General features: G+C 47.7%; 4 protein-coding genes and 1 pseudogene across 12 annotated transcripts; 2 read left to right on the top strand and 3 right to left on the bottom strand.

The window, feature by feature from the left end:
* The first annotated feature begins 5,497 nt into the window (after positions 1-5,497).
* NRGN (neurogranin) lies at positions 5,498-10,797 on the top strand. 3 transcript variants are annotated; one of them, XM_081122919.1, is made up of 4 exons: positions 5,498-5,690; positions 9,153-9,379; positions 9,588-9,605; positions 10,000-10,797. In XM_081122919.1, the coding sequence occupies exons 1-2, from the start codon at positions 5,676-5,678 to the stop codon at positions 9,372-9,374; spliced, it is 237 nt and encodes a 78-aa protein (XP_080979045.1). In that variant the 5' UTR covers positions 5,498-5,675; the 3' UTR covers positions 9,375-9,379; positions 9,588-9,605; positions 10,000-10,797. The 3 variants fall into 3 exon arrangements, with proteins under 3 accessions (XP_080979045.1, XP_080979046.1, XP_080979047.1); XM_081122920.1 differs by lacking the exon at positions 9,588-9,605 and having other exon boundaries at positions 9,983-10,797; XM_081122921.1 differs by lacking the exon at positions 9,588-9,605 and having other exon boundaries at positions 10,000-10,796.
* Positions 10,798-11,038: 241 nt separating this feature from the next.
* Positions 11,039-15,815, bottom strand: VSIG2 (V-set and immunoglobulin domain containing 2). Its single transcript, XM_081123384.1, has 7 exons — positions 15,404-15,815; positions 14,928-15,091; positions 14,180-14,387; positions 13,255-13,413; positions 12,173-12,292; positions 11,913-12,057; positions 11,039-11,230 (listed from the first exon to the last, which is right to left on the bottom strand). The coding sequence occupies exons 1-7, from the start codon at positions 15,462-15,464 to the stop codon at positions 11,098-11,100; spliced, it is 990 nt and encodes a 329-aa protein (XP_080979510.1). The 5' UTR covers positions 15,465-15,815; the 3' UTR covers positions 11,039-11,097.
* A 342-nt stretch (positions 15,816-16,157) lies between these two features.
* On the bottom strand, positions 16,158-24,378 carry LOC308550005 (endothelial cell-selective adhesion molecule-like). Its single transcript, XM_081123282.1, has 7 exons — positions 24,031-24,378; positions 20,696-20,883; positions 19,492-19,693; positions 19,143-19,298; positions 17,600-17,722; positions 17,195-17,321; positions 16,158-16,964 (listed from the first exon to the last, which is right to left on the bottom strand). The coding sequence occupies exons 1-7, from the start codon at positions 24,098-24,100 to the stop codon at positions 16,697-16,699; spliced, it is 1,134 nt and encodes a 377-aa protein (XP_080979408.1). The 5' UTR covers positions 24,101-24,378; the 3' UTR covers positions 16,158-16,696.
* Positions 24,379-28,139: 3,761 nt separating this feature from the next.
* On the bottom strand, positions 28,140-58,179 carry MSANTD2 (Myb/SANT DNA binding domain containing 2). Of its 6 annotated transcripts, none has more exons than XM_081123276.1 (4): positions 57,461-58,153; positions 34,945-35,200; positions 33,158-33,218; positions 28,140-29,660 (listed from the first exon to the last, which is right to left on the bottom strand). In XM_081123276.1, the coding sequence occupies exons 1-4, from the start codon at positions 57,929-57,931 to the stop codon at positions 28,808-28,810; spliced, it is 1,641 nt and encodes a 546-aa protein (XP_080979402.1). In that variant the 5' UTR covers positions 57,932-58,153; the 3' UTR covers positions 28,140-28,807. The 6 variants fall into 6 exon arrangements, with proteins under 6 accessions (XP_080979402.1, XP_080979403.1, XP_080979404.1 ...); XM_081123277.1 differs by having other exon boundaries at positions 34,945-35,044; positions 57,461-58,152; XM_081123278.1 differs by lacking the exon at positions 57,461-58,153 and adding an exon at positions 38,899-38,988 and having other exon boundaries at positions 34,945-35,044.
* LOC308549727 (endothelial cell-selective adhesion molecule pseudogene) lies at positions 46,032-50,588 on the top strand (annotated as a pseudogene). Its single transcript has 3 exons — positions 46,032-49,269; positions 49,459-49,614; positions 50,575-50,588. The product of its transcript is annotated as an endothelial cell-selective adhesion molecule pseudogene (transcript).
* Positions 58,180-69,645: the final 11,466 nt, after the last annotated feature.

Genomic DNA, 69,645 nt, shown 5'->3' with positions numbered 1-69,645 from the left:
TACAGTGGAACAAAACAAACAAACAAAAACAACTCTAACCTCTTTCCCTATGGGGCTACCCGTCTAATGAACATGTGCTTTAAAAATAGGTATTAAAGGGTCCTTATATTTCAGAGACACATACTTAAATATTTATGAATGAAATAATAATAGGGGAGTCATTAGGAATATAGATTAAATAAGTTTGATGATGAACTGAGAATTATTGAACGTGGGTGATGGGTGCAGTGGAGTTTATTATATACTACTTTATTACTTTTGCATGTGTTTAAAATTTTCTAAAATAAAGCAAAAGGTTAAAAAAGTATTAATATGGCAATAATTGCTAGGTACTGATGAATGTCAGCCAGGGCTGGTGGTCTAGATCGAGCCACCATTCCAGGCTCTCAGATGAGAGCATCAGCAGTGAGTGTGGGGCTGGGACACTGACCATGTACACTTGCTCTAGGATTGCGTGCTCTGGATAATATTACGAGGGTCTCCGTCTCCTGGATAAGAGTTTGTCCCTTCTGCCCTGAGTTAGACAGTGATGGGAAAATGGCCCAAGCCCCACTTGATACACATTGCTGGTGGAACCAGGAATTTCTTTGATCTGACCCACAAAAGAAGAAAGGATCTTTAAATAGACTAACGAATAAGAATTTTAGCTCGTGTAAATCTTTTTATACAGATTAATTAAAACAAACATTTGTCTGGACCAAAACTGAGGTGGTTATTAGGTATAGGCTAGACTGTGTTATTAAAATATTAACAAAATGGTTGTTACCTTGTTATAAAAACTATTGTGTTGGTCCAGTTTTCACAGGCAGGATGTGTGGTTGCTGGACCATCGCTAGCTTCTCATTGAGAGAGGAAGGCGGGGAAAGGGAAGTGGAGGGGTCCAGAGCAAGTAGATGTTCCGGGCAATATAGGAACAAGTTGCAGAGCAGATCCAAGACTTTGAGCTACACTGAGACACAGAGAAAAGGGGGTGGAGGTGAAGGAAGAGACACCTGGAACACCAGTAGGAGAAAGGGGTAGGTGTGTGTTGGAGCTCCAAGGCACAGCAGGGCTGTGAGCAAGTGTGAACACACTTTTGGTGTGCACCTGGAGGTCCTGGCAGACTCCAGTATGTCACCATATAAAGCCAGGGCACTGAGCTTTAGACCTAAAACCCTATGAGGGGAAGGAGATTAGGATTGCTGTCCTCGGGGCCTTTCTGGACTGGGGTAGCATAAGCTAACAGCGACACTAAATGTAGTGCCTGGCTCACAACGCTGCTGCTGCCTGAAATGTCCTTCTGCCCATTCCCAGTCCCCTCCACTCCTCTGAGTTCTATTCTTCCTCCAAATCACTCTCATCCAGGAAGCCTTCCTTGATCATCCCAATTCTCAGCCACTTCTCCCGCACCCCAACTCCCATAACATTTACTGTCTGCATCATTCATTTGGATCGATCATTACTTTAGAAGCTATAAATACATCTCATACATATATACATAGATATATATTTATACAGCTATATATATGCGCACATACATATATATTTTTATCATCAGACTGTAAGATCCAAGAGGGAAGAGACTACATCTGATTTGTAACCACTGTAGCCCATTCCGTCTAGCCCAGTGCGAGTGTTGAGAGTAGTACACAGCAGTTTAGGGGTGAAAACACACAGAATTGAAAGTCACAACTCCTGTGTTTTGGCCCTAGTTCTATAATTCACTAGAGGTCTAATATTGGACAAGTCACAAGTCACTTAACAGGGGTTTTGTAGGCCTGGTTTCCTCCTCAGGAAAGGGGTTAAAAATACTAATACTCCCTCATATAGTCCCAAGAGCACAAAATTAAACCATAGATGTGGAAGAACCATGTAAAGCACTCTTCAGATTTAGGATAATGGTGTTATTCTGCTCTGAGTTTTAATCTGACTGTGTAGCCTTGGGCAAGTAAATAACCCCTAGAAGCCTTCGCTTCGTCTTCTGTAAAATAGGAGACATGATGCTAGGTCACAGGGCTGTTTTAAGAGTTAAATGAAATCACATACAGTGTGACTAGCACAGCACAGGGCGCCCAGTCCTCACTCAGAAGTGTTGGTTCCTTCCAGTCCTACCAAGCACATTGTATTAAGCCTTCGTATTGTGTCCTTAGCAGCACCCTGCACACAGAGTTCAGGATTTACTCCTCTGGATGCTGCTGCTAGTGATGCTGCTGCTGAGGCTAAGTAAGAACCGTTGGCAAAGATGAGTTATTAGTCGCCTAACGTCCAGCAAACCTGCCTTTACATTTGAATACACACATTGAGCCCCGTGTTTCTCTCCCTCTCCTTTATGATATGTGGGTGGGGGTGGGAGGAGGCCTCCAGTCTGGCAGAGGCCCCTTTAAAAATGTGCCTGGGCTCCTCCTCTGCCATCCAAGTTGCTAAAAATACTACTACAGCAAAGCTGAAATATTTGCACAGAAAACTGAATTTCCTGCTACTTCCACGCCTTCCACTCAAATGGGTAAAATCCTGACCTAAGAAGCCCCTAGATCAGCTCCACCAAAGGCACAGGCCCCTTATGATCATGGAGCCCCTCTGTGGGCTTGAGCTACGATGTTATGTTCAGAACGTGCCTACTCCGAGGACAGGGAGCTACAAGTATTGGCAAATAGCTCGCCATGTGCTTTGGTTTTTCTCTCTGCTTACAAGGACTGTCTCTCTCCAGATCCCCTCCATCTGTCCCAAAAAGGATCTGTATTGGACCCCAGAAGCTTCCCACTAATCCGTCTTTTATCTTCTCTTGTCTAACCACCTCCTGGTAGGCTGGCCTGGGCTTCTAGTCAGTGCCCCTCCCCCTCCATCTCCTCGCTGGGTCCAGCCCACCCACCCATGTGCCCAGCTCCCTCTCTGATCTGGCCCTTCTGGAGCTCATCTGCCTTCCAGGCCTGAAGTTCTTTTCCTTCTACAGCTGTGGGGGCCAAGAGGTTTTGAAATTCGAGGAGTCAGGAGGACAATGACAGGCCCAGGCCCAGCTACTTAATAACAGGTAATTCTCTAAAAGCTGAACTTGACACCAAGGCCCTAGGCCAAGCAGTCCTCAGTGGAGAGTGTCACCTGGCACTGTTCTGCCAAGGTCCAGAGCCTCATAGGGTGAGGCAGCCAGGTCCACGCATTCCCTGCCGCTCCGGTCCCCTTTCCTAGCTCATCCACTTGAGGCTCAGAGCCTCCGAGTTCGGCCCAGCGCATCCTGCTGACAAACCCCGGCCACCTGGTCCAGAAGAGGAGCCCCTTACCAGGGCAAGTAGTGCCCTGGATTCCCGGCGGAGGCGGTGTCCCCTCGGGTGCATGTCTGAGGGTGTCCGTGCCTGGCCACGTGCCCACAGTACATGTCTCTCTGCATGTGTGTCTGCGCTTCTGGGTCTATGCGTCTGTCGTTTAAATGAGGCCATACGCGTGGCTGCTCCTGCCTCTGGATATCAGAGGCGCCGAGTCTCTGCCTCCTCACGCCGGCCCCGGCCTTGCTCTCTGCCCATCCCCCGAGGCGAGCTCCTGGCCAGCTCTGCGTAGGCGCCTCCAGTGGGCAGCTGCTGCAATGACTGTTTTGCGGATGGAGCTGACAGTTGCCATACCTGGTCTCCCAGGGGCCAGGGTGTTGAGAGACACCCTCGCCCCCCACAGATGTGCCTCTTGGGAAGGGGGAAGGGCTGTGCTGCCTGTGTGGGCGTCGGGGGGGGGGCGCCTGGTAAAGATACCCTCTCCCCTTCAACTCTGACCAGCAGGAAGGGCGCCCAGAGGCAGCGCAGGCTGCCGGGGGACGTTGCCTAGCAACTTGGGAGACTTTACTGCAAACTCACTAAATCCCGAATTCTAATTTGGGAAGAGAAAAAGCAGAGTCCAGGCCTGATATCCACTCTGCCCCCAATTTCCTCCTTTTTTCTCTCCTCTGGAGCCGAAGTCCAACCGGAAGTGGCACAACTTAAGGGCCCAGATGTGCACATCTGTTAGGCAAGGGCCTGAGTTCCCGGGCCATCCTGCCAACTGGTGGAGGTGGGGGGATGGAGGATGTGCCAGAGACAGATTGGAAAACAGATTTGCAGTTACAAGGTGGGTGGGTCCCAAACATGCTGGGAGAGACACCCTTACAACCCTAGCCCTGGCATCCCAGCCAGCATGCAGCTCAGCTTGGGGACCCAAGCTGGCCAACCCTGACTGCATCATGAGTGGCCACCAGAATCTCCCTCCCACTCATTTCCCCTTCGACAGGCAAAGCCCATGGCACAAACATGCAGGTAGGAAGGAAGCATGGGACAGCCATGCTGTGGCTGGCCGGTGGCTGTGGTTCACTGCGGTGCTGCTTCAGAGTCCCCTGTCCCAACCAGAGCCCCAGAGCACGTTCCCCTCCTTGCTCTGTTCCAGTCAACAGGCCTGAGTAGCAGCCATCCTTTCTTCCGTCTCTCCTCTGGGGCCTTAGCTGAAAAAGACTAAAAGACTTTCTACTTTTTTCAAACATGGCCCACCCCATCCATATGACATGCCACACTGCCAGCTCTAGAACCCTGACAGGTTGGGGGAGGCTGGCGACCACAACAGTAGTGGCTGCTCCTCCTAGATGCTTCTGCCATATCTCCCCTTCCCAGCCTCTCATGAAGCCCACATCCTTCCTCTATCATGGACCCAAAGAGCCATGACTTCGGATGTTCTCTGTACTGGGATTTGGGGTAGTCGTCTCCCCAGGGGCAAGAGTGAGAGTGGCCAGTTCTCCTCTTATTCTGAAGCAGTGGATCAAGAGATTAGGGAAACTCTGGTACGGAAAGTGGGAGGAAAGAGTGTTTTTCCCAAGTCAGTATCCATATATGGATACATGCAAAATGAGTGTTGTGCACACAAGACTGTAGAGAAGGGCATGCAGATCAATAGGATAGATAATAGACATGCAATGCAGACATCTAGGTTCCGTCTGCATTTATCTGCACACTGTGTATGAGGTCTGTGCAGTTATTTTTGCAGGTTGTGTCTGTAGTGTCTGCATGCTGAAGCGAGCCTGGAAGAATCATATACGGACACGTGGGCTTGTGCACATTTGTGTTTGTGTGTCCACTACCCCGTGGTCCGCCGACAGCGCTCTCCATTCCTCAGCAGAGTGTTGATGGGACTTTTTAACCTGTAAGTCTATGGGGCTTTTCTTTGAGGGCTGAGGGGGAGGGAAGCTAGAGGGGACCCTATTCGGGACTCTGGCTAGTTGTGGAAGTGTGGGGAGGTGAGAAGGGGAGCGCGGTTTTCTATATACGGTTGGGAGGGTGTTGTGCCCAGATGTGAGTTTGGCTGCGCCCGGGATGTCGGGGGCCCCCTGCCTGGCAGTCTGCCGCCTCGGCTGCGAGGGCTTGGATCTGGGAGGAAGAGCGTGTAGGAGGAGTGGATGGAAATGTGTGGGAGGAGAGGTTGGGGCGGGAGCGGGAGCTCGGCGGGGGGCGTGGCCAACCCTCCCGTTTCCCCGCCCACCCTGTCTGAGGCGGCTCGTGATTGGCTTCTAGACCGCAGGGCTCAGGTTACATTCGCGAGCGGAGCGGAGCGCGGGAGAGCGGACCCGGGAGCGCAGCTGAGCGTTCGGCGCCCGTCGGCGCGCGTTGCTCTGCCCCCGAGTCTCCACCCGACCCCGCACAGCCCCGCCCCCGCCCTGAGCCAGCTCCGCCCAGCCGAGGACCCCCAACACCAGTATGGACTGCTGCACGGTAAGTTAGAGGGCCTGGGGGACGGGCGCCCTGCTCGGTCTGGGGCAGGGACTCCTGGGAACCCCCTGGAGGCTGAGGGAGACAGGGAAGTGGGTGCAAAGACCTAGGAGCAGTAGGTGTGCCTGCTGAGACCTGGTGGCGGGCGGTGGAAGGCGCCCGCCCGACTTGGAAGCCCTGGGAAAATGCTCCCCATCTGCGGGGGCGTCTGGCCGCCCCTCCTCCAGGAGGTCTGGGTTGGACTGGGAACTCGGCGTGGCTCTGCAGCAGGGAAGCTGCAGGTTAGAGGAAAAGAGCAACTTCCCCCTAGAGAGATGCTGGAAACCACCGCCTAGTGATGCTGCAGCGACTCCCTTCTGACTCCTTTCACCTGGCTTGCGGCCCCCGTCTCGTTCCCCACCCCACTGCCGCTGCGGTCGGGGGGCGCGCGGGATGATCCGCGGGACCTTCGAGCCCTGTTTGGCGCAGGGTAGGATACTCAGTTCACACTGGTTAGCTTAGTAGTGCTGATGGACAGCGAAGAGCCTAGTCGGTGTGATTCCGGGGAGGGGTTGGCCCGGCTCCCAACGCCTTCTAGCCCCAGAGGGGACTGGGTGACCGCGAGAGAGCCCTGCTGGCGAGGGAGGGAAGCGTCTGCAGTTTGTCAGCGCCCACGGAGACCTGGATGCGCAAGTGCCTAACGTCAAAGTAGGTTGCTGATAAGGGGACTCTGGCATGAACGCGCCTAGCTCACTAGAGGAGTACAGTGATTATAAGTTATATGTATATGTATGTATACATATGATTATATATACATGCATATATATAATTTACTTTTATTTTTTAATTATTGATTTTTAGCCCCTACATATGGAGAAAGACTACTTGCATTCTCAGCCATTCAGTCAACCCAGCTAATGATACAAGAGCTTATGACTTTGCTTGCTCCCCACCCTCCACCCTTAAAAAAAATAAAGTGAGGTTTGGAAGAAAGAATAGCCCAGATTATAAGAGGTGAGACTTCCTTATAACTGGGTACCAAGAGGCAGAAAGAACTTAGGACCATGTCACTGTGGTGGTTGTTATGATTTTAACTCATGTTAATCGTAACTCATGTTATGACTTTAACTCATGGTTGTTATGATTTTAACTCATGTTAATACTAATAATAGTTGTCAATTTGTGAATGCTTACCATGTACCTAACACTTTATATTTAATCATCACAATGGCCCTGTGAAGTAGATATTATTTTCTTCATTGAACAGATGTGCAAACTGAGGGTTAGAAAGATTAAATGATTTGTCCAAGGAGGCACAACTTCTAACTGTGGAGGCAGGATTCAAACATAGCCTTGTCTGATTCAAAACCTTTACCTCCTCTCTAAATATTTACTAGTTTTCTCATTATAAAGGTAATATGCTCATAAAAGAAAATGTGAAGACTAAAGATAAGAAACATGTCAATCACTACAATCCCACCCCCTGGAAAAGCCCTGGTAACATCTCTCATTCCAGTCTTTTCCTCTGTTAATCTCCAGGAAGCAGTTTTTGGTTGTGGAAGGAGGAATGGGCTCTTAATGGAGGTTCTTGGGTTCCACCGAAGAGGAGCCCCTTACCCCAAAAGTATTTTATAAAGTAGAGAAAATAAGTGCATGGAGGGTTCTGCATATTGGGGGGGGGGGATATTGCTGAGATGGTAAGAATGATGGGGAAGGGAAAGCAGGCAGCAGGGTAAGTGGGAAGGGGTGAGAGAGCAAAGAATTCAAGAGGCTGGGGGAAGGAATGTAAGTTGTATCAGATAGCGCCTTCAGGAGTAATTGGCGTAGAATGTTGGGTCCCTTCCTGTAGGCCCAGGTCTGCCCTGCCCTGCTCTTGAGTCCCCAAGAAGCACTGAGTGATTGGCAGGCATGTTTGGAAGGAGTGTCCCCTAAACAAAGGGGGAGCTGCCCACCAAACAGTACAGAAGAGGCAAATACACGGTTGTCCCCATTGTCCTAGCTGGGATGGGTGTTGAGGGCAGGTCAGTCTTGGTGTTGCCGCGGAAAGAAACCCCTTTCCCACAGCTGCCAGCTGAGGAGAGGTGGGCTGGGACTGGTTTCTTAGATTATTGTCCTCTTTTGAGGAGACACTTCACAGTTCCCTGCAAATATCCCAAGAAGGCTTGAGCTCTGAGAATCAAAGAACTGAAAAGTGTTACTGTGGTTTATAGGTGGGGAGTAGATGTCAGGGAGAGAGCACTATACCAGAAGACAAAAAGTGTGCGGGGGGGCCCCCCACAACTGCGTTGGCCTCTTGTTCATTCCTTTTAACTGCATTTAACTCAATTATGGGCACACACGGAAGAACTTTGAAATCGAGGAAATGAAGACGGCCTTCGGAAGCATGAGGAGGAAAGGCATTTGTAAACCTGCGCTTAGACCTCTGGGGGTTAAATCTGAAGCCCCACTGACACCTATCCCACTTTTGTGAACTGGATGGGGAAATGAATAGAACCGAATGACTACACGAGATCTTGGTCGTCTCGTGCCCAGGAAGTAAAACAGTGAAAGCCGTGGAAGTCCTCTGGCCAAAAAGATGAGGGTAGATTCTTAGAAGCCAGAGGGTCAGATCAAAGGAGAAATGCTCTTCTGACTGCAAAGTAACCACCCGCATCCCAACCCACATTAACACCCTGAGTGCAGAGGGGCTGAGGGGCTGAGGCCCTCTCCATGCCAGAGCCTTGCCTCTGAAATCAGCGTGGCCCAGTCAGTTCCCTGCCCCTTTCTGCTCTCAGCTGGGGCAGGCTGTGGGAGAAACAGAAAGCTGGGGTGTGGGGGTGAGTCTGATTATTATTAGGACGAACCATATGAAATTGTTTTTCTATGGCCACTTTTGGCCGACAACAACAACTATTTCACATCAACTTATTATTGAAAAGAATTGTAGTGATATCTACCATTTATGGAACACCTAGATTGTGCCAGAAACTTTATGCATATCATGTTGTTTATTCTCCCCCACAACCCACAGAGGTAGATAATATCCTGACTTCAGAAGGGGCCCTTTTGAGCTGGAGGCACCTCTGAGGACGGGGAGAGGCAGCCACATCCAGGAGTGCCTGCTGGCGTTCACCCCGCCCCCTCCAGCCTGCTCTACAGCTCCCCCAACTCCATTGATGGCGAAGGGCTCTGGGCCGCTCAGGGCTCTCTGGCTGTCTTGCGTGGCTGTCTTGGATCCCACTCCACCCATGACTTCTCTGTCCTGAGTGGGGACCACAACTGTATCCACCTGAACCTGAACCTTCCTTTTTTCCTGCTGCTGCCCAGGAGGGACACACACACCCACACACCAGCGCACCATAGCCCTTCTCGGTGCCTTCCCTGCGCTCCCCACTCCCACGTCACCCTCGCCCACCCCCCAGGCTCCGCTCCTACCCCACCCCCACCCCCACCCCCACCCCCCGCCTCGGCCGGGTCACCGCACAAATACCCCTGCCCCGCCCCCAGGAGAGCGCCTGCTCCAAGCCTGACGAGGACATTCTAGACATCCCACTGGACGACCCCGGTGCCAACGCTGCCGCTGCCAAAATCCAGGCGAGTTTCCGGGGCCACATGGCCAGAAAGAAGATCAAGAACAGAGAGAGCGGCCGGAAGGGCCCAGGCCCCGGGGGGCCCGGCGGAGCCGGGGGCGCCCGGGGAGGCGCGGGCGGCGGCCCCAGCGGAGACTAGGCCAGGTGAGCGGTGCTTTCCCAGCCCCCGCTCCTCCCCCGAAGGAGCGAGGAAGCCCGAAGGCGGGCTGAGGGAGGAGAGGGGTTTGGGGAGCTAAGGGGGGGGGCAGGAAATCCAAGACAGGAGGAGGGGGGAGCTTAGGGCGCTGCGCCCCCGAGAGCTCACCCATTTCTCTCTCCACCCTCCCGTGTGCCCCCTCTCCCCCGGCCGAAGAACTGAGCATTTTCGAAGGTAATGGTAGGACCTCGAAGGCGAGGTGGGAACCCCGAGTGGGAGGGACAAAAGGACCCAGTCCCCACCCCTTCCCTCTGCCCGCCCTCACCCCTCCCAGCCCGGGAAAAGGCATGGTGCGGCTGCGGGGTTTTGGATACAGCAAGACGCCTGAGGCGGCGACAGGGACACACCTGAACCAACACGGATATGCAGTCACCCCGTTTGGCTACCTGAGCAAGGCCGGGGGCGGGGAGGGGGGCTCTAGCGCACAGTGGCGCGCACACGTACCCGCCGCGGCTCGGGTGGGGGTGGGGTTCAGGGTGCCTGGGACCCCCCGCCCTGTTGTCCGGGTCTAGGAGAGGGGAGAGGAAGTGCCGGAGAGGGCGGGGGCTCAGACCTTCTCTGTCCTCAGTTCCCGAGGAGAGATGGATGCCGCGCCCCTTCGCAGCGACGAGACTTCCCTGCAGTGTTTGTGACCCTCTCCTTCCCACCGACCTGCCAGCTTCAGGAGCCTCCCTACGTCCCCAAAGGCCCTGTCCCAGACAGGCTCCGTGGAGGAGTCGCTAAGTCCGTGCCCTTTCATTTGGCTCTCCATTCTAGTATGGTCCCGCGCGCCCTTCTCCCCACCCTAGCCCCAAACTTCGCGCCCCCGATCCTTTGCTTCCCTGTCTCCCGCACCAGCATGCAGTTCTGCCTCCGCAGCCTCCGTGCGCTTCCCTGAGTGCACCGCAGAGGGCGCCCTACCCTCTGCTTTGCCCCAGGACACCCACTTCCAAAAAGCCCTTTTGTTCAGTGCACAGCCAAAGGGGGCGCCTTTCGTCTCTGTGCTGTTCTCGCCCTCGCCCAGCCTAGAACTTTGGGTCTGGGGCGAGGAGAGCGGGGAAGAGAGTTTTTGTGGTGTCTGATACCCCTTGCTCAGATGGGAAGGGAAGTCCCTATTTCACACCCCACCCCACGCCTGCCTGTTATCGGCCCTCCTCTCACCCTTGCGCATCGGAGAGCCACCCTCCCGTCAGCTCTCTCCTTGTTTTTTGGACGCTAAGCGCTGGGGTGGCTCGGTGGGAGGACTCTGTTGTGGCCTGGCCCCCGCCCTGATGGCTCCGCCCCAGACGGGCTCCTGGGGCTGTGGCCGGAAGGTTTTTTATCTACGAGTGTGCATGTGACTGTGCTGGGTTGGAATGTGAACAATAAACAGGAATGTCCAAGTGTTCCAAGGGTGCCAGAGGGGAGGGTGCTTGGGTGCACAAAGCCACTGCTCAAAACTTGAACACGTCTTTGACCAAACCGAAAGGTGGAGGTGGGAGGGGGAAAGGGGCGAGGGACCTGTGATAGAACCTACCCTTCCCATCTACAGCATCATATCTGGGACCTCAAGCCCATCCCTTCCATTACTGGTAATGCTCTTGGGGCCGTCTAGGGGAATGTGCTATACCACAGAAAGAAGCGGGAGACAACATGGAACCCAGGGGCTTTAATTGCTGATATTCCCCCTTAGCGATGGGCAGGGAAATCAGACGACCACAGGGAGCTTAGACTTGGTGGTCTTCACAGTGGCGTCAGAGAGGGGCTTCTCCAGGAGCCCATTGCTAGGATCGGCCCTCATAGAAGTTTGTTCAGAAATCCCAGGAGCGATGGCATCCTCTCTGATAGATATAAGCACATGCTTAGTGAAAGCTGGAGGCACCCCTCAGAGGACACCCCCCCCCCAACCCAGGGACTTTTACACTTTACGGTGCCTGAGAATCGTCCGTGGAACTTTGGTTGAAATGAAGATTCCAGGCCCCATCACCCCCAACACACACTCACACAGATACACAGATTCTACTTCAGAAGGGGTAGGAAGTGGCCTGAATCTGAATGTTAACAAGTTCCCAGTGATTTCTATCCAGGTAAACGGGTGGATCACACTTGGAGAAATACTGCTATGGTCCCTATTTTGGACCCCACCATTCACAGCGGGTGACAAAGGCAGCTTTTCTCTCTCCTCTCCCTGCTGCCCCACAAAGAATTACACTCAGCTGACCGCTCGGGGCAAATCTAACTCCTGGCGCCCGCGTCCTGTTGATGTGTATGAAAAGGCCTTAAAAACCAAAAGGTGAGCATTCTTTTAAGGATGAGGAAGGTGAGGGCGGCTTATGCGTCAACCCGACCCCATGCCTGCCTGTGATCGGCCCTCCCCACACCCTTCCACACAAATACACAGACCATGCTGCCACTCCTGCCACCAAATCCCAGGACTGAGTGTGAGGGCTGACCTTGTCTACCCTTAATCCCAGCCCTAGCCTGCCTCCTCCTCCGCACCACCCCGCCCTCCTTTCTGCTCACCGAAGGTCACTACCCCTGTATGTCTCCTTGGGCTTCTTCTTCCTCTCTTTCTGGAATCTTATTAGGCAGAACGTAGCCACGGACAGGAACAGCACGCCCAGGAGCACTCCGATCACAGCCCCGGCCACTCGGCCTTTGGAAGGGTCTAAGGATACAGGACCCTCAGAGCTGCAGACCCTCCTCGCCCCCCTCCCCCCCACAATCTCCTGTAGCCTCTGCAATCCAGGCCTGCCAGCCTGGCCTCTGCCCAGCATCCCTACCAGTCACAGAGACGGTCAGTTCACAGGATGCACTGCCCATCTGGTTGGTGGCCACACAGCGGTAGGTGCCCGAGGAGGCCAGGGAGAGATTGGTGAGAATGAGCTGACCGGATACATCATCTAGAGAGCAAAGAGGAACTGTTCCATTACTCACTCGATGCACAGTGACCTCCTAGTATGACGAAAGCATTTTTCATTTCATCCTTACAACCATCCTGTCAGGAAGGGACTAACCTCATTTTATTAGTGGGAAAACTGGCTCAAAGAATGCAAATAATTATCCATAGAGACCCAGAGAGGAAATGCCAAAGCCACTGCAACTTCTGTGCCCTTTCCACCCTATGAGGCAGCCTTTTCAGGGGAGGGGGAGACCGTACGCACATGAAGGATTCAGAAACGCAATGGAATTGGGTGGGGAGCTTACTGGCTGACGTCTGGTTCCTGGTTGGGAGAAAAAGGCTTCATCGCTAGAAACTGTGTCCTCTAGGATGGCCCTAAGCTGGACCAAGTGCTTTTCCAAGCTGTTGCCTTCCCTTTAGAAGGCAGAGCACACACCAGGAGGCAATCTGGGGGCTCTCTGAATTGATAAAGGGTTGGCTGGGGCTGGGGCTGGGGCTGAGAGAGGGGCACTGCAGCCAGCAAGAGGAGGCTGAGAAGCCAAGGCTCTTAGCCAGCTATATGGTTCCTACAGAGAAATTGGCTAAGTGACCCAAGACAGTTCATGCTACTCTGCCTCAGTTTCCCTTCTGGGAAGTTTGGAAATGATTCATGTCCCTTAAGATCTCTAAAAGAAATCCCTCCAAAACAGGCAAGTGGGAATCACAGAATGTCCCTGCCTTACACTCTCTTCCATAACATCGGAGTATAATTAGCTTGAGAAATGCTTCCAGGATCATTCAGTCACAGACTGTGCAGGGAGACAGACAGAGGGGCCAATACAGGCACCAAGGCAGACACAGGGAGAGGGTATAGCATTTGTCTCATACCCACAGGCATGGAGCTAGTACTATGTGTGTGGGGGGGTTAGAGAGCAGATCTGCCCAGGTCCTGAGTCCCCTCTTCCTCGACGCCCTGGCCCTTACCTTGCACCATGCTGCCAGGAGAAGGTGTAGGAGAAGATCCAAGACGGACCCAGTTGTACACTGGCCTGGGAGCTCCTTCAGAAGAGCTGCACCTCAGTGCAGCAGAGCCCCCCACAGAGATTTGACCAGTCTGACTGCACAAGGGGCTACTGGGGGGCACTGCAGAAAACACAGAAAGACCCTTAGTGATCTTCCAACCCCACCCTCATTAAGTGCTAGATTTCCTAACTCAATATTCCTACCAAATAACAGTCCACTTTTGTTTACATACCACTGCATCCTCAGGAAGTGATCTGCATTATTGGAAATTCTGATGGTTAGAAAAATGTTCTTGTGTTGAGCCCAAATCTATGTTAATATGATTATCCACCCGTTGGTCCCAATTCCTGCCCTTTGGGCTCACAAGAGATATGAAAAATCTCTCCTCCACAGGACAGCCCTTCAGAATTCTGAATGCAGCTGCCATTCAGCACCTCCTAATTCCATCTAAACACCCCAGCCTCTTCAGTAGTTTCTTCCATGTGCTCAGCTCTCAGCAGGCTCTAGTTTGGGGTGAGATGTAAGCTCTGAACACAAAACTGGTCCTTAGCGTGGCAGGGGCCCTTGTTCCTTTAATGGTCATCCCCCTTCTCTGCCACTGACCTGGGGAGGGACAGAATCTGAGACACAAATGGGAGGTTCCCCCAAAGATGGAGCTGTTGGGGACATGACTCAAACCCTATGCGTGGGACCTTCGTTACTAGGGATGAGCATTCTGTGGAGGGTGGAGCAGGAGTATGACTGGCTGAATTAGGCTTTAGGAAGGAGGTGCTGCCCCTTGGGGTCCCCAGTACAATTGCGTACTTGGGCTGGAAATCAGGATATGGGGAGATTTATCAGGGCCAGTATAGTCTTTCAGGGTATGTGGGTCCCCAGTCTGCCTTACCCAGCACAGTAAGGTTGATTAGCCCCAACCCGTTGGTGTAGAAATCTGGCGGGTTGTTAACTTGGCAGAGGTAGGTTCCAGTATCTGAGGGGTTGACATCAATCAGCTTCAGGGTGGCCACTCCTCCTGTGGGGGGGTTCTGAAGCAGGCTGGCCCGCTTTGCCTTAGGACCAGTTGGATACAGTTGTCCATTGGTGAAGTACAGGATCTGGGGAGAAGCAGGAGACACACGTACGCTCCTTTTCCTGGCTGGCATCAACTCTACAGTCCTTTCTCAAAAGCCCCCTCCCTTCCACCAGCCAGAGAAGCTGATATTCTGTAGCCAGAACCATGAAGGTCTATCTCCCCAAATACCAGCCCTTCCCCAAGTGGGAAATGAACTATATTCATTGCTTCCAGCTAAGTATGGCTCTCAATGTGGGGGGGAAAAATACAATATTCTCGGAAGGGGCAGCATTTTATCTTATTTTCAATCACAACAGCTGAGCGTCAGTTAATAGCATTTATCAACTGCAGCTGGGGCTGCACTAACACGGAGTTGCCTACGGAGCCATGGTGTAGGAAGGCGGCTGTGGGAAGCCATGTATGTGACCTGGGATTACGCAGATTTCGGTCCCCAGACCCAGAAAGAGTCCATTGATTTTTTTCATCCAAGCATCCTGATCTCCCAACGCCCCTCCCTGCCCTCACCCGGGGTGGGCCTGGGCCCCAGGCCAGAACCCCCTGCCCCAGCCCTGCCCCAGCTCACGGGAGCCGACGCCGAGATGGGCTTCCCGGGCTGCACGAAGCTCCACTCCAGGGCGAAGCTGTCGGTCACCGACGTGCTGTAGCCGCAGCGCAGCTCGGCCGTCCGGCCCGTCGGCGCGCTCAGGGGCTCCGCGGGCACGTGCACCTCCACCGCCCGCCCGGGGGCTGGGGGCGCACGGGGAGGGGCGCTCAGACCACCGACGGGAGGCGGGTGGGGGGGGGCGGGCTCCAAATCTCGGGGGGCGGGGGTTCTGGAGCCCGGCCCACCGGCCTCCCGCAAGGAGGCTGGGGGCTCCCCCCACCCCACCCTCCTCGAAACCTGAAGTTTCAGGAGGGAGGAGCGCACGTCGCGGCCGAGAGCTGTGGGTTTAAGGACGAGCCCGGCCGGGTACGCGGGTGTGTTTGTCGCGGAGAGGAAGCAATGGTTCTGCGGGGGTTCAGCCCTCCCGGGGACGCCCCTCCCGGCCCCCTCCTCACCCGTCATGTAGACCAAGCCCAGCAGCGCCCCGCACAGCAAAGGCCCGGGGAGCCGGGCCATGGCCGCGTCCCGCCGTCGCTGGTCTGGTGCCCGGGCCTGGAAGGGAAGGCGGCGCCCGCGGGGCAGCCTCCCCGGCCGGGCAGGGGCGAGACCGGCTATCTCAGAGCAAACAAAGGGAGAGGCCGGTGCCCTGCAGTAAGGAAACGCCTCTCCCTCCTCCAGGTCCAGGTCTGGAACCGTTTTAGCTCTACTCCCTTCTTCTGCCGTCTTTCCCCCAATTTCTGAAGCTGTGGGGCCCTGGGGAAAGGGCTGGGCTGCGGGTGGGCCCCCGAAGGGAGGGGTCAGAACTGCAGCTCTGTAGGGAAAAGCTGCCCTGGAGGCCGGGGGAGGTGGTCTGACCACCTGTGAGCCAGCAAATGACATCCCTGTGGGGCCTCACACCAAGGCCCCTTCTGATGCCTCCAGAGATTCTGGTTCCTTCAAAGCCCCTCCTCTTCTTCCCTGAGATCCCTCCTCTGGCACTTGTATCCCCACTGGCTGAGGTAGGAGTCTCCATGGAAACTCCAGCCCCCTCCCCACTCCCATAGTCCCTCCTTGTTATGGGCAGAGAGGCTGAGACTGGGGGGGGGTGTTTGTTAAGGGTTTGGGGGTCTGGAAGAGGGGAGCCCCAGTCAGGCTCCTCATCTCTGTCTGGGCAGGGGTCCTCAGCTTCTCTTGGGAATTCCAAGTTTGAAAAGGTAATTCGACTCTCACTTTCCATACAAAAACAATGTAACTTTATTGAAATTTGTAAAATAAAAACAAAAACACATATGAAAACACGCATTTCAAGTTAGTTTAACAAATACCTTCCCTATCCCCTGCCCTGACAAAACCCAACCAAGCCAGCAGGACAGGTTATATTAACGCAGGGAGCTGGAGTGGGAGTGAAGGATGGTGTTAGATACGGGTGGGTTAGAGATCCAGGGGGCCAGGGAGGGGTCCCTGACTGGCAGTTTCTCCACCAGGCCCTGGGGGTGGGGAGAAGGTAACCAATCTCAGCAGCATTCCTCTGCAGTGGTCGGGTGGCCTCGGCAGGGCGCTTAGGTTCTTCCTAACCCGAGGTCCACTTCCTCTTCTACCTCCTGGAAGTTTGAGTCTTAACCAAGACCCAGTTTTCCCACAGTAAAGAAGGGTGGGGGCCGAGGACTGGAGATCTAGAAGGTGGCCACCCTCCCAGATGCAGGCCTCTATGCTACAGTGACTCCCATAGTAATTACTATAGGAAGGAGAGAAACCAGATGGCCGGGCCATCACACCAGAGACCCAGCCTGATTCTGGGCGGGCACCATCACAGGGACAGCACCCTTGCGACTCAGAGCAGAGGAGGAGACCCCACCAGCGCTGGGTGTGGGGGTTGATCTATGAAGGCCGGGCGTGGGGGTTGATGCACCAGGCCTGGGAGGGCCATGGGGTGGTTTGAGAGCTGGTGATGAGGTAATAGAGGAAATGGTCCCATTCTTGGAGATTGTGTCTGAGCCCTTAGGCCAGGGCAGGGTCCGAGGAGCAATGGCATCTTCCCTAGTCATCCAAGAAGTAATGAGGTCAAAAACTGGAAGTGGGAGAGTTTCTTCCTGCCTTGCCTTACTCTCCATTTCCAACCCACTTCAACCCTCCTCTCCCTTAATCTACCCATAGGAATAATGCTTCAGCCACTGCCCACCCTTCCATCAGATGAGCGCTGTCTGAATTCCCAGGCTCTCTAGGGGAGCCAGGGGAGCCCTGGCTAGGCAGAGACCAGGGGCACTTACTTGATATCATTAGCAGGCTCCTCTAGGGCTTTGCCCTGGCGTTGGTACAAGAGGACCACTCCAGTGAGCAGCCCCAATCCAAGCAGGGTGCCCACAACAGCTCCAGCAATCACTGCAGGCCCAGGCCCTGTAAAAACCTTGGTGTCAGAGGGCGACATTCAGTTGTTCCCCACCCTTCTCCAATCCAACTACCCCACTGCCACCATACACAGTTTCTCTTTTTCCCTGATAAGAACGGATGGCTGTCGAGCAGAAAATGGTCACTGACCAAATATTTGTACAAACATCTGACCAGGACAAGTTCCTTGCCCCGTTACAATGAGAGGCCTCAGTAGACAGGCCCTCTCGTGCACCCCCACCCCAACCACTGACCAATCTCCTTAACCCCACTTACCCCTCACTGACCTGTGTTCACTGTCAGGGTCATATTGCAGCTGGCACTGCCCACCTCATTGTAGGCCCGGCAGGTATAGAGTCCAGACATAGAACTGGAAAGGTTTCGGAGGTTTAAAGTCCCACGGTTGGTATCTGTGGACACAATTTTCCATTAAAAAAAGAAAATCCTGCCCCTCCTCTGACTGTCCCATGGGAAACTCAGCTGTCTGTTCCCTGGCAGGGGGTGTGATAAGTGCACTGGGTTCTGCTCCCAGCTGCAGAACCACTGGCTCAATCTCCCTCTCCATTTCCACAGCTCAGTGGAAATGATTCTGAAAGGAAGCTAAAGGAGAGATGATACCCAGAAAAACCAAAACATGATTTTTATTTCTAAATGGCAGAGTGGTGTGAGACAGAGAACGTTAGGCTAGAAAACCTGGGTTCCAGACTAGGCCATGTGACTTTAAGCAAGTTACTTGCTATCCCTGGATCCCAATTTCTTCATCTGTAAAATGGGATAATATGAGCTTCTGGATAGTGTTGAAAGAATTATATGAAATTATAATTATAACAGTTAAAATTTATTGGATGCTTATGGTACAGCAAAGACTAAGTTCTTTATATTCACTAATTTACAAAAGTTCCAAAACAAACCTATGAGGTAAGCACTACGTAAAAAAAATAAAAATATTTATCATAAAATGGTCAAATGAAAAATAGAAAGAGGGACAAAATGAAAATCCTAACACCTGGATTTGTCAACTGCTGACATTTTGCTATACTTATTAAATTTCCTTCCTCTTTTTTTCTGAGATATTTTAAAATAACTACTTTAGCATAAGTCTCCAAAAATTAAGGACATTGTCTCACATAACCACAATACCATTGCCATATCTGACAATTAAAATTCTCTAAAAGCACCTAATACTCCATACTAAAAATGTCCCATCAGTTATATCTCATAAAAATTTTTACAAAGTTTCAATTTTCCCAAAATGACTTTTATAGCTGATGTGTTCAAATCAGAGCTAAATGATATCCCGTTTTAAAAATGAGGAAATGTCACGGCTGGTGTGGCTCAGTGGTTGAGTGTCAGCCTATGAACCAGGAGGTCAGGGTTCAGTTCCAGTCAGGGTGCATGCCCAGGTTGCGGGCTCGATCCCCAGTAGGGGGCGTGCAGGAGGCAGCCGATCAATGACTCTCTCATCACTGATGTTTCTGTCTCTCTCCCTCTCCCTTCCTCTCTCTGAAATCAATAAAGACATATTTAATTTTAAAAAATAAAAACTGAGGAAATGGAGGCACCAGGTCACACAGCTGGTGAGCAGAACTGGAATTTGAATGCAGGCAGATGTCTGGTTCTAGAGCCTCTTTGGTAACATAGTTATAATGAAAGCACCAACACAAGCTTGCCCCTGGCAGGCCCTCTTTCTCCGACCCCACCCCCACCCCCCCCTCCTCCCCAGTCCTTTCAGCACTGCTTCCCTCTTCACCCCAGGCCCTCTGGTACCTCCCATCTTTTCCCCTGCCCCCACCCCAGCCACAGTCTCACTTGTCTCCAGAAATCCCTCACCTAAAAATGGTGCAAAGAAAACCTCAGGAGCCGGGAGTAACCGCTCCCACTGGTATTCAGCAGGGGGCTTACTCCTTGGGGACTTGCAGCTCAGGGTCACATTGGTCCCCGCATGGGGCTCACCCAGGACATGGCAGGATGGAGGAGCTGGAGGAACTGGGAAAGGGGAGACAGGTTAAAAACTCACACCCAAGAGACCAACAGACACCTCCCCCCACACACCAGGTTCTACACACATGCCCTTTGTCACTCCATTTGCCCTTCCTCCAACCTGCACACTCAGCCACTGGGAGAGAGACCCGCCTGACCCCCATGGGTGGGGAGGTATTGGAAAATGTGCGCATCTTACCCAACACTTGGAGATGTAAAGTTTTGCTGGCGTGGCCCCTGCTTTTGCCTTGATGGTCTTGCACATTCACAGAACAGAGGTAGGACCCGGAGTCTTTCTCCTGCAGGCCCTGCAGCCGCAGGGACACATTCCGGGAGGGCATGGGGTAGACCAGGGATACTCCAGGTAGGCTTGATGTGTCCCCGCTGATGTGCGCCAACACCTGGTGTGGGCATAACACCTCCACATTATTACATGCCTGCACTGTGCCCACAGGCTCAGCCAATCCCCTCCCCAAGCTGTCAGACCTCAAATGCCCCTCACCTGCACCCATCTCCCCTAACCTGTACCAGCTCCGCATTCACCCCTGTCCCTCAGCCACCCTCTCACCCCGCCCCCCCCTCCTCTTCAGAACAGTTCTTGATCCCCTGTATATTGTCTCTTCATCTCCCACTTGGGGTGTTTGGAAAGTGCGAGATAATGTAAATAAGGGTTATGTATGAAAGGAGCTTAGATTACAGGGGTATAGCCAAGATTTAAAGAGATCTTTTATCTTTGTCTTGAAACTCCTCCCCCCCCACACACACGCACCAAATGTATACATTCAGGCCCTACAAAACCAGGATCTACCCCTGCAATCTAAGTTTCTTTCATACATACCCCTTATATATCAAATGACCTCTTGAAGACACTTTCTAGGGCTTCAGAGGGAGCCATGCAAGTAAGGGGCTCTGAAAAGTAAGTGTCCTTGGCCTCTGGGTGAATCTGCCTCCGACCTAAGTGTGATGTCAGGAAACCGGCTAGGTGGGGGATCCTGGGAGACTGCCCCTTGCCTCTCAGGGTGGGTGTAAGAGGCAGTGGCCTGTGACTGTGCAAAGCACAGAGAATGTGGCAACAGGTTGATACTCAGCTTTAAAAAGTTGTGTGACACTCGCCCTAACTCTTCCCACCTCAACCCCCCATCCTCGCTCCCTCACCCCATACCCAGAGCAAAGTAAAACACTTCTCCGTGTTTTGTGTGCTGGGTTTCTAGGGAAAGCTGGCGAAAAAAGAATTCTTTCGGGACGCCTCCAAGAATTCTTTCGGGACCGGTGGGGAGGGCCTTGCTTTTCCCGAAACGTTTTCCTGTCCCCCTTTCCCTGGCCCGTCACCTTCCCCCACCCCCACGGTGCCATCCGTTCCCTCCACCCCCACTGGGAGAAGCCGAGAGGCTTTCCTCCCTCACCTGCTTCATATCCTTCCCCTTCTGTTCCAAGAACCACATCAAGGTGAGCTTCTCCCACGGTCGCGCCGACGCCACCTCCCCTGGAAAGGTGTACCACACCGGGAGCACCACCTCCGCGCCCTCGGGGACGTGCAGGCTGGCGAAGCCCGAAGGCACGTGCAGCTGGAGCTGGGCGCACGCGGCGGGCGCTGGGGGCGAGAGCGAGGGGGTGAGCGCGGCCCTGCAGCCCCAGGCGGGGGGGGGGGGGGGCGGCAGGACGCCCCGCCACCGGGAAGGACGGCCTCACCCTCCGAGTCCCGCCCCTGGAGGCCAGAAGGGGACCTGGAGACCGAACCTAGCGCCGGCCTTCAAAGTCATTCTCGCCTGTTCTTCCAAACCTCCGCTTTTGGGTTTGTAGGGGGAGGGGACACAATTATGTGCCGCTTATTTGTATCCAAGGGCGCAGATTTCCAGCGAGGAGGGAAGGGAAGACATCCAAGAGGAAGGGCAGGTTTAATGCTTTTGGTCTACATTCGGCGGAGCCCACTTGCTCCCCCAGTTTCCCTGGGCAGGAGTGAGGGTGGAGGGAGCTCCGAGCCTGGGCAGGATCTGAGCGTTCCTGGCCCGAGTTCCCCACCAGAGGGGTGGAGGGGCTGGGAGGCAGGGGTTACCGCAGCTCCTGCCGAAATCCCCAGAGCAGTCCCCCCCCCCCCCATCCCTTTAGCCCTGACACTTGCTCTCCCTAGGAAAGCAGAGAGTTGGGACCCAGAAGGCTCCTACGGGCCCTTTTGGGGTCCAGGCGATATGGGAGGGTCCTCTGAGTTCGCAGGGAATCTTGGCAGAGCTGGGGCACGAATGACGGTCCCCAACAATCAAGTACGAACTTGTGGCTGCGTGTGTCCGGCGTCCAGGAGGTGGACTGGGATGTTGGTTCAAGGAGGGGACTAGCGAATCAAGGCTGCGCCTAGGCGTCCAGGAGCACTCCCCGTCTGCCCTTTGGAGAGGCAGTGGGCAGAGTCCTAAGCCATTTGGGGGAATACCCCTGGGCTCCCCTCGGGCGGGCCGCCCTAGGCCTGGGCACTCTGCACTGCCACCTCCGCGTGGTGACCAGGAGGCCAACGCAGGCACAGAGGCCGGACTCTCCGCCTTCCAAGGCCTCTCAGGCCAGGAGCACACCCGGCCAGGATGCGCACCACCCCCACTGCTCCCCGCGTCTTTACAGAGCCCCCACACCTAATCCTTAGCCTTCGCAGCACCCCCCCCCCTCCCATTTCCTGGCGGGTCCCTGCAGGCCTGGGCAGGAAACTTGTGCGGGGCGATAAGCTAGAAGACAATGGGGGCGGGGGGGGGGGGGCACGACGCTAGGCCGGAGGCTCTGCAGCTGGAAATTAGTGCCTCAAGGAGCCCCAGGCCCCCAGGGACACCTCCCCCCCCCCCCTTGGGCAGGCGCTTCTCCAGCCGGGCCGGGAGGCCAGGCGGTTCCTACAAACCCTCAGTACTGTGCCCTCAGTCGCCTGCCCCAGGCCCCGTGTGTGACTTCACTTTGCAAGTAGAGGCGGGTTAAGAGGATAGTGCAATGGACACGTTCCCCGTCTTATCGGCCCATCAGGAACCAGGGGCTGGAGCGCCCGAGGCTTTCCCTTCCCTTCCTGGGTGTCGCTGCTGCAGAAGTTCCCAGCTCTTGGTCCCTGTTGGCTCCAGGGTCCACAGTACCATCGGGAGAGAAGGGGGTGGCTGGGTTTGGGCGAAGGCGCCCGTGAGCAGCCCAAGAAAGGGACCCTCGGGCCCACTCCCCAGAGCAAGGGCCGAAAAGGAGTGGAAATGGGCCTGCTCCAAGGGCTACTATTTTTAGTCCCCTCTTGCTCTGAGAAACTCCCCCCTCGGGCTTCTCACGCCCCAGGGGCAGCGGAGCTGGGCCACGGAGGAGCGTCACACACAAGGGCCTCCCGGGGAGCCCAAGTGGGCAGAGCCAGTGGCGGTCCCAGCGCCGTTAACCCTCGAATAGCCCCGGGAGCTCGGCAGTCCCCTTGACACCAGGTAGGGGGCTGAGCCTGGGCTGTCCCTATGAAAACTGAAGCTCAGAGTTCTGTTTTTAAAAAGAGAAGAGTGGTTGCAGGAGAGCTGTGGAGATGCCCAGGCAGCCAACTAGCATTTATAGCCTGGCTTCGGAGACACCCCCCCCCCCAGCAGGGAGTATGGGGAAGTTGGGGGGCAGAGTGCAGAAGGAAAAGAGGTGCTGAGGTTGAAGTTGGGGGGCTGAGAAGTAGAGATACCCTGGAACAGGTACAGAGCCTAAAGGGGCAGGAAGCTGTCCAGGCTTTGGTGGCTGGTGAGCTGCTCTTGAGCCCCACTTTGTCTGGGGGCCCTAATACTTCATGCTCTAACATCCTTGCAGCACAAGGGACACAGGTGAGGGTTTGGTGATCCCCACCTTAGTCCCCACCGTTGCTGAATTTCACTTTACATCTTTCCTAGCCTTACTTGCCCTGGTGACGCCTAACCCGCCCTCCACCCCACTGGGGATCCCTAAAGAGGAATGGCGAGGTCTGGGAGGCACCAGTGGGGCAGACTTAGATCCTGCTGGGTTCTTTTCTCCCCAGTTGGGCCACTTGGAGCTCCTGGGCACCCCTGGGAGCTTTCAACATTCTTCTTCTGACTCTTTGAGACCCTCTCCTCTGTTTCCTATGTACTTCTGGCCCCTGGAACCAAGGAGGGTGGTGGACCTCTGGGGAGCGGGTCCCAATTATGCTCCTCTCGTCATTCAAACCCCTCCCCCATTTCCTGTATCCCAAACGACCTCACAGACATGCTTTTGGGACACCTTCCGTGATTCCCAGGGCACGAAGCAGGAGAAGGGGGCCAGAGGGAGGATCTGGGCTGGGGGATTGAAGTGAAGTTCAGGTGTCAAGCCCCAGACCAGGGAATTCCCCCAGGGCTCTTGTGCATTAGCTTGTGTGGGGTGGGGGCAGGAGAGGAGCTGGAATTAAGTCCTTAAGCTCTTTAGCCAGTGTCTCATCTAGCGGCTCAGCTCATCCGGCTCTGGCTCTGCAGGGAGGTGGTAGGGAGTGGTGGTGGACCAGAGGTCTACCCAGGAGATGCCCTAACCCTCTCTGCCACCACACACACCCCAAACTGGAAGTGGGAGCTGTCCCCAAACAGCTGGGATAGTCAGTACCAGCAGTGATGTCCTGGGTGCAGAGAGGAGTGTGTGTGTGTGTGGGGTGTGTGGGGGGGGAATAAGAGTCAGAGGCCAGCAGTGGGTCCCACCCAGTTTCGCATCAGGCCCCAAAACAGCTCTCTCAGGAGTCGCCCCATATCCTATCTCAAATCCCCTCCTGGCTCTGGGTTTAACTCACCGAAGGTGTTCAGCCCCAGGAACAAAACCAGCAGCAGGGTGGTCGCAGGGAACCCAGGCAGGGCCACCATGGTCTTCCCTGGCCCCAGTGGTCAGGGGCGCTGGCTCTGCGACTCAATGATTGACAGGTACCGAGGCCACTCGACAGCCGGAGGGAGCGTTCTTGGGAGCCAGGCCACTGACACCAAGGGCAGCTCTAGCCAGTGTGTGCGCGGGTGGTGGTGGCCGCGGCGGGTGGGAAGCGACAGGGACAGGGGGCGGGGCATTTGAAGGGGCGGAGAGGTCGCTGTCCTCCAGGGCGGGGCACACTGGTGACCTTCGTGGTGCTCTGGGATCTATTGGCCTTGACCTGGTCAGCACGCAGGGCGGGGTCCGGTAAGCCGGGTGCACGCCCAATGGCCTGGGGCAGGAAAAGGGAAGGGTCCCGACTGCCACGGGGCAGCCACGGCCTCTCCCTCCCGGGGAGGTTTGGGATTCCAGGCGTCCAGGGGCCACTCGGCCCCACACGGTAAACGGCCGGGCTCTGGCCCGACTGACTGGCTCCGAGCCTAACCCGAGCGGCCTTCCTGATGGAAAGCGGGGAGTGGAGTTTTCCCGGGCCGTTGGGGCTCCCCAGTGGGGGGCCGGACCCGCAGGAAAGGCGCCAGGCCCGGCGGTGGCTCGCCGCTCAGCAGCTGGAACGGCCGCCTTCTCGGGGCGGGGGTGGGGCGCAGGGGTGCTGGGCGCGGAGCCCCGCGGAGGGTCAGGGGGTGGGCGGCACCCAACTGTGCGGAGGCTGCGGGGCAGGAGGTAGGAGGCCTGGCCCGCAAGGGACACCCCCGCGTGGGGGCACGGGGACCGTCTTCGTGGGCTCGCAGCATGTTCTCGGGGGCGCCCTAAACCCTGGCCCGAGGGCCACCGGGTCTTAGGCCTGGTCCCTCGAGCTAGGGAAAGATTGGTGGAAGGACGCCCCGGGAGTTGAGGGGGAAACTGAGGCAACAAGATACTCACCTCTGCAAACACCCTCCCCTGGGCCTTATGCTGCTGGGGAGGAGGGGCTGCAGGGAGGCTGCACGGGGCCCCCCTGTGGCTTTACTCCCGGTGGTCTTCGCGGCCTCCCACCCCTCCCCAGGCCCACTCTGACCCTAGATCTCCTTCCCACGAATTTAATCTGACCGCCCCTCCCCCTGCGCCCCCTGGCGGCCGGCGCCCCCTAAAAGAAGCGCGCGCACCTGTTCCCGCTTCCGTCCAACAGGCAAAACAGATGCTCAACCTCCCAGCACAGCTCACCCTCCGCGCAAAGGCCACCGGGGACACAAGGCATCGCCGCGTTTCCTGGCGCTGCCTGCTCTGGGTGACAGCTGACTGGGAAGCAAGTAGCCAAGGCCTCCTGGGTTCCACGTAGTCCAGAGAGTGCTGCTGTAACATTGAGTGTGTACCTTGCGCGTGCACTGCACACAGACCCTCCTGGCCGCTGCTTCCTAGTGCGACTTGCCTGGCTGCTCTTTAAATACCTGCCAGGCAGTGGCTTTGAGAAATGCCTGTGCAAACACTACGCTGCCAGTGCAAACTCTGGCATCGAATACAGTGGCAGCAAAGGCAACAGAAATAGATAAGTGTCCATCTCATACCCTTATGCAGCAACCTACAGGCGACATTGTCAAGTAGACTGTGTGTGTCTGGGGGGGGGAGGGTGCTGTTGGTTTGCTTTTACTGTTCTATCACACTCAAATTTTTCTTGACTTTAGTCAACACTGCAAACCACCCCTTGTAAACATCCCTCCTTTGTTTCCAGACCAGGGGTAAGTCACCCCCAAGTAAGTAACTATGGAAACGCAGTGCAAATCCCTTGGCTGTATATATATCCCAGGAATACCAAAACATCACGTTACACAGGCTGGGCTCATCCCTGTTAAATGCTACCTAAGGTACAGTCTCAACGCTTATTCTCTGCAGCTAGCTTTTTCTTCGGAATCCAGATCCCAAATAATTTGCAACATTGGAAGTACAGCTGCAACCCAAGATTTGTAGGCAGTGAATGCCTCCATGTGACACAGTGCCAGTCCCTTCAGGACTCTTTCACTGCCCTCGCCTCAATCAAAGAATTTCCACACTATCTCCTATTCCAACCCCTCCTTCTTCTGACCCTGAGGCAGTCAAGTGGTAGAATTTAGCATAGCAGCCCCATTACTTGAAGTTTTTGCCAAGATGCATTTTAGGGTGAATGTTGCTCCCTTGTGTAAAATGAGAACATTGGCACAGATGAGCTGCAAGTGACCTGGGAACTACCTGCCTAACCACATTGTGTGCGAGAGCTAAGTTCACGGTTCCATATGTTAAGAGACTTGCAGGTCACTAGTGTTTCTTCAGTCAAACCTCATCTTATATCACTAAAGTATTTTCTAATGCTGATTCTTATGTTTGAATATAATGTCTCCTTGAATCAGTTATAAGGCTTCATTAAGGTCTAAATAGTCTACTTTTTAAAAAATATATATCTTTATTGATTTCAGAGAGAGGAAGGGAGAGGGAGAGAGAGAGAATCAATGATGAGAGTCACTGATTAGCTGCCTCCTGCACGCTCCCTACTGGGGATCGAGCCTGCAACCCAGGCATGTGCCCTGACAAGGAATCAAACCGTGATCCCCTGAATCATAAGGTCGATGCTCAACCGCCGAGCCATGCTGGCTGTGCTAAATAGTCTACTTCTGGTTTTTAGCAATGCTCATGTAGTTATCTGACACCCTGATGTAGTCTTTTCTAGAATGTTCTGGCCAAAGAGACTGGATATTCAGTACCAACAAGCTACTTTCTTTCCAGGTCTCCATTTCCCGATCTCAGCTTTGTCCTCTTGCCTCTATCCCTCCCCCATCCCAAGCCCAATGTTGAAATCATGGACTGGGCCAGTCTTGCTACCTTCCCCATGCTGCTCAGTGGCAGGGCCCCATTCTCAGTAACGTGAGGTAGATCTAAAACATCTCAAGCAATGCTCACCAAATGCTCTGCTCGAGCTCAGAACTTAACAGCAATGGAAAGTGGGATTAAAAAAATGCATTAAGCATACATTAGTTTTGGGGTTGGTCAGTGGCAAAGTTTTAGGGATGCCATGTAGCACCGGTAGTAATGCTTTTCCTGCAGCACTGAAGACTGTGAGATTATTGCTACCAGATGGTCAAGTTCCAGGGAAAAGCAAACTCATGAGAATTTCCTGAGGCCTGTACCTGCAGACTGCGCCCAGGGAGAAGAGGAGCTACACCCAAACATTCCAGAATATTTACACTCTCTGAACTAGCACCTGTTTTTAGCAGCTCATGTCAGAAAACAGCTAACTCCACAAATCTAGACTCAAATGACATTGATTATAAGCTCTCTGGCCATTAGAAAAGTAAGCTTCAACCAACCGAGAATGAGAAAAATCACAGGTGGTAGGAAAGAAAATAATATTTTATCAACATGCAATTTTATCTTCAATAGTGTAGAAAAACAGGGAGAATTCTAGCTCTTACCTGGATCTGCAGTCCATTTAAAGTAGAGCACCTGAGAGATGTTAGGGAATCACTGAAGATAACCAAGCTAACAAGTCCCCACCAGGACACCAAAGTGATCTCTGACCACCACACTAGTCGGCTGGCTCTTAGCCAAGAGTACTAACCTCTAAGGGGAGTGCCAGTTTACCCAGAGAAGTCTCCGAAAGACCTAAACGTGAAAGTTACCTTCCTGATGGACTGATACCTCCCAATTTCCTACCCTAAGGATCACTTAAAAACTTTTTTGGATGTTTCTGTTGACTCTTCTCTCCTTTTTTTATAGGCAATATGGTGACATCAATTCTCCACTTTACTCCTTGAGAGAGTTGCCCCTGATTACTGAGTATGAGGAATGAAAGCCTCTTATACTTTAATGTACTTAGGGTCAGAAGGAATATCCTAGTTGTTTTTAAATGAGAAATACAAAGTACAATGTCCAATAATCAAGAAATAATGACATTGGCTGGGAGGGTGCAGAGAGTGCAAGAAAGTGAAGGTCTCCTGCTCTGTTCGCTCTGTTCATTCTCAGCAGTAAGGCAGAGCGCAGCGCCCACTGCCAGGGTGGCCACACTCTGCTACAAAAAGCTCAACTAGTACGCCAGGAGGCCAGGAATTACTTTAATTTTTTTTTTAAAAAAAGTTTAAACGGCAACACAACTGTAAAGTTGGTACATCACAGAAACAAAGGTCTTTGCAGGCAACACTGATTGGAAATAGCAAAACACTTGGTTGGTGAAAAAAATGAAACTCTAAATTATATACAATAGTAGCTAAAGGTGATATTGAAAAACAGTCTTATTTACTGTGATTCAAGATTTAACTTGCCATTATCTATTGCTTATTTATTCAGGGTTGTAAATAATACTTATATAGAGACATAGAGATGTGTAAAAATGAAACATTGTGAAAAAAATACAATTTTTCAATTTTATATGAAACTCAAAGTATAAGTTTTGTCCAATATGGAATGTACCTATGTTTGTTTATATCAGGGCTCTAAAATCCATTTAAAAACTTTTTGTTTTTAAAAAAGAAACAGCTGACCCACCATGCAAGTTCGCTGTAAATCTTGTTGGCTCAAAATGAGCATTTTCGGGTGAGGTCTGTTTTGTTTGCTCAAAGTCTACCGTGATTCTGTAGAGGTTGTACTGGCCCAGTCGTGGAAAGAGTTTCCATGAAGAGTCTGATGGCAGCATCTGGATGAGGGACAGTCTGGGTGATGGGAAGTGAGAAGAGGGAGGGAAGAGCCCAAATCCTTATGAAGGATGACATTCAGTTGTTAAATTTTAAGGGGTATCCGATGGCTTTTTCCAGGCACTCAACTAAAGAGCCAGCGGAAAGAAAATCCCTCTCTACTTCCACAAACTTGATGTAGATAGATTTGGGGGAGACTCCAGGATCCACAATGCAGTTCTGAGACAAAAACCCATTAATACCAACCCAATCTTTGCTGAAGGTTTTGGTATTTGCTTGGAAATGTAAAAATAGGCATTGCTGCAGAGTCCTAACCTCAGCGATCCCGAGGTAGCAATAGATAATTCGGGTGGGTTCCATTTCTACCTGTAATGAGGCTTGTGCTGATAGGGTTTCCAAGTCAACCCTGCCCTCCTTTCCTGGGTCCAGGGCACTCTGCTCCATATGGGGCGAGGAGGGCCTCTCCATACATTCTTCATAGCCAATGGCATAGAGGCCCGGGCTTTTGGGAATGCCTCCTGGCAATAAATACTGAACGACGTTCCCCCCAGTTGGTTTGGAGTGGGCGATGGGTATCCAGTCAATTTCCATGTGCAGCTCCAGGCACCTGGCTTCACTAATAGTGATCTCTAAAAATTTGTAGTAAACATTTTTCCAGTTCATTTTCTGCACCCGGGTCATAATGATCCGTCCCTCGGGCTTCTCGGAGTTGAAGTACTCGCGGAGTCGCTTGCCAAGGGGCACCTGGGAGCTGATCTCAGCATAATGGTAGCGGATGTCCTCTTTCCAACGGGTATTATAACCAATCCCGAATATAGCCAGTTTATTAGAAAGATGAAGCCTTGAAAAGTCTGTCCAGCTCTGAAACAGTTCCCATTTCAACTGCACTGATTCCAAAATCTGGACAATGTTTTGCATGATGTCTCTCTTCCTAGAAAGAGAAATAAAAATCAAATTCCTCAGGTGTCCAGATCAGCACTGTCCAACAGCACTCTGCAATGATGGAAATATTCCCTATCTGTGCTGTCCAACATGTCAGCCATTAGCACTTAAAATGTGGCTGGTGTGAGTGAGACATTTTAAATTATAATTTGAAATTACAGTTAAATAAACACATGTGATTAGCATCTTCCATATTGGACAGGGCAGGTCTAGATAACCATAGTATTAAAATCTAAAAAACACTTTCCCCTAGGAAGTTTCTAGGAATTAATAATAAACTGCTTTCCATTACTTATGGCTGCATTAATCTTAGCAACTATTGATACGTGAGACCCTGGGACTTCAGAAACCCATTCTAAGTGTCTATTATAATGCGCATGATGGCCTTTGGGCCTAACAAACTCCAGCATCACTTAAAATAATGAACACCTTAATCTCTGAGCTGGAAATTCTGAAAGTTCAGTAATTTGGGCCGATGCATGCTTGCTGCAGGAAAATAGACAACTGGAAAATGACACTTTCTTATATTTATCTGAAATTCATTACGACTCCCAAATTGAAAAGAAGTGTTAGTTCAGACACAGAATTAAGATCTGAGAATTCAGATGGAAAAGGTCCATATCAGGCTTAGCTTTTAAGAGAGAAAAATTCAAGTTAATAAGCCCTGGCTGGTGAGGCTCAGTTGGCTGGAACATCGCCTTGTGCACCAAAAGGTTGCGGATTCGATTCCTACTCAGGGCGCAAATGGGAGGCAACCAATCGATGTTTCTCACTCTCTCCCTTCCTCTCTCTCTAAACTCAACGAAAAAACATATCCTGGAGTGAGGATAAAAAAAAAATTAAAATAATCAAGATAATGAATTGAGACTGTTCTAGAAAATATTTTATAAAGGGGGAAAAAAGTAAAGAAATTTCTATTTTCATTTGGATAGTTAACAGAGTTCAGACAGAGGAGGCAGGAAATTATTTTTGCATGTGCTGCTGAACGCATATTACTGTAACTGACCTCATGATTCATATATATATATGGGATATGCAATTACAAGTTTGCTTCTCAGCTAAGGCAAAACTTTGATACTAGAGGATGGAAGTTTGTTAAATATTAACTTATCAACAAACTATTACCCTCTAAACAATTACAGACTTAAGCAACAGAAACACTCAACTACCACTCAGATACAATCAAGCACATACAAGAAAGACCATGTGCCCGTTTACTAATAGCTTCCTGGGAGGAAACTTCCTGTTATATTATCAAATCTTCCAGGGGAAACGCTTCAGGAGCAAACTGGGGAATTTCCTATGCCACCATCCTCAGCCTGGCCTCTGACTCGCTGACTTTCTTTGTGAGATGACAAAGAGATGACACATTTTGCTATCAGCTGCTTCTTGGGGCCAAAGCCTGTCCTGGATTTACCCTCCACCCTTCGGTTTGTCTAGAAAGTTTCTCAAGTGTCAGAGTGGCTATCTAGATGAAGTCACTGCGTTCCTGGGGACCTGTCCCTCTTCTCAGAGGACACAAAGGCCCTTGACCACTTTTCTAATATTTCTACTGTGCCACCTGTGAAGTTAAGATATAGGACCATGTTTCTGCATCGGTCAATGCTTTTAAAAAAACCAAACCTATCTTTCACAGCCACCATCCTTCCTTCAAAGTATCTTTTGAGATATTTTACTGATCTCAGGGAGGACTAGGCCGAGGAGCTGGGATGGAAGGCAGGGCTTTTTGTCTGCTCGCTGATGTATCCCCAGGCCTGACATATAGCAGGTACTTGATACATGTGTTGAATAAATAAGCAGAATAGGTGACTCTTCTTCATGGATGAAGGATGGTATTTTACTACACGTATGTCAGCTAGTTCAGGCTGACCCCACCTGCAACACACTGAGAAAGAAATCCAATGCCCAAATGAATGACTTTACTCAGCACTGTCGCAGGCCTAAATCATCAGCAAGGAATAGCACTGAGGAAACTGTTGCACTGGAAAATAAACGGCTTATCAGGAACCTCTCTGAAATCTCTCACCCTGTGAGCTGACGCCCGGAGAAGGGGCAGCACAGGCTAAACGTTTCTGCAGGACCTATTCAGTTTCCTGCCCTGCTGATCAGCCGGAAGCTCCCTGGGCTTAAGACTCATATCAGCTTTTTGAAGTTACGGGGGCACAGTGAGAACCAGACCCAGCTGTTTAAATGATCCTTGAGAACTGTCACATTTCCTGATTTTTGAAATCGCAACCTTAGGAAAAGTTCGGATGGTTTGAGGTTGGTGACACCAATTCTGTGAAGTTTGGGTTCATCCCCAGTTACATCACCTGGGCCTGCTCTGCAGGTCCCGAGTGGTTAAGATGGGACATTATAGTGAAAGACACGATGGCCTCTCTGGAGAAGAGGGCTCTGAATGTATGGACTTGTAAAGGCTCATTTTTAAAAATACTCATCAAAGTTACCCTTCCTTGGGGATATTTTGATGCCCTAATTTTAAAAGAGAACTACCTTTCAACAAGAGATGACCTCAAACTTACTGATGTAAGTCATAAACTTTTTTGAGGAGTAGGAAATGGTTAGAGTTTGGGGGAATAATTAATTATTGATCCCTAAACTTTCACCCTTGCCCCAGACATGGAGTCAGCTGGCACTGGGGATTCTTTGGTTCCAAAGGGACCTGGAAAAGGAACACACATTCGAAAGGGGTGGTGGTGGTTTGCTGAGTGAAAATAGCTAGCGGCATTCCTTCACTGTGTTGCTTGTTGTCAAGCAAGGCCCTCTCCGCCTTGCCTCTTCCGTTTCACCTTTGCTCCATCTCTCAAGGATCAGGATCATGTGTGTGAGTGAAATAAAGCAGGACAAGTGGGAGCCACGGATGCTCCACTGTCACCAGGTGCAAAAGATGGCGTTCCTCACTCTCCTCTAATATCTTTCAATATATTCTCCTCAATAATTAAATCTCATCCGAGACTTAAAGTTATTTAACATAGTATCACTGGAAGCTCAGAGAACTGTGATGTCCTTACAAAAATGATAACTCCAGACTCTCGGGGAAAGATCAGATGATGGGAGTCAGTGGAAGAACCCTGGTCTTTCAACCAGCAACTGCTTTCCTTTCCAAATATGTAACTAGGTATTCTAAGAGCTTGCTTTTTGGTTCCCAAAATGTAATATAAGAAATTCAAGTGTCCCTCTAGCTCTCCCATCATTTCACCTAACACCAGATAAGCTCAGGGTCCTGTGGCTCATCTTTCCATCTTATTTAAACACCCAGGTGTCCACATCCACACATAGGCAAACACCACAAACATGCTTATTTTCATGTAACATATTTGTTTCTTCTTGTATATAAAATTCTCACCATTTTAGGTTAACCACTGGAAAACTTCGGCTGAGAAAAGAGTTAGATGCACAGACATGCTTCCCAGGGAGGGGGCCGAGGAAGCATCTTTCCTTTAAACTGGGATGCGCACACTGTAGAAAGGGGAAGCATCTACTTACTGTGCTTCTTCAGAAGACTCTTGCTTTATTTTTAATGTTCTCTTTGTGACAGGTATTTCATCTGAAAAGCAAAGTTTTGGAAGCAAGTTATATTTTCCTAAGTGGTGGCACTAAGTAGCTATATGTTTACCTTTCGTTCCATACATTCCAATGCAAGGACTTCATTCTAGTCTCAAACACTGCCCAATGCCAGATTTATAAATATAACTCTTATATAATGAGATGCATACATTTATATGCAAGATCAGAAACCAGCTCTACAAGTATAAAATTCTTCAAGGTCACCAGCAGATTTCTAGCTAGGAGCTTAAAGCTTAATTTCACTGCAAACATGATTTTTAAAGGAACAAGAATGAAAATAATTCTGTGCTATTTATATTTTCTATGTAGGTTTTACAGAGGAATTATTTCCCCAATATCAGGATCAACATATTCTGCATGTTATTTTTTCCCCAAAGATTTGGATGACTTAACTCTCTGTGGCATAACCAGAGTTATGGGATGCCAAAGTAATTTAGACCTGTTACTGTTTTGAAATTAAGAGGGAGCGATCACTTAGTACCTGCCCCTTTTGTTCTTCCAATCTTTATTTATTTTTTAAAAATATTTTTTTATTGCTCTGTTTTAGAGAGAGAGGAAGGGAGAGGGGAGAGAGAGAAACATTTATGGGTTGCCTCCTGCACACACCCCGACCGGGAACTGAACTGGCGACCTTTGGGTGCACGGGGGGCAGGGGGGGCACCTTCAACCAACTGAGCCACACGGGCCAGGGCTATTCTTCCAAAATTTAAGTTTCTCTCTTAAATTGTGTTAGTCTTACAGTTATATAGCCTCTTTCTTCTCACCCCCTCTCTTCCAATATTTGAGATTAAAAAAAAACACCACAAACAGCATTCATAAGAGATATTAGCATTTAATCCTGTTTGTTTTGAATTTGCATCAGGAGTGATGACAGAGGAATGGGAATTCTCTTGAGCTGGGGAAGCACACTGACAGTGCCAATCCTACTACACTTTCTTGGGGGTTGCCTAGAGCCGCCGTGGGGGTAAAACATTTCCTTCTAAGGGAGCACCCATCACGCAGCTTGCTATGAAGGTGCACTGGCTGCAGCAGGAACTTGATTAGGACTTCCGAGTCATGAGGATCAAAACTGGAGCGTTTACTACAAAAGGCAACTTACATAATCCCTCTTAATTAGGCCACGCAAGTTCAGATTTGCAGGCCAGGAGTTCTAGTTTCTGTTTTTAATGTTCAGACTGTGGATAAGCCATTTCAGCAATTGCTGGGATGGGATTCCTTATGAAGTCTCATCAAGGAACACGACTGCCGATAAAGCTCAAATCTGAGCCCTTTTTAAGATACACCGAAGCTTCCCTTCATATTTTGTTCAGGCTGAAGTGTGGGAGGGGACCATTTCCAAATCACACACAGAAAAGGGGAAAAGACAGCTGCATCTCTAGCAGTCGAGCCAGGAGTCCATACTCGTGGCAGCCGTCGTCGAACTAAGAGGTGCAAAGGCATTTAAAACTGCAGAGGATTCTGTCACCGAGCTTCCCGAGTAGCTCCGAACGAGCAATTCTGTGTATTTAGGAAGTCTGCTGGTTCCCAAATCGCTAAGTGACCAACAGCAAGCACTAGCTGGCTGTTTAAGGCTGAACGGAGGGCGCCCGCAGGGCTCCGAGTCCACCGGCTACGGGCCTGGTGTGACGGTGGGAGCGGCAGCAGCCCCGGCGCACACAGAGGCACAGACACGGACGCAGGGGCAGCACACACGCCGGCTTTCTTACCCAGTTCCTGATCTGTTGGGTAGCCATGGAGATCCTGACTGTGGTTTCCCCAGTCCTCCTGTGAATACTCCTCCATAGCGCTGCCATCTGACTCCAGCTCCTGGTACAAGCCACTACTGTTAATAAGTACAGGCTGGCAGGGCTGAGCATCCCATCCTCCCTGACCAAACACCTGTTCCAACTGTTCAAATGTGTAACTGCTCTTTCTTTTCCCAACACCATGTTCTTTCACCCGACTGTAACACCTGCGAAGGGTCTAAGACACAAAGTCTTTTGTTATTCCTTTAGAGCTGTCCTTCCTCCTCCAGGTCCGGACCACAGACATTAATTACCATCAGACAGACACAGACAGACAAACACAGACACATTGTTACAGGAATGCTAGATTTCAAATTCATTGTTATATTAGAAAAAATACTAATTTAGCATTTAACTCAAACATGTTATAATTCAAACAATCATTTTGCAATTAATTATCTGTTAAACAAGAACCAATACAACATTATTGCATGTACCCCATACACATATTTTATACCCCCTCCCCCACTTAAAAAGAAGAAGAAAAAAAAAAAAGAAAAACAAGAAATACCAGCCAGCCAATAGGATGCACACCTGCCACAGGAGAGAGAGCTGCTGCTGTGCCGGAATGTGGAAAAAGTGAGGGGGGGGGACAGAAAGGACAGTTCCCCAAGGCAAGGGCTATGCCCTTCCTTCCTCCTGATTGAGAAGCATGCAGGGTCAAAGCAATGGCCTGAGCGAATCGACTAGAAAAACACAGTCCACAGTCCGTATTCCTTACTAACTCACCCTGTCTTTGGGGAAGCTGCTAAAATTTAAAAGGTCAAATCAATAATGCTACAGATTCCTGGCCTCAAACACCAGTTCTCCAGAAGCAATACACCAACGCCTACGGCTAAAGCTGAGCCACTAAGGCTAGCCTGTCCTAACAAGTCACACTGCCAGCTAAACAAACCAACAAATGAGGCCACTAATTTCCTTTCTGGGGGAGAAATGAGGTGTGGGCTGTTATTTCACTTCTTTTTTTGCCTTGTAGCGCACAGCAAATCCATACCATCGGGTAAGTCCACGCAGAAAACCTGGGTAAGCTCATCGCCTTGCACAGCCCTTCCATTTTCTTCATGGTCTTCTAAGGCATACTTCTTACTGTCAGCTCAGTTTCCTCAGTTTCATGACACACCTTGTGCTATCTTGTATGATACAGCAAAGGATAAACCCAGGACTCAGTCCCAGCTTCCAAATTTAGTTTGGCCGCTTTCAGTCTCTACCCCATCTCTGCCTTCCGCTGTTCCTTCTACTGGACTGGGCTGCACTCTGAGTTTTCTTGAGACAAGTCCCCTTTTCTCTGGTGACTCTCAAATACTTTCTAACACGCCTGCGCAAAACCAGTTCACCTCAGACTTCACGTATGTGCATTAGCCAGACCACGAATGTCTCCTACATGTGCGATGACTTTCCATAAGCCAACACATCACCTGTTCTCACCAAACTGAAACAACTCAAAAGTCTTCATAGAGCCTCCATGAAAGTTCAGTGCCTTTGAATCGCAGCTGGCAAACCACCAGGAGACACTCTATAAAGTACTTTGCAGATCTGTCCCTTGATGCCAGAAACCCAGATGGGCAAAAGGAAGAGTGAAAGCATGACACTTAGCTGTTGTTCCTCAGACAAAACAGAGCAGTGATCAGCAGCACCCTGTCCCCAAACCAGCCAGCCTGCCCCCTGCATGAGCACCTCCCTCACTTGCCCTCTCCAGATCCCTGCTGGTGCCTCAGGGGACGCCTTAAAGAACTGAGGTTTCTGATAATACACTATCTAAACGTGCTCCTTCCTTCTCTTCGTAAAGGATGGTCATAAGTACACGTGACACAAAACTCTCTAGAACAAAAGAACTCAGGAAGTGCGTCAAGGGCAGCCCTCCCGGTGGAAGGAGACAACGGCCTGCGGCAGTTCTCAGTGGGCTCTACTCTCCCCTCTCCGTGTGCCCTCTGCCCTCACTGCAGAGACTGGAACTGGAATTGCAAACATCTCTTGCCAATTTATTTTTATCTCACGATGCCTAGTTGCTGCCTCCAAGAACACCCCAACCACTCTTTTCGACTCCTCCAAGGACCGTAAATGGAGAGTCCCAGCCGTGTCCCTCTCACCCTTCAGGGCCATAAATGGAGATGGGAAGTGTGCCACGACTGCCTGGCTGCCTGCAGAAAAGAATCCGGCACAGGAAAGGGATCAGTGGGCTCTGTCCCTGGGGGTTACTGCCGAAGTCAGGAAACACAGCTGATGTTCCTTTGAAGAAAGGGGCCGCACGTATGAGGACGTGACATGGGCATAAACAAAGCCACCAAGCTCTGACGATAGAGTGGGAAACCATGGAAACGATTTGCTTTCTTTGAAACAACCAAACTGAGCTTAGATTTTCACTTATGCAACTGAGAATAAGAAAACTAGCCATATCTAATGGATTTAGATATGGAAGAACAGTCAGATGATGTATTTTATATTTCTTACTTTGTAGTGTACTTGTGTAATACACTTGAATAGTTAATATGCTGATATGTAAAATGTTTAGTAGGGGTCTGAAGGGAAAATGTTTGGTAATCCTAAATCATTATGATAAAATTTGATGTGCTGAAATAATGTTAAAAAGACTTCCAAATTGACTTTAACTTTCTCAAAACATAAACAAACATGAGGTACCTTCTGGGTTCAGTGAAGACTACAGATCCAAGGAGAGGCTGTTTAAATAGGCCACACTAAGATAGAAAAAAACAAAAAACCCTCAGCTTGACTGCTACTGTAAGAAATACTGGGATTTAGTCAAACTGGAGGGATTTAGGGATGGACAAAAAGGACATATGGAGACCTTCCGATTCTTATCACCCATAATACATCAGACAGGTGACCCCTCCACACTCTAAAGGAAGAACCAAAGCATACACTTAAATGACTGTGTCTCTGTCAACAGTCCAAAGTAAACCACCTTAAAAACCTACTCTAAAGTCTGAAATTAAGACAACGGCTCCAGAGTCTAGAAGAAACAAAGTCTCACCTCCCATTTCTGACAGCTGCACCAAACCCAGCAGGAACCTCAGTTCAGCTTCTCTTGGAGAACCAGTTGCTATTTCCTGCTCAGAACAGAAGCTTTGCTTCCCTTCCTTCCTCCTTTACCTCATTCATCTGAGAAAGTCATAGTAATTTAAGCTCTAGCATTTTCTTTTTAAACTAATATCTCGGGGGGGGGGGGGGGGAGAACTTGCTTACAATGACTAAAGGCTACTCTATTCACAATGAAGCAATGAAGATGGCTTTCCTTATGGTTAGAATGTCCACGGTAAACACGGTTACTGTCCCCTCCCTGGGGGAAGAGCCGGGAGAGACACTGCACCTTGGATGAGGTCACAGGGACAGAGGTCAGGAGGAGTCCAGGGAGTCTGGACAGAACAACAAATCGCAGGGAGCGACTGGACTAGGCGGGGAATCAGAGGAGCGCACAGGGCCCCGTGGGGAGAAACGCCAGGCGAGTGCTTCCTAAATCCACCCTGCCAGCTGTTCAGTGACGACGAGGGGGAAGAACCGGAGGAGAGACTTGACAGCGGTCCCATAACCAAAGCAGGGAGGAAAGTACCATGGCTGACAACCGACAACCGAAAGACAGGGTCAATTCTGCCAAAGTTTCAGGTTAGAGGGGAAAGGAATGAGAGCGTAAAGATGACATTCATTGTGGATGAATGTAGGGGGAGTCTACAGGGTGGGGGTGGGGGACAGGGCGGGTAAACAAAGGCAGGGGTTTTAGATGGGCAGGACTAGGGGTTCAACGCAGCGATGCAGAGAAAGACCCAGGGTTACAGTACACGGAACATCAAATACAGTGCACAACGCAGCTATCTTGCCAAAGTAAGTAAATCCAGTATTGGGTTGTATAAGCAGAGGAATCACATGTAAGCTATGAAGGTGGCTCTTCCTCTCTAGTCAGCACCGGTGAGGCCACAGCTGGAGCACAGCATTCAGTTCTGGGCATCGAACCAGCTACAAGAGAGGGAAATTGTAGAGTTCAGAAAAGGGCAAATAATATAACGAAAGGCTTGGAAAATAAGATCTGTAAGTAGGGCCAGTGGTTTCATCAAAGCCCTTTCTGCCATTATATGAGCTACTTTTGGGGTAAAAATAATGTCTCTTTTGCCCCCGTGTCCTCCAAACCCTCCTTTGACTGTCAGGAAATGGGAAAGACGGAATTCTTCCCGGGTATGGCAAGGTAGGAGCAAGCTAAGCAAATCGTACAGGCAGAGGCCAACTAATTCTGCGACTGGCTCAACCATTTTCTCAAAATTTACCCCACCTCATTCAATCATAAAGGAAGCACCATGACAAAACCACTGTTCTAGCAGAACTGACTGCAGGTGGGACAGGGTATAGGGGAGGGACAGAAATAGGAACAATAGCTACTATATAAACAGGCTGTGTAGAAAACGCTCGGGGGCGTGACCAGTCTAAGATGTCAGATGACAAAATAAAGTCCAACTGCGGAAGGACAGCTTGGTTATAACAGCAGGAAACTATGTTATAAGAAAAAACAAGCAGTGAAACAGATTTTCAAATGTAGTTGCCAAACTGGCCATTCTAGAAATGGATTGCATGGTTTATCATAACACTCTGCCTACTAACTGTGACACCTTTGAGATTCTTTTATCCCAACTGATTCAATAAAGAATACACTTATTTGCAAACAAAGTCTTAAAAATCACATTATTATATTCCACCGGATATGAGGAAATTACTGGGAGCAAGTCTCCAGTGGCCGATTGTAAAAGTGTTGAGAACAATACCTCAGCCTAAGCAGATGTGTTTTGAAGCCAGAAGTCTGTGAAATAGATCTCCTTTCCTTTAAACTTAATCACTGCTTTATTGTTGTTACTAGTTGCTCTTAGCTAATTGAGGCAACCAAACAATACCGAGTTCATTCAATATCTTTCAGAATGTAATTGGTTTTATTTTCTGTGAGTACAAAGGTAAGAAAGAAAAAAACCTGGAAGTAAAGAAACATTTCTGCGCTCAGTAAGAGGGATAGTAAGAATATAGTATGAATTTTTCTATTTCTCCATCCATCTGTCTATCTGCAGAGATGTAACTTGATTAGGGCATCATCTAAGGCAAAATTCTTCCATCTGGGACCTCCAGAACTTTTAGCTATTTACCTAGGTTTTCCATACATCAAAATCTGGCAAACTGACTTGCCAATCATCTAAATCCTTTAAAACCAACCCAATACCACCCCCCTCCCCCACAAAAAAACCACACACATAAATACAGTTCTTATTTCACACTCCCATATTCTTAATGCTACACAGGAAGTTTTGGCAAGTGAAAGATCTATTCTTAAAATTTCCTTTTCCTCTCCAGAGCAGAGATTCTTCACTTTTTTGGGTCACGGATCTCCTCCCCAGAAAAAAAGTGCATACAAAACAATTTCAAGGGGAACATGGACTCAGTGAAGAGCCCAAACAGGAACCTCGGGTTAAAAAACTGCTCTGTACTAGGTGGTTGTTTCTTTCGTAAAAGAAGGTAACAGGTGGCAGTCAGAAGCTCTAAGATAAGGTAGCTTCGTTCAAGCCTTAGGTTTCATAGGAGACTAAGGATCGGGACATCCAGTTTAAGTACAATTTACCCAGTTTACTCACTACTGTGCTCATTTAGATGAAGCACCATTTACATTTCCTTTAAGAGATAAATTAGCCAAATTCCCCTGTTTCTTGAAAGAAGCATACAAGGATATCAACTTACTCTTTACAAAAATATAGCACTTTTTTCTATTTCCTGGGAAAGAAATCTTTTTCTGAAGTGGCAGTTAAGCAATACCAAATGATTCAGAAGTTATGCTGTTTACCTGTTCCAACTGTATCACATAGTACTCGAGCATTCATTATCTGGTTAACATCAATATCGATGCTAGATAAATCTCCCAAGGTAACCACTTAAAACAGGGAAATTCACATATCTAGAAACAAGTACGGACAGGAAAGTAAGTCTTAGTAGTCACAAGACTAAGCTTTAACATTTCCCATTTTAACACTAACGGGGTCTCAAAGGAATAGGCAATGCCTACACTTATTCGATCCCTAACCCAACGGGATTATTCTGCTGAAACTGTTCATATTATAGTCAGCAATGTCTTCTTAAATACTAAGAAAAATGGTCCTCAAACTTTTCCTTAACTCATTCGAGTTTCCTGAGCATTTGATACTGTTCATTACCTATCTGTGCCACCATCCCTGCCAAATATCTCTTATAAAATTTTCTATAATGAACTGCTTGACGGGGTGGGTGGAGCTGCCTAAGGCTCTAGTGGCAAACCAGCTTCCAACTTCCAAAATATAGAAGTTCTGAAATGGAAAAGAAACTTAGAGATCATCTAGTCCGACTTCCCCACTTAAAAAATGAGGAGCCAAGGCCCCAAGACAAATATTCTTTCAAAAGGGACCTGCCATATAAAACTTACCAAATGTCACCACAAAATGTTGATGTTTCCCAAGAAAGCTATGCCACTAGATTGTGAGCTCCATGAGGCAGGGATTATGTCTGCCTGCTCACTGTGTCCCTGAGCCTAGAACAGGGCCTATCATATAAGGGCTGTTCAATATACTTACTAAGTGAATGAATTAATGTAATGTTAAAGTAGTAAATCACTTAGCAAGAAGATGAAATTTTTCTTAGCAAAGAAAATCAGGAAACTCGTTTAACCATGATGGTCGATTTTATTTATAAAATCAATAAATTCAAGTGTGTAGGGCTCCTAAAATCTTTTGGGGGAAAAAAGGAACAGAAAGGGATATTTAAAAAAAATAGATACAGAGCTATAATTAGCAAATAAAATTATTTCTTTGTGACAAAGGAAAACTAACTGCAGAGGTCAAGGCTGTTTTAAAAATACAGCGGAGCCTTGGTTTTCTAATGTAACCCATTCCGGGAGACCGTTCAACTTCAGAAACGTTGGAAAACCGAGGGATCCACAGCCGACAGCTGGGCCTCAGGATCTTGTCCTCAGGGGAAGCGGCAGGGCATGTTCGACTTCCCAGGTGTGTTCGAAAACCGAAGCATTTCCTTCCAGGCTTACGGGGTTCGTAAACTGAAATGTCCGTCAACGGAGACATTGGAAAACCGAGGTACCACTGTATCTACTATTCTGCCCCGACCAGTGTGGCTCAGTGGTTAGAGAGCAGCCTCCATTCTGACCAATTGGGAGAGGGCTCTTTGGACCAATCAAACTGCGAGGATTTGGAGGCCTCGTTTGCATGAGGACAGACCAATCAGGGTCCCGGGGGGACTTCTGTCTGTGCAAGTCAGCTCCCCCTGACTCGGAAAGTGTGCTTCCCTACCGGACTGCCTTTCCTGGGCTGGAGCTGAAGCAGCAAAGGCCTCTGGAGCAGAGCACAGGCCAGAGGAGCAGATCAGAGCTGGCTGGCTGGCCAGGGGCTGCCCCCGGGCCCGACGGCAGTACTGTTTGCACAGACATGCTGTGTCACAACTGACCTGTTCGCACTAAATGAAGTTTCCTTCTTCACTGCACCCAAACTGGGAATTCCTGTTGGTGTTGAATTCACGCCAATGACCTGACCTTTGGTTGACACTAAAAACTACCATATGTAAAAATATGTAAAATATATGTAAAAATAACCTATAATACAGATTTTTCCACTAGTAAATTTTATGTATTTGGTTGTGAAAAAAAGAATCTTGACATTTGGATAAAATCATTTAAAAATTAAGGTTATTAGAAATCCTCCATCAATATATCTGGGTATGAACATTAAGTCAAGATCTAGTCAATTGTTTTTTTTAAAAAAAGGGTAAATAGTGAATTACTTCAAAAATGTTTCTTTTTTGTTTTTTTGCATTTACATGGTGTAAACTACAGGTCATAAATGCATGAAAAGAACACATCTGACACATACCCTTCCTATGAAAAACCTGAAAATAAGCGTATTTTAAGTTTATGCACCTATTCTTGGGCAACCTGAACTTATTTTAGAAAGTTGTTAGAAATTCACGTCATTATACTTTTAAAAAAATCTTTACCCGAGGACACGTTCATTGATTTGAGAGTACGAGAGAGGGAGAACGAGAGAGAATGAGAATCATTGATGTGAGAGAGAAACATCGATTGGTTGCCCCTCCCGCCTTCATGCCCCTCCGGGGATCAAACCTGCAACCTTTTGGTGTACCGGGCGATGCTCCAGCTGAGCCACTCGGTTAGGACAATCATACTTTTTATAGCACATTTGGTAGCATTTTACATTTTATTCTTACCTTTATGAGGATTGCTAAAATCAATGGCCATATGAAAAAATGTCTGTACCTTCTACAAAAATCAAACATTTTCCATATGTGGCTCAATGTCCCATATAATAAAGGTAAACCATAGCTATTTTCTCAGTGCCCACTGTGCACTGGGATTTGGGCTAAGCAGTTTACATTTATTATTCCTGATTTTTATAATAAAGCTAAAGGAGAGGGCCCCAGAAAACACCCTGAGGAGACAGTGCAGGAGGTTTCTTGTGAGACAGCGAGAGGAGCAGGACTGGCAAAGAAGCTGAAGACAGTTGGAACAAAGGCCTTGGCCAATCCCAGAGTGAGTGAGGTTTGGACCTTGCGTGAACCTTCAGAGTTGTTCCGAATTGAGGCAAGGAGGCTGTACCTTTGTGTTTCAGCACTGACCAGTCAGTGGACTCAGGCTGCCGCAGGACAGGGAGCCTAACCTTGGGAGAGACAGCGCCCTCGGGCAAAGGGAAATTCCCGGGAGGAATCCAACCAGAAGGCACCACCAGTCAGCGCTCCGGCAGCTGGGGTGCTGACTCCTGTCTCATTCCTGGAGGAGGGGTCTGGGCGGTGTTATCACATTTGTATGAGAGAAGTGATGCGTCCTGATTTAACAGAAAAGAGAACTATGAGAGAGGTAGCAACTTATTCAAGGTCACTGTCAGAGTGCATTTAATGTAAATTAAGCTTTGGTTTCAAAACTAGAACCTGGTATGCTTCTCTTTAGCAGACATTGAAAAGTATAGAAAGTCACAGTATTTACCTTTTCTCCACCATAGTTGCTGGGAAGTTTATAGCTCATTTTAATATTTAGATGAAATAACCATATTTACCTGGATTACTACCGTACTCCCTGCACTGATTTATTTTCTGACCCTATATTTAGCTTTCTTCACATGCATATCCTTTTTGTTGGTACATTCATATTATATACTACAAAACAGTGCATCTCATCCCCATCAGCTCTCAGGAGACAAGCAGCTGAAGGTGACAATGGCAGGCATAAGGTAATATACACTCTATGTCCTCCTTTGTCGGCCCCATCCTTACCTGCTTTTACTGTCAAAAGGTAATTCTACTTTGTAAACGTTTCTCCTCCTGTAATTTAAACTTCCTTCAAGAGTTGGTAGTCCAACAAACACCATCATTTATATAAAGATTTGAATGAATGACTGAACATCTTCTACGATAAAAGTTTTGTTTCAACATCTGTTTTTACTTCTTCCAAGGGACATCCATATCAGTGTTTCCCACTGTATGTATTATTTTAGGATACCATGAATTATCTGCAAGAATTTTTTAAAAATCTGTGTTTTCATTTCTATGATACAAAACATGTATGAATGAGCATAATAATATCCATCTGGGTGTTGCTATGTGATTTGGTATTGCATTTATGACTTTATGATCACACTGTTGCCAAAATACTACTTCAATTGTCAAAATTTAATGAAGGTGGGCTGATGATTAATAAGGGAGCAATATGCATAACCAAGTGGTTTCGAGCATAGAGTCAGACTGCTTAGTCTAGCTTCCCTACCTACTAGCTTTGTGACATTGGACAAATTGAACTCTGTGCCTCAACTTCTCCGTCTGTGAGATGAGGCTAATAACAGTACCTCATTCAGAGCCTTGTGTTAAATGAAAAATACAAGCAATGCACTTAAAACAGTGTCTGCCCAATAGCTTACACTCAGAAATGTTAGCCGTTATTATTACAAAAATGACTGCCACAGGTGCCTTATGAATAAAGTTAAAGTTAGTTCAAGTAGAAAAAATTAGCAGCAAAGTTTTATCATAAAGCTAATGGTACAAATAATAAACTCAAAAGAACCTAACTGCAGCACTCAGTATCAAAATCTTGTTTGGAAAAGTAAAAAAGTTTCAGCCAACCCACATTCTCCAATATTAAAGGAATACTAGCTTGATTGACTGACTGACGTTAATCCTCACCTAAGGATATTTTTTCCATTGATTTTTTTAGAGAGTGGGAGGGAGGGAGGAAGGGGGAGAAAGAAACATCAGTGTGAGAGAAACACAGGACTGGGGCCGGGGATCAAACCTGCAACCCAGGTATGTGCCCTTGATCGAGAATCAAACCCGCAGCCCTTTGGTGTGCAGGCTGACGATCTAACCACTGCGCCACGCTGGCCAGGGCTTGATTTTATTTTAATTTTATTATACTTAGTGTTTTCTAAAGTTGTTTTTGTTTGATAACATGTGAGATCGGTATGTAAAAGGGCTTTAGACACAGATTGAGGTTTGTTCCATTACTATATGGACGTTTTTGCTTGACCATCATTATTCAAGTTTCAGAAACACCTGGTTATATCATCACAGCTTCTTCAACTTTTTGGTCATATTTCTTCCTTTATAGATAAAAGCAGTCATTTAACCATTTTCAAATGCTTATAGTCTTGGCAGAAATATGGTGACTAAAACAATGACATGAAAACAAAGGGGGGAAAAAGGACTCCGGAGTGAGGACTTGGCCTCGCTCACCAGGCAACGTGTTCACAAGCAGCAAGAGGCAGGCAAAAGTCAGCATGAGTCCAACAGAAAGCTCGAACGGCCCATATATTCTTAGAGGTCATTCGAACAAAAAGTATGTAGACCTCCCCTTCATTTTGTGGTGCTTGGAAATTTACAGGAATTAAAATCAGATCCACCATCACTTTTCAAAAAATGTTTCATGAATATGTAGTTATGATAAAGTTAAATTTTTCCACTGCTTTTTTTCCTCTTAATTTTTTAATGTGGTTTACATTACTTATATAGAAATATTAATTCATGCTGTTCTAAAATTGGAACTCTGATCTATCAAAGTCCAACTATTATCCAAGTTCTCTAATTTGCACCAGCGAGAAGGAACCTCACCTGGTTTTGCTGAAGACTGAACCTAGGAACCCCGCAGAGCTGCTCACTACCTAACGAGTGAATGGGTACCAACAAGGCTGCACTTCGCTGGTTGGTGGGCGAACCTCGGGGACAACTGGACATATCATAGTAAAACGGCGGAATATAAAATCATAAGTCATTCTTCATAAAGCAAAGGCGAACACATTCCTATTTCTCATGCTTTATAAGAGGTAGAGAGCTCAAGCTTTCTAAGGTCAATAAGGCTGATATCAAGGAATATCACATTGAGGGGTTTTCTAATTGTGTTAATTGCTGTGAATGAATATATTTTAAGTATCATATTGTTTTCTATCAGAATACAAGCTCTTTGAAGACAGGTTTTTTGGGGGAGTTTCCACTTTTGTTCACTGATGTATTCCCAGCACCTAAATCAATGTCTGGCATTTAGAAGAGGCCCAACAGGTTTTCATGCAATGAATGAATAAATGAAATGAACAAAAATCCCTTATGATTGCATATGGCGGTTGAGATATCAAGGGACTTTCTGACCTATCATACTCTTCTTTCTAAATCATAAGGCAGCTCTTGCCATTTAGAGAAAAGAATTTGCAAATTTAAAATAATAGTAATAAAAGCAGCTTGGGGTAGATATAAACTTTATTCTGGTTTTATTAGTATCAATTACAAACATAACTGTGTTGTTCTGATAAATGAAGTAATCTGCAAGTAGAGAAGAGAGGAACAATACTGTGAGCATCAAAAATTCAGGCTATTACAGCGAAGTAGTCTTACAGAGGCTGAGAAAATGTAACTAGAAGACATCTAAGTGAGTAACTTCCATTCTACTGTATCAATTTATATTGAATGAGGTATTATTTGGTAGCTCAAAATATGTAATTTACAAATACAGCCGAGAACATATATAAAAATAAAATGATGGCTGTTATTCCTAAAAGGTCTGAGAATAAACACAGGTTTGTATTTTCCTAACACATCTCACTGAGTGACAAGATAACACTCACTTGATCGTTGCCAAGGAAAAGAAAATTCCATTAGTGCCAAAAAATAAATTAAAAAATTCCACTGGCTCTCAAGGACTCTCTCAAATGCTAGGTATTATACAGATTTAAATACATGTCTTTTTCCAATATGTGGACATTTTTCAATTTCTCAGAACCATGGCGGGGTGCTCTGCGTAGATTACAAACTCGGGATGATTTGTACATATGCTTACGGGCAAAGGTTCAGTAAGCCTTCATTTTGGGCACTGAATGAAGTTTCCGCAATGGCAAACAGCAAGCACAACACCCTGCATGAACCATGCGACAGAAATAAATTTAAAGAGTGCCTAACAATCAATCGTTTAAAATCTAAAGCTCTTCAATGTACTGGTCTTTGTATTTGAAATTCAAGAAGTATTTTCCTTCCATTTTTCAGGACATTTTAAAACATTACACATATAGCCTTCCAAAGGGGGGGGGGGGAGACTGCTATTCTACCTTAACCTGGTGAATGAGCATAAACTTCAGAGTGCCCTCAGACAACTTAACATTTGAAATTCTAGATCTGAATTTCAGTGCTTACCTTCTGGTAATGTTAAAAAGAAAAAAGAAGGCAGGATGATCATTCTGAGGACTGGGGAGCAGATCAGAATCCAAAAGAGTCTGTACAGGGTATATCCTGGAGGTAACATAGGAAGGACTGTCCTAAAATGGTGTTTTACTTGGATCTCATTAGGTTCTAGAACCAACTCTAAAAACTTAAGGTATGGCCCGGCCAGGCGTGGCTCAGTGGTTGAGCATCGACCTACGATCCAGAAGATCACAGTTCGATTCCCCATCAAGGCATATGCCTGGGTTTTGGGCTTGACCCCCAGTTGGGGGCATGCAGGATGCAGCCAATCAATGGCTTTCTCACCACTGATGTTTCTCTCTCTCTCTCTTTCTCTCTCTGGCCCTTCCTCTCTCTGAAAATCAATAAAGGCATATAAATAAATACTGAAGCTATGAAGTACTGTGATGATTCTTGAGGATACAACAAAGAATCCACTGTAAGTTGGTATAGCAGTAAACAGTGAGTACTGTGACAGGTTAAGCTCTAACAAATCCTATAAACTTGAATTTTCAGATTCTCCAAACAGCTCTATGATTTTGACATATTTGAAATCTGTTCTCTTCTCTCCATTTTCATTGCCACTGTTTTATTTCACTGCTTGTCTAGCTTACTGCAAGAAGCCTCTAAATGATCTTTGTGCTTCCAGTCTTACCCTATCCAATTCATTTTCCACATTATGGCCAGTTCTAGAACCTATGACTAGCCATGCCAATCTCCAGATTAAAATTCTTTGATCAAGATAAAGTCCAAGCTCCTTGGCACATCATCTGACCTCTTGTTTATATCTCCAGCCTCATGTCTTACAACTTCCCACCACCTTTCACTCTCTTCCCTCAAACCCTAGGCTCCAACTATCTAGAACTACATAGTATAATACATTTCACCAGAATATCTGGGACATGACAGGTTCCAAATAAATGATGATTCTGGAGTTTTGATACCTTAAGTCTAAAAGAATATGACGACTGAAAAAACTCAATCTCACCTCATTACTTTCTAATTCTCTTTTATCTAACTGCAGGTTATCGCCCACTCATGGGTTGGGAAATTGATTTTAGGGGGCTGTGACCATCTTTCCAAACACCCCAAGTGGGAGATGAAGAGACAATATACAGGGGATCAAGAACTGTTCTGAAGAGGACCCGGGGGGCGGGGTGAGAGGGTGGTTATGGGGACAGGGGTGAATGCGGAGCTGGTACAGGTTAGGGGAGATGGGTGCAGGTGAGGGGCATCTGAGGTTTGACAGCTTGGGGAGGGGATTGGCTGAGCCTGTGGGCACAGTGCAGGCATGTAATAATGTGGAGGTGTTATGCCCACACCAGGTGTTGGCGCACATCAGCGGGGACACATCAAGCCTACCTGGAGTATCCCTGGTCTACCCCATGCCCTCCCGGAATGTGTCCCTGCGGCTGCAGGGCCTGCAGGAGAAAGACTCCGGGTCCTACCTCTGTTCTGTGAATGTGCGAGACCGTCAAGGCAAAAGCAGGGGCCACGCCAGCAAAACTTTACATCTCCAAGTGTTGGGTAAGATGCGCACATTTTCCAATACCTCCCCACCCATGGGGGTCAGGCGGGTCTCTCTCCCAGTGGCTGAGTGTGCAGGTTGGAGGAAGGGCAAATGGAGTGACAAAGGGCATGTGTGTAGAAACTGGTGTGTGGGGGGGTGTCTGCTGGTCTTTGGTATGAGTTTTTAACCTGTCTCCCTTCCCCTAGTTCCTCCAGTTCCTCCATCCTGTCATCTACTGGGTGTGCCCTGTGTGGGGACCAATGTAACCCTGCACTACCAGTCCCCAAAGAGTAAGCCAGCTACCCAATACCAGTGGGAGTGGCCGCCCCCATCTCTCAAGGCTTTCTCTGCACCAGTTTTAGGTGAGGGGTTTCTGGAGACAAGTGAGACTGTGGCTGGGGTGGGGGCAGGGGAAAAGATGGGAGGTACCAGAGGGCCTGGGGTGAAGAGGGAAGGCAGTGCTGAAAGGACTGGGGAGGAGGGGGGGTGGGGGTGGGAGAAAGAGGGCCTGCCAGGGGCAAGCTTGTGTTGGTGCTTTCTCTGGCTGCATAACTATGTTACTAAAGAGCACCTATGGCCTAGTGGTTCAGGAACTAGAACAGAACAGAACAGAACAGAACAGAACATACCAGAGTGTATCTCACATAGTTAAGTATAGTGTCATTGTGTGGATTAAATAAATTACTATTTGTAAAGCACTTAAAACAGTGCACAGCACACAGTAAGTGCTGTATGAATGTGAGTTATATGCATTATTATTTTGTGATATTTGTCTCAGTTACACATATATATTATGTGAGTACCAGGCCACAAGGTAAAATATATTTCTTCTTGTTATATGTTCAAAAAGATGCATTGCTTTGGTTTTTCTTTCAGTATGTAAATTAAGGAATGAGCTATATTATGGATATTTGCATAATTGTAATTCAACAGTATAAAAATGTTATTTAACAAAACATAAGTTATCTAGAATTGATGTGTACTATAATTTATTCTAAAATTATCTTCCCCATCCTTTTGCATGTTTCTTTATGACACCATCAACCATTCATTTATAGCTTCTAAGTCATACCTTCAACAAATGCCACACTATGGTAAATTTTTCTTCAATTGAAAGGCATGACTTTTAAACAGCTGATCACTTATAAATTACCTGGAACAAGTGCATTATTTGGATGGTTCCAGTTTTGGATTCTTGAGCAAAATATATTTTACTGCATTTGTAGTTTGCACCACTTTGTTACACTGCCCCTGGGCTTTTTCCCCAACTGCTCATCTGCCTCCACGTCCTTCTGCTCAATTCAGTCCCTCTTCACCTTCAGGATCCGCCTCCTAAAAGCCTGAGATGCGCTTCCTGTGTGCACCTGTAGCACCATGAGCTCTTCGTCAACACAAGGCGCCGACTTTGCTCACAATACTGTAATTGGTGCTTCAGGAGTCGACTCCTCCACTGGAAGGTGGACACCATGACAGTAGGTGGAACACTGCTTTATTTCTAGGACCTACTGCAGAAGGCACTCAAATATTTTATTATTGGTAATTTTAATAACACCCAAAGTCCTTATTTCAGACCTTAGTATTGAAACCCAGAGATGAGTCTGTCAATTGAGTGATAAAAAGGGAATGAGCGCCCAGCCGGGCGTCGCTCAGTGGTTGAGTGTCGACCTAGGATCCAGGAGATCAGGGGTTTGAATCCTGGTCAGGGCACATGCCTGGGTTGTGGGCTTGATCAATGACTCTCTCATCATTGATGTTTCTAACTCTCTCTCCCTCTCCTTTCCTCTCTCTGAAATCAATAAAGATATATTTAAAAAAAAATTTTTTTTAAATCTTTAAAAAAAAAAAAAAAAAAAAGGGAATGAGCAAGACCTCCAAATTGTCCCCCAGAAGTTTGGATTTTAAGCTCCACACTGTGCCCATTTCCTCAGGAGTTCAAGGGCCCATTGATCAGTCAAGAAAGATACTGAAAAGAGGCTCAGAGTTCTAAAGCAGTGGCCTTCAGCTGAGGTACCCACATGCGCCTTCTCTAATTACTGATTAAGGAACCTTAAAACTGTAGGGATTTCAGTCATTCCCAGTCTTGCTTTTTTCAGGTGTGAAGCTTGGCTCCTTAATTTAGAATAGCCAAAGCAATATAGGTTAGTGATATCGTTTCAGTTAAATGTAAGTGGAATAGTGTCTGATCATCAACATTTTCAAGATACATTTGCTAGAACCTACAGATAAGAATTTTGGATGAATTTTTCAGATTCAGAGTATATTATTCAATGAATTTTTACAGCTAATCCTCATCTTACTAATCTCACACTAGATTTAACAATTCCTATATCCTGTAAACTTTCAAACATATTATGAAAACATTTAATATCAGCTTTAAAATGTTTGAGAAAGTACATGGATTTCAAAACTCCTCTTGGAATACATAAGCAAAAAAGTTGTTCTGACCACTACAATAACCACTAGCCACATATGAATATTTAAAGTTAAATTTAATTAAATTAAAACTTCAGTTTCACAGCCATACTAGTCACATTTCAAATGTTCAATAGTCACCTGTGGCTGGTGGCTGCTGCACAGTGGCTATTGAACAGCACAGATACAGAAACTCATGTCACCACAGAAAGCTCGACTGGACAGCACTGTCTTAGAGAATGACAAGAATGACACTGTTTGCCCACCCAACTGAGGTTACAGTATTTTGTTTCTGGCACAAAAAGCCCTTCCTCTAGAATAGTGGAGCATGTCTCTTGACTTCTATCAAGGTTCCCCCTACTCAGGGGTTAAGTGACAGGAGTGCAAGAAGGAGGAACCTTGAACTCCCATAGAGGTTTCAGTGTGTAGCCAAGAGAATCCTTTCATAATATAAAGGCTTCTTTAATACTCTGGATAACAGCTTTTTACCTACACTATCCAGTGTGGTAGGCATTAACAACATGTGGCTGTTTACAATTTAAAATAAAACTAATTAAAAAGAAATTAAGAAGTCTATTCATTCAGTTTCAACATGTGCTTGGTTCTTGTTAGATCCCTTACTTCCAAAACAGAAAGCCTCAATATAAGTGTATGGTTGTAGTCTAACTCTACAGTCATGCGGGGCTTAACGATGAAGATACGTTCTGAGAAATACGCTAGGTGACTTCCTCACTGTGCAAACCCCACAGGGTGAGTACACTTCCATAAACCTAGATGGCATGTGTATACAGCCTACTACGACTAAGCATATGCATAGGCTATATGGTACACCACTGTCATAGGTGCGGGCCACTAATGACGAGAATGCCGTTATGTGGTGTGTGCCTATTCTTTTAAGATGTATATCAAGCCCGGCTGGCATGGCTCAGCCGCTGAGCATCGACCTATAATCCAGGAGATCGAAGTTCGATTCCCAGTCAGGGCACATGCTCGGATTGCGGGCACGCGGCAGGAGGCAGTGGATCAATGACTCTCTCATCACTGATGTTTCTATCTCTCTCTCCCTCTCCCTTCCTCTCTCTGAAATCAATAAAGATGTATTTTTAAAAAACAAAAAAAACAAAGATAACTTGTCATTTAAAAAAAAAAAGAAAAAGATATGCATCAAGCCCCTGTCAGGTTCACAAGCAGACAAGCACACTGGGACACACAAGCTTTCAGGTGACAATGGCATGGGAATGGAAACTGAAAATATAAAAAATGGAAGGAAACAAGTATGACTAAATCTTTCTTATGAACTAATTGAGTGGCATACCATATTTTTTGGAAATCTTTAAACTTTCAACGATAATGCAAAGAAAAGGTCTTTCTGCAAACACCAGAGGAAAGTCCTCAGAGGTGGGCAGTCTATTCAAATGCTTATACAGAAACAAGCACTTAGCTCCAAGTTATCTTGCCCTACTGGTTCTCACAAATAATGACCAGGCTTGACAGGGTGGCTCAGTTGGCTGGCCCATCGTCGGTACACCAAAAAAGGTGTGGCTGTTAACATGTGGCTATTTATAACTGTGGGTTCCATTCCCGGTCAGGGTGTGTATGGCAAGCAACCGATCAATGTTTCTCTCTCACACTGATGTTTCTCTTTCTCTCCCTCTCTCTCCCCCTTCTACTATTTTTTTTTTTTTTAATATATCCTTATTGATTTCAGAGAAAGGAGAGGGAGAGAGAGAGATAGAAACATCAATGATGAGAGAGTCATTGATCGGCTGCTGCCCGCAACCCGGGCATGTGTCCTGACCAGGAATCGAACCCCGATCGCCTGGATCCTAGGTCGACACTCAACCGATGAGCCACACCCGGCCGGGCCCCCTTCTTCTCTCTAAAATCAATAATCCTCGGGCGAGGATTAAAGAATAATAATAAAAAAGTAAAAGACCAAATATACTATTACTGTGAGTTGTATGCTAAAGTATTTGTTCCAAGGATTATGACAATTATTAATGAATAAATCTAAACAATGTCCCTAAAAATTTAATCACTGTGTTTGCTGGGTAGAAGCCTGTCCACCATTTTTCAATACGTCTGATGAGCACCAGCACTGATCCAGCAAAGACAAGTGTTTCAGGTCATGCATCACCTTGCATTTCATATTCAAGTAGAGCTAGAACAACACATCTGTTTCAAAGACAAAGCCAACTCTCAAGAGAAAAATTTTTGGAGAAAACCCAAAAATATGAGACTTGAGAATGAGTTTTGTAGTGCATCAGATTAACTGACAGAAGTGTGAATACAGCATGTGGCTCAGAAGTGAATGTTCTCATGAATTCCAAGTCTAGAGAGATCTTTCAACTACTACAATGTGAACTGTGATGTGCTCTCTCCCTCCTCTGAAGTCATTACACTTATTGTCTGCTTTAGTATGACACAAAGCATTTTAGTATATGACACTTAACCAAGTACTGAATTGTATGCCATCCCTTGTGTTGTCTTATACAGCTTTTAACTCTATGTAAACTCTCAGACTGTATATTACATTTCTTTTATTCATTCCAACATGTGGCAGACACCCCTGCACATGGTAAGTGCTCCAGTATTTGATGAATGGAGATATGAAGAAAAGGCCTATACAAAAGGATAAATACCATGTAATAACTAGAGAGAAAACCACCTATTTGTTTACCTGGCTCCAAAATTAGACTGGACTTGTTAGCAGACAAATTTTCTTCTGGCAAACAAACAAAAAAGCAACAAAACATCAGAGCCAAACAACAGTCTAGGCAGCAACACAGTGTCAAACACATCCATTTTATCCAAATTAACTGAACAAATATTAATAAGGACAGGTCAGACAGACTTGATAATAAAATTTTTTGCAATAAACAAATGTTTATATTTGACTTTAAGTCAAAATCCTGTGTGCTTAGACATATACATAATCACCTGGGTAGTATTTAAAAATTGTACTTTGGTAGCAAAATCCAAAAGCTATTAATTCAATTTCAACATTTACAACTTTAATACTTCCGCTTTATAGACAAGGGAAGCGATGCGCTTTACAGTTATTCAGGAAGGTGGTCAGAGAAGAGGCCAGGAAAGGACTCAGCTTTCTGATGCCTTCACATGATGAGATAAAAACTGCTACATCAGCATGTTGAAATTATGATTAGGGGAAATTTCCTGAAAAAACAAAACGTAAGTTACTATATCTCTCTTCCCTCCTTTCAAACTGAGAAGAAATTATTTGTAATTTTCATAATGGAAGTTTCGATAGATATTTCATATACATCAGACCAGAGCTATAACTGATGTACATGTTGTTTCTTCCCACATTTGCTCCTATGCTTAAAATTACATTCATACTAAGTCTCCCAGAGGGACAGAGCTTAGTTTTCAATGCAGTTATTTTTCAAACTGGGTTTCAAAGTCTGTGTCTTTGGGTTCAAGTTTAAGTAACACTGCTTTAGATTTTTATACTTTCCAAAATTCTTCTTCTAGACTTTAGTTGGTGAATTGAATATGTACGCAGAACCTACTGTGTGCAAGGCACTGGAGATACAGCAGTGAACAAGAGACCAGAACTTGCCCTTACAGAGCTGATAATTTTGACAGGAAAGGCCAACAGTATTAGTGGAGGAGTCTGCTCCTTGGTTGAAATCACTAAGGAGTACAGCCCTTAAACAAGTTTTCTGCCCTCCTTGTCAACTGCTACTGTGGATGAGAGAACCCATCATAATCATCTACATATTCTCAAGGTATTCTAAGAGCTTGAGGTCAATTTGGTCTTATCTGTTTGAAGACAGGTAAACTGGTCCTTTACAAAATATTCTTCAGAGAAGCTCAATCTCCTTTTCTTGCTTTAGGTTATTTTTCTCATAACTGGACAAAGATGCAATCCAACTAGAGATTTCCTGGTCATCTGAGAAAAAACTGTATAGATAAATTTCTATTCAGTGAGGTTTTGATAGCACAACACTTTTTCCTGTTGATTGGGAAATTTCTAGGGACAAAAACAGATCAGGCTAAAACAATTACAAATGCCTACGATGCACTTTTAAACTTGAGAAAAGTTCACAGATAGGATCTAATCAGCACAGTGCAAAAACTACCCCCCCACCCCTCCAGAACCTTAATGTCCTTGAGTAGAAGAATAAATGAGATTCAGAAAGCAGTGGTTACTATTAGCTACTACAGTCGACCCTTGAAAAATGCAGAGGTTAGGAGCACTGACCCCACACACAGTGGAAATTTGGAAAATAACTTTGACTCCCCAAAACCTCAACTACTGCTGGCACTTTGCACCTGCAGATTCAACCATATTTGGGGAATTCAAAAATAAAATACCATTTTTAATCAGGGTTGGTTGAATCTGAGAATGCAAAATGCAGGCACAGGGAGCACCGACTCTGTATTTATGGAAAAAATACCCATATAAGTAGACCTGCACAGTTCAAATCCTGTCTATATACTACAATTATTATGACATCCCTGGTAAAAAAAGGGGTGTGTGTCATAAAACCCAAAGGTACATGTTATGAAGTAAACCAATTTAATTTTGTAATTGAGAAATGGGTGCCAAATTCCTTGAGCAATAGTTAATAGGTTTGAAATGTCAGTTTCTGGACTAACTTTCTAAGGAAAAATGTCCCCAGATGAACACTACCTGAGCCAAGATCTCTTAAACTTTGGAGCACTCTCCTCCTTCAGTGTGATTGTCATTGATTACTTGGTTCTTAACCCCCATCCCCACTCCTCTCCGCCAAGGAGTTCCAAAAACAGTGCCATCCCTATCAGAAAAGAAGTACACAGATACTGTGACTATGAAGGAGAAGTGGTTCACTGAAAACTGGAATCCTACCAGAATCTTTTAGTAGATACTGTGATGAGGGAACTAGCTTACCTAAAAAAACAACTCCATATCAGCTTACAAAACACATACAAGCTTGCACGCCTAGATTAAAAGTCAGTAAAAACAGCAAAACGAAACCCGGCTAGTGATAGAATTTCTAGCCCAAATTAAGCCTCTGTATTTAAACATTCACATACATAAGGATGGCCAGATGCACACTGAGAGCTTGACCTGTCACCACATCGGGCACAACAACTACAGCAGGGGGGAAACTGGTTTTCATGGAGCTGTCAGAAACATACCTCAAGCCAATCTGATACTTCTGGAGGCATCGACACTCCAAATCCTAGACCAACTCTCAGCCAAGCTAACTTCACGATCACAATGCACTGTCTGGCTCCAATCAAGCCTTTCCAATTCTCCGAAGCATCTCCAGTCTTACTGGTCCTTCACAGCTCAAGTTAGAAGCAAGGCGACTGACACAAAGGCCAGTCATCCGAAGGCGCTTTCTGTATGACTCCGCCACTGCACTCATCTGAAAATTCCTAAACTGGGGGCCCAGCGGCGCCCCCTTTCCCTTCCTCAATTCCGCCTGCTAAGCCTCTGCCTGGAACAAAGCGAGGCCCCGGCGGTGGGGCTCGGGGCGCCCGGGCTCGGGGATGCCCACCGCGCGCAAGGAGAAACCACCAACTTCGGAGCGCAGAACGTCTTCCATTGGCAAGAAAGAGGGGCGGCGGCAGACACGCCCAACTTCAAACTCAGGAAACCTACGGGCTGGCGGCCATCTGGGAAAAAACCCTTCCCAGGGAGAGAAGAAAAAGGCGGACAGATGCGAGTCGCCCACCGGGCTCCGAAGGGAGCCCCGAGCTGGGACCGGCCCCGCCCCCGCGGTCCGCTCCCCGCCTCCTCTCTGCCTCGGGTTCGCTGCCCCGGGCCGGGCGGCCGGTTACCTTGATGCGCTCCCGGCACTGGGAAGGGGTCCGCTCGTAGCCCAGCTCGGCCAGGGCCCGGGACACGCGCTCGTACATGGCCGGCCCGGGGGCCTTGCTGCCGAACACCGTGCCGGCTCCCTCCAGCTGCTGGTACCGCGCCTCCACCAGCCGCTCGTTGCCCCACACAGCGATGAGCGCGTTGGTCTCGGCCGGCGTCCACGACATGCCGCGGCAGGCGGCCGCGGGGGCTCCCCAGGACGAGGCGGTGCTGCGGCCCCCCAGCCCCAGCCCGAGACCCCCGGACGCCGCCGGCCCCGAGCCCGCCGCACTGCCCGACCCGAGCGGGGAGGCGCCCCGAGGCGTGGAAGGGTCGGACAGCGAAGGGTTCCCGTCGCTCAGGCCGCCGGGAGAGGCAGGGGAGAGCACCTCCATCTTCGGAATTTTAAGCGGCGAGTTGGCGGGCCGCTCCGAGCCACAGGGCGCAGCCATCTTCCTAGCGGCCGCCACTGCATCGCGCGGAAGTGACGCGCCCGCGCTTCCGGCCGCCGCGGTCTCCGGGGCCGCCCTGGGGCCTGGCTCGCCCGGGGCTGCGCCGCTCGGGGTCTCGGCCGCCGGACGCGGGCCGTCGGTTCCCCGCGGTCTCTCCCCTCGCGCCCGCCCGCGCCGCCCGCCGCTCTCCCGGGGCGAGGGCCGAGGAGGGGCCGCGCCGGCGCCGCGCGCGGAGGAGAAGGGCGGGGGCATGAGGGCGCCGCTGTGCGGACCGAGCGGAGCCTCCCCACTTCCTCTCCAGTCTCAGCCCCCGGGAGGGAGGGCGCCGCGCGGGGCCGCGGTTAAGGGGGACTGGACGGTCGCGCTCCTCTCTGCCTCCCCCCGGCCGCCCCTCCCGCCGCCCGGCCGGGGCGCGGGGCCGGCGTCCAGGTGGAGGCCGGGCCGCCCCCGGAGGTGGATCCAGGGAGGCGCCCGGGCCGGAGGGCGAGCATCCCCGGGGGAGGCTTTAAAAAGCGGGGACCCTGTCGCTTTTCACGAAACACTAGCGCATTATTTAAAGAACAACTCTGATTCCAATTATGATAGGTTTCCCGGTGTATTGTGGGTGGGTGTGACCGTTTGTAGAAGAATTAGGTACCCTGCGGCCTTTGTACAGCTTGTAGCTTACAGACGCCCGAATCCCGGAGCCCAGCAGAGAAGCTGCTCCCCGATACCACTCTCCATTCGCCCCGGTTTCAAAGTTGAACCGATTTCCCCACTGCTTTTCATACTCTCCAGTGTAAGCGATAGGGGCGGGGGGGGGGGATGGGGGGGCACTGGCAATGCATGTGGATATAAATCATGTCTGCTCTTTATTTTTATTTTTTAGCCCTCGGAGGATATTTTTTTTGATGTGTGATTGGTTGTCCCCCTCATGCGCCAGGAGAGAGCGGGGGCTCCGAGATAATGTGCCCTTGGCTGGACTCAAACCCTGGACCCTTCAGTCCGCAGACAGCGCTCTAACCACTGGGCAGACAGGCTGGGGCATGCCTGGTCTGTCTGGCTCCAGGAGGGCACACTTTGACCTGGTTGCTGTGTCCCCACACTGACCTCCCCTGGCGGTGTGTCTCAGGAACGCTGACGATTCTTGGGTCCCAGGAATGGGCTACACCGTTTTGACATCATGGAAAGATGAAGGACATTGTTAATCTTGTTGGCAGGCGCACTGGCCACGTGCCCTGCAGCCCCTGCCCTACCCTCCCTGCTGCACGTAGCTCTTCTTCCCTGCCCCTATATAATCGGCCAGCTGGCAGGAGACGTTAGAGCAGTTTTCCAAGGTGCCGTAACTGCTGCTCTCTCCTATTGCCAGCAATTGGAATAAACGCCCATAAAAGATTCAGCCTTGTCTCTGCTTAGTGACAGTGGCCACAGGCAGTAATGGACTTGTGTCTGGTATCATAAGGAGATTGAAAAAGAAAACTTCAGCCAGGCATGGCTCAGTGGTTGAGCGTTGACCTAGGATCCAGGTGATTGGGGTTCAATTCCCGGTCAGGGCACGTGCCTGGGTTGCGGGCTCCATCCCCAGCCGGGGGTGTGCAGGAGGCAGCCGATCAATGACTGTCATCATTGATGTTTCTCTCTCTCTCCCTCTCCCTTCCTCTCTCTGAAATCAATAAAGATATATTAAAAAAAAAAATTCAATTATAGTTTTCGTGACCTCTGGTAATTAGAATATTAATCGCTCCAGAAGGCTCCTTAAAGTGCTGCAATTTAAGGGACATTAGCACAGCAGATCCAATACGTAGCTGTAAGTTATTTCAGTATTCTTGAAAGCCAAAAATCTAATTGTTTATCTTGGATCTTTAACTTAAAAGCCTCAGCGATTTTTTCCCCCCAAAACTGAATAAGCTATGCAACACTTTTTAAAATAGCAAACATATGTTAGATTTAAAAAAATAGAGCTGAGGTCAGCTACATTTTTAACTCTGAGGGTTATCCAAGAGAATGATATGTTTGTCGGGAAGCCAGAGGAATAAACGATTAGCATAAAGTAGAGGGATAGTTGTCTTCGTGTGTCATGTTAAAAGGCCACCATCATATCTAAGCTACAAGTATGAAAAATCGAAGAAGTTCCAGCCCTGGCCAGTGTGGCTCTGTGGTTAGAGCGTCAGCCCGCACACAGATCCAAATATCCTTGGGTTAATATTAACAGCAGCAGAAACAAACAAAAAAAGGAGTTCCAGGATTTATGCTATCTCTTCCTCTTTTTCTAAGATTCTAGATTATGGATCCTAGAGTCAGGATGCCTGGCTTCGAATTCCAGTTCTGCGATCTCAGCCAACTTACTTAACCAACCCCTGAGTGCCTTGGTGTCCTCGCTGATCAGGGGAGGATGCTCTCGGCGTCCCTGTGAGACTCACATGAATTAATACAGGCAAAGCCCCTGGAGGGGCGCCTGCTTCGCAGTGAACACTGATCGCTGGCTTCCATCTCGCTTTGCCTGTACTCTAGTTAATAGAATCTTCCCTTTGTCACTTTTCCCCCACTGCTGGTCTCATGTTCCCATTTTCAGTTCTCTTAAGGGTTCCAGGGGGATCTCAAACATCTATCCAAGCAAATTCACTCTCATTTAGTCCAACAGTAAGTTTTTTAATGTTATATTTAGTGTGTAGGAAAGGGAGAGTCATGCCTAAATCATACACTAAATCAGAGGCTCCAAAGAGTTTTAAAATCATTATCCCACAAGCCTGGAAAACAATCGTCTTTCCTTCTATTGTTAAGTTTGGGTGATTCTCAAGTCAACTCTGACTCATGAGGGAAGCCTTCCTAGATAAAGTGGGTTGACTGAGAAGTCTCCCTTCCCACAAACTTACGTTTCTAGATATTATTTCTATATAGCCCCCCTTTATTACCACACCCATCAGTCTACCCAATGAGAAAAAAACTTGGAAAAAATCCAGTAACATCCTAAAGTTAAAACTAAGCCAATAATGTAAAAGTTATTAATATGTATTTCATAGTATAAAATTGTGATATAGGCAACCAGGATCATGCATTTTTCATGTTGGCTTACCAGGGCTGATCCTGGGTTCCAGGACTGGGTGGTGCTTGTTCAGGACTTCACAGTTCACTCGGAATTCATGGAATGGCACTGTATCTGAAGTAATGTAGTACACCTTTTATTGTGGATCGAAATGATAGTCATAAGTTGGTAAAAACCTATTTGACAGGTGATGTAGGAAATGTCTCAAAAATAAAATGTACAAAAGAGTACAGAACAATACATATTAATCTACCTGTAAACTCTCAGCTATTCCCTTGAACTGAATTAGCCCCCCATCCATTTTCTCCATAGTCGTGTCGAATGTGTGTTTTCCCAGCTTTTCTCTGAAGCCTCCTCTAGCCTGTTGGCCAGAGCCCCCCACCCAGCACCCCCTCCCAGCCTAGCACTTCACTAATGTTTCCTATTGCAAACGCTTAGCTGATTCTGCTGCATACTTTCTGTGTTTCATGACTGTATGTTTTTGGCCTTGTCTTTTTTTTCCCTTCACTCTCCACATCATGTTCTGTTACCTTTACCCCTAAAATATTTTCCTAAACCTGACTGCTTCTCAACCCCAGCCCAAGCCTCCACCAGGCCGCCACTGGCCAGCTGGACTTCCTGCTTGCACACTTGCCGCTTACACAATAACCAAAGTGAACTTAGTTTTTAAAAACTGTCCTGTGAAATATAACATGCACATAGAGAAATACATAAAACAGACACGTACAGCTACTATGCGAATTTTTTTTTTACCCTCACCCAAGGATATGTTTATTGGTTTGAGAGAGAGAGAGAGAAACGATGTGAAAGAGAAGCATTGATCAGTTGTCTCCCATATGCTCCCCAACCAGGGATCGAACCCCAAGCCTTTTGGTGTACAGCAGGACACTCCAACTCACTGAGCCACCCGGCCAGGGCCTGTGTGAATTATTATAAAGCAAATACCACTTAACTACCACCCAGGCCAAGACATAGAAGATAGCCAGCACTCTAGAAGCCCCCCTATAACCCCTTCCCGGGCTTAACCTTCCCTCCATTACACAGATAACCATAATCCTGTCTTGCCTCTTTCTAATTTATCATTTTTTTATGTGCCACCCAAAGTTGTATCTGATTTTGAATGTTTTATAAGTGAAATCATGTCTTCTGGCTTACCTCATCCAATATTACGTTTTTAATGAAGACTCATCTATTCTGTAGTATGCATTTTTGTTGCTGTAAAATACTCTATTTTATGACTATATCTCATTTTATTTATCCATGCTACTATTGAATTTTTGAGTTGTCTCTAATTTAGGATATCATGAGTAATGTTGCTACAAACGTTCTTGTACATGTCTCCCGGTGCATATGTGCAAGTATTTCTGCAGACTGTATACCTCCCTCCCCCCTCCTCCATCCCTCCCTCTTCTCTCGTCTTTCCACGTGGACACCCGGTTAACCCAACTCCGGTGACTGAAGAGACCACTTCCCCTCCCTCTTTGGCAGTGCCATCTTTGGCATCAGTCAGCGCCCATATGTGCATGGGGCTGTTTCTGGGCTCTGCTCTTGCATTGGTCTACTTGTCTACCCACTTTTCTATTTGTGTTCCTTGTGACAATATCGCAGTGCCCTAATAATGTGTCACGCCGGCTTTATGCCGTCTCATGTCAAGTAGGGAATCCCCCCCCTTCTCCCTCCTCCGGGAGCAGCTGCTCTTCCTGATCCTTCGCGTTTCATATACATTTTAGAATTAGCTTGTCAAGCTCTACAGAAAAAGCTGTGGGTGTTTTGATTGGTGTTTAGCGAACCTATGGCCCAATTTGGGAAAACTGACATTTTTATAGTACTCAGTCTTACAATCCTTGAAAATGACAAATCCTTTCATTTATTTAGTTTTCTTTCTCTCAATAAATAAAGTTTTATAGTTTTCTACAGAAAGTTCTTACGTGCTTTTTGTTGCATGTATTCCTAAGTAGTTGGTATTTTTTACACTCTTGTAAATGGTATCATTTTTACCATTAGTTTCTGATTGTTTTTCCTGGTACAGTAGCCCTCCCTCATCAGCGTTTTCACTTCCCGCGGTTTCAGTTATCCACGGCCTGTTGCAGCCTGGAAATAGTAAATGGAAAATTCCAGAAATAAACAGTTCGTAAGTTTTAAATTGTACGATGTCCTGAGGACCACGATGAACTCTCAGGGCATCCCACTCTCTCCTGCCAGGGACGTGACCCATCCCTTTGTCCAGCATGTCCACTGTAGATGATCTCCAGCGGGTGGTCCCTTAGGAGCCCTCTGCAACCATATAAGAAATCGGGCTCCCCTGAGCCCAGGTGGAGGGCCAGAGAGAGAGAGGAAGGTAGCAGGAGCCAGATGTGCTCCAGCCTCCCCTGGTCTCTCTAGCCCAGGCTCCAACATGCGAATGAAAAGCACTGAGCTGGCTCCAGCCTCAGCCGCCACCTGACTGCAGCCACCTGAGACCCTTAGCAAGAGCTCCTGGCTGACCCCAACATCCCCCGATCCTGATGACTGTCGTCCTGTGCCTCTGACCTGCAGGGTGTTTTGTTTTACAGCGACGGGTACTTGGAACAACGATGCCCAGCCCTTCTCTACCCACCTCTTCACCCACATGGCTTTGGATCTGTCCTATCAAACAAGGCACTTCAAGCGACAGCCTCCTCCTCATAACCCATCCCCTCAAATGTCACCTCCCTTTAGAGAAGCCTTTCCTGCCTCTCTATCACACTGCCATTTTATTTTGTTGACGCATATTTTCTGCAATCACCTATTTATATATATTCACTTTTACTTCATGTATTTATTATGTGCTGTCCTCATCTAGAATGTAAACTGTTTGAAGCCAAGGATTGTGTCTGTCTTGTTCACCTCTAATAGGACCCACACTTAAAATAGTGCCAAACAGGCTTTCACCGTTGACCAGTGTGTGTGTGGTGGGTAATGGTGCTTTGGCCAACTCACTAGAAGGGTTAAAGTAGAGGAGACTAGGTCATCAACACAAAATTGTAAATTATGTGATCATAAGGCTTAAGAGGATTAAAAACCAAATCACAGACAAAAAAATATCAAAAGCTTCAAGACCATGAGAAGCCCTTGATCCAGCTATCCCACTGCTGGAAGGTATGTTAGGAAAATAAGATTGCACACAAAGATTTAGTCACAAAATTGGTCACCTCTGCATTGCGTACAAGACCAACAATTAGAATGGGCCTGTAAGTCCAGCCATAAGAAATTGGTTCAATGAGGGCTGCTATATTCATTCCATGAAATATTCTCTGACAGGAAAAACGATGTAGTAAATGAATTAACTTAGATGTTTACAATATTTTTATTAATCAAGAATAAGCTTGTTAAGAGAATGAAATGACAACCACAGATTGGGAGAAGATATTTGAAAAAAAAACACATATCTGATAAAGGACTTGTATCTAAAATATACAATGAGCCTGGCTGGTGTTGCTCAGTGGTTGAGAGTCGACCTGTGAACCAGGAGGTCACCAGTTCAATTCCGGTCAGAGCACAGGCCTGGTTGTGGGCTCCATCCCCAGTAGGCGGCCGATCGATGTTTCTCTCTCATCCATGTTTCTCTCTCTCCCTCTCCCTTCCTCTCTCTCTCTAAAGTCAATAAAAACATATTTAAATAATAAAGTAAAATATACAATGAACATTTAAAACAACAACAAACAAACAAGAAATGGACAAAAGATCTCAACAGATGATAATACAGGTGAAAAATATGCATATGGAGAGATGCTCAATGTAGTATGTTGTCGGGGAATTGCAAATTGAAACAATGAACACCACTAAACATCTACTAGATGGGCTAAAATCCAACACACGAACAATGCCAAATGCTGGCAAGGATGTGGAGCTATGGGAACTCTCATTCACTGTTGCAAATAGTTAGCCCCTAAAAACCTACACATAGTCTTACCATACCACCCAGAATTGAACTCGTGTCCACACAAAAACCTGCACATGCAGGCTCATAACAGCTTTATTCATAATTTCCAAAAACAAGAAGTAACCAAGAAGTCCTTCCACAGGTGAATAGTTTGCGGGACAGATGTACCATAAACTGCGATACATCTATACAGTGGAATATTATTCGATAAATAAAGGAAATGAGCTACCAAGCCATGAAAAGACAGGGGAATGCATATGGCTAAGTGGGAGAAGCCAGTCTGAAAAGGCTACATAATGTAGGAGTCCAACTATACGATGTTTTGGAAAAGGCAGAACTACAGGGAGAGTAGAAAAGACTGGGGATTGCCAGAGGTGCAGCAGGAAGGGGGGAAGGGGGAAGGGACAGGGGGAGCACAGGGGATTTTGAGGCGGTGAAACTAGTCTGTAGGATCCTGACATACACACATGCATAGGTGACTTCATGCGTTGGTCAAAACGCCCCCAATTCTACAGCACAGAGCGCTAACACAAATGTAAACTATGGCTTTAGTTAATAATGGTGTATCAATATTAGTTCATCAATTATGACACAAGTACCGTAGGAAAGCACAACGTTAATAACAGGGGAACCTATGCATGGGGGGGGAGGGTGGAACTCTCTGTATTTTCTGCTCAATTTTTCTGTAAACCTAAAACTGCTCTAAGAAAAAAGCTTCTTAATAAGTTTTTACAAATAAGCCTACATACATTTATTAAATTTTAAAAGGGTTGTAATGATATGCAACAGGTTTTCATGCTGGTTCTGTCTGACGCTGGTTTTAATTTTTGTTATTTATCTTTGCCTTCTTACAAAGAAAGAAATAACGGTTTTGTAATAGTTAAGAGAACTGAAAAACGGTTATTTTAAAAACAAGTGCTGGAAGAAATAACGCAATGATCTTCCCTGTCTCCCACTGCTGCAGCTGTCAGTTTGTTCCCAAGTGGGGACACAGAGCACACCTCACAGGAAGGTATGAAGCATAAATAATAGCGGGATAAAGTGCAATTTGCATGGAGCCTGGGGCACACCGAACACTTAATAAATAAAAGGCAGTTGTTGCTATTTCCTTTCATCTGCATGCTGCTAAGGAAGGCCCCCCACTCCCACCCCCAGACCCGACCCAACACTGCCAGCCTTGCCCCCACCAGACGACTTGAGCCCATCGAGACTAATCCCATCACGCCCTTTACCTGGTCATGGCCTTCAGGCAAGAAGTCCAGGATCCCAGACTGTCTTCAAGGTCATGGGCCTCTGTAAGTTCTTTAGTGATTCCATTACCCAGCCCTCCAATTTCTTGTGCCCTCTGGTGTTTGTGATTGGTGACCGGGAAAGCTCCCCACGTCCTCAGTTTCTCCTCTGGCCATGGCCTATACGTTCTTGCTCTTACTCAGCCTTGACTGCCCCAAGCTCCCCCTTCAGCCCTTGTAAGGGGGGCCGTTGTCTCTCCACTCACTTCTTGTCTCTCACAAACCCATTAAAATCCAACTGTCTGTCTACCGCACATCTGCCCGATGCAGTCGCTGGTGGTTGGAGAAAAGACACCGAACCAGGCTGATGGGTCTGTCCTGCAATTAAACTGCGACCACTGACCTCGAGTGGCCCCTTGATGCGGTTCAGCAGTCATTTCATTTCTCTCATTCATTCTTTCACTCTCCTGTGTGACTGTTTGATGCCTGTTTTTGACATGAGGAAGGGGTCCAGCTGCTTCTTTTTGCATCTGTATATCCAGCTGTTCCCACACTGTTTGTAGGAAAGATTATTTTTTCCCAATTAAATTATCAAATATCGATTGATTATAACTGTGAGGGTTTATTTCTAGACTTTCAATTCTACCCCATTGATCTATATGCCATTATCCCACTGTCTTCATTACTATAATGTTGTAGTAAGTTTTGAAATTGTGAAAAAAAACTAGTTCTCCAACTTTATTCTTACTCAAGATTGGTTTGGCTCTTCTGGGTCCCTTGTATTTCCATGTGATTTTTAACATCAACTTCTTAATTTATGCCAAAAAAAAGCCACCTAGGATTTTCATAAGGATTGCATTGAATCTGTAGATTAATTTGGGGACCACTGCCATCTTAATAATATTAAATCTTCTGAACAATAAACAGAATATTTTTCCATTTATTGAGGTCTTCTCTAATTACTTTCAACTATTTTGTGGCTTTCAGAGCACACGTTTTACACTTCTCTTGTTAAATACATTCTTAGATATTTTTTTCTTTTCAGTGCTACTCTAAATGGAATTGTTTTCTTAATTTCATTTTGAGATTGCTCGTTGCTACTGATGTGTGTAACTGATCTTGTAGCATGCACCTTTGCTGAACATGTTTATTAGTTCTGATGATTTTTTACTGAATTCTTTAGATGACAAGAGCATGTCACTAAAAGTAGAGATATTTTTACTTTTCTCTTTCCAACCTGGATGACTCACTTCCTTTTCTTTCCTAAGTGCCCTGGCTAGAACCCCCAGTGCGATGTTGACGCGTATCCTGGTCTTATTTAATGCTTTTAGGGGCAAAGCGTTCAGTCTTGCACATTAAGGATGATCTTAGAGATGAGTGTTTCATAGATGTCCTTTATTAGATTGACGAAATTCTCTACAATTCCTAGTTTATTGACTTTTTTGTGTGGGATTTTTCCCCATAAAGGGATATTGGAGTGCTTGGATTTTGTCAAATACTTTTTCAGTCTCTTTTAAAATGATCATGTGATTGTTGTCCTATTGACTGAATTATGTTGACTTGCAGATATAGTTAAACAACTCTGCACTTTGGGGATAAACTGCATTTTGTTATGATGTATAATCCCTTCTATGTGTTGCTGGATTCAGTTTGTTAGTATTTTTTTGAGGATTTCTGCATCTCTATTCACACTTGACTGTTAGGCTCCACTAATTGCCAGCTGATTGCCCTGCTGTTTTCTACAATGACACGGGGCACAGATTACTCCGCAGTGAGAACCAGTTAAACCTGGTCCCCTTTGCAGGGCTGTTTCTGAGGTCAGTCTCTGAGGTTCATCCTGCCCCTGGGAGGGCTGTTATTAGCTGTCTCTTTCCCTGGCTCTCTCTGGTAAACCTGGTGACCTACAGTCAGCTAATTATCCTCGTGGAGCTACCAGCCTCCTTTTAACTGCTCGCCACAGAAATCTCCAGTATTTTCAAGGGCGCCTGTAGGCTTGAACTTTCCTACACTCTGCTGCAAATGTCAGTTCCCTTGGGGAAAGCCTTGGCATTCTCTTGTTCTTCTGGCCTATCTATCCCCTGGGCAAAAATCTCTGCTCTATTGCTTCAGAGCTGGTGGCAGGGACAGTGGACAGCACGTCTCAGAGTGACCTGCGTCTCAGAAGGTACTGGGTGGGGGTAGTGAGCCTCTTGTCTTGGCTGGCCTGTCCCCAGTGGGACCTCTTCTCTATGGGTGCACTGGGCTGAGGCCCATTAGGCTTCAGTCTTCGGGGCCTGTCATGCCTGGGTGGGGGCTCTGACCTTTAATGGGGGCTTGGTGAAAGGAGAAAGCCCAGCCCCTTGCAGCACTTCCCTGGAAGTCAGCCCCTGCAATGCAGAGTCTGGAGGTATGAGAAACGCTGGTGGTGGGACCTGCACAGGGAGGTCACACAGCCGGTGACCGGAGCTGGGAAGGACCTTTGCTGCTGAGAGCAGAGCTTCTCCCCCGTGAGCTGGGGAGAGGCCCAGAGAGGCAGCGGGCTTCAGTGCCACAGACTCTCCCTGTTCAACGCCGGGTTTAGTAGCTTTTTCTTGAATAAATATTTCTTCATTTGCTCTATGCCCTTAGAACAATTTGCAGGGATTTAGAGGTTTTGGTTTTTTTAAAAATAATTTTCATCAGTTAGGGCTGTTTCACTGGATAGTCTGCAGAGCTCCTCAAGCTGCCCTTCCAGAAGCAGTCCTCTTTCGCTTTCCTTCTTGAGCAAAACTTCTCAAAAGTGTTGCCAGCATTTTATGTTCCTTTCCTGTCTCCTTCCCACCTCCTGCCAAATTCTTTCTTGAGCCAACTCCAATCAGGCTTCCCCCCCCACCCCCCAAACCCAATGAAACTTCTTTTGTCAAGGTCACCAATGCCTTCCACGTTGCTAACTTCTAGAGTCCAGATCCCATTGTCCTCTTACTTGACCTGGCAGCCACAGCTCATCTCACCTTTCTCCCTCAGATGCTTTCAACACTTTGCTTTCAGGACACTGCACTCTCCTGGTCCCTAGCTTCCCTCCAACCACACTTACTTCTCCTTCCCAGACTCCTTTGCTGGTGCCTCCGAACCAGTCCTTAGACCTCTTACCATTTTTATTTACACTCACTGCCTTGGTGGTCTCATGGTTTTCAATAATCATCCATATGCTGATGGATTTCAAATTTGTATTCCAGGCCAGGCGTCTCTTCTAAACTACACTTTCATACAATGCACCGCCTAAGTGACGTCTGCACATGGCTTCCTAACAGGCTTCTCAGACTGTGCACAAAGCTGCTTGTCTTCCCCTCCAAGTCTGCTCCTTCCACCCTCCATCATCATTGCAGTTACTCAGGCCAAAAACCACTGTATTGTCATTGACTCTTTCTCACTGCGTCCAAGCTATCAGTCAATCCTGTTGGGTCTACCTTCAAAATGTATTCAGAATCTGACTTCTTACCACTTCTCTTGCCTAGATTATTTCAAGAACTGCTTAAGGGGGTCTTCCTGCTTCCATCCACCTCCCTCCCTCAGTTCATCTCCTGTTGCTGACCCCTAGCTCCAG

Source organism: Miniopterus schreibersii, assembly GCF_964146895.1.
Source record: "Miniopterus schreibersii genome assembly, chromosome: 20".
Lineage (NCBI taxonomy): Eukaryota > Metazoa > Chordata > Mammalia > Chiroptera > Miniopteridae > Miniopterus > Miniopterus schreibersii.
Note: the sequence above shows the minus strand (reverse complement) of the source record. Positions and strands in the feature narration are given on the sequence as shown.

Bases quoted from the DNA above. Each gene is read 5' to 3' on its own strand.
- VSIG2 (XM_081123384.1), bottom strand. From the start codon at position 15,464: ATGGCCCGGCTCCCCGGGCCTTTGCTGTGCGGGGCGCTGCTGGGCTTG. The intron at 13,414-14,179 runs GTAAGGCAGACT...TGTTTTCTGCAG, and splicing joins AATCAACCTTACTGTGCTGG to TGCCCCCCAGTAGCCCCTTG. The intron at 12,293-13,254 runs GTAAGGGCCAGG...TTTGCTCTCTAG, and splicing joins TCCTGGCAGCATGGTGCAAG to ATGATGTATCCGGTCAGCTC.
- LOC308550005 (XM_081123282.1), bottom strand. From the start codon at position 24,100: ATGGTGGCCCTGCCTGGGTTCCCTGCGACCACCCTGCTGCTGGTTTTG. The intron at 19,299-19,491 runs GTAAGATGCGCA...CCCCTTTCCCAG, and splicing joins TTTACATCTCCAAGTGTTGG to TTCCTCCAGCTCCTCCATCC. The intron at 17,723-19,142 runs GTGAGGGATTTC...TTGTGTCCACAG, and splicing joins TTTCTTTGCACCATTTTTAG to ATACCAACCGTGGGACTTTA.
- MSANTD2 (XM_081123276.1), bottom strand. From the start codon at position 57,931: ATGGCTGCGCCCTGTGGCTCGGAGCGGCCCGCCAACTCGCCGCTTAAA. The intron at 35,201-57,460 runs GTAACCGGCCGC...TTTGTGTCTTAG, and splicing joins AGTGCCGGGAGCGCATCAAG to ACCCTTCGCAGGTGTTACAG. The intron at 29,661-33,157 runs GTAAGTAGATGC...TTCTCTTTCTAG, and splicing joins GAGTCTTCTGAAGAAGCACA to GAAGAGAGACATCATGCAAA.